Source organism: Aegilops tauschii, chromosome 7, assembly GCF_002575655.3.
Source record: "Aegilops tauschii subsp. strangulata cultivar AL8/78 chromosome 7, Aet v6.0, whole genome shotgun sequence".
Taxonomy (NCBI): domain Eukaryota; kingdom Viridiplantae; phylum Streptophyta; class Magnoliopsida; order Poales; family Poaceae; genus Aegilops; species Aegilops tauschii.
This window is the reverse complement of record NC_053041.3, coordinates 636,747,554-636,819,642: the sequence shown is the minus strand read 5'-3', so window position 1 is coordinate 636,819,642 and position 72,089 is coordinate 636,747,554. Positions and strand designations below refer to the sequence as shown.

Genomic DNA, 72,089 nt, shown 5'->3' with positions numbered 1-72,089 from the left:
TGCTATGTGGGTGAAATGATGATACCATGCCAACTTTCAACCTTTTCAGAGTTCATTTGGAATGCTTTTCAATTTCAGGGTCATTAAGCTCAAAAAAGTCAGTAAATGCATGAAAATAGCAAATGAAGTCAGAAAGGGTTGAAAATTGATGATGTGGCTTTGAATGGTTCATTTTGAACACACAAGAATTCTGGAGTTCAAATAAGTTCAAAAAATTGAAATCCCTATGTAACAGATGAGTTTTCGTCCGGAACCCTGATACTTCAAAAGAGATTGTCCGTTTTGTACACGAAGTGCATCCAGTTTTTGCTGTAACCCTCTCAACTTTTTAGACAATGCTATGTGGGTGAAATGATGATACCATTTGCAGTGCTTTTCAATTTCAGGGTCGTTTAGCACAAAAAAATCAGTAAATGCATGAAAAATGGCAAATGAAGTCAGAAAGGGTTGAAAATTGATGGTGTATCTTTGAATGATGCATTTTGAACACACAAAAAGTCTGGAGTTCAAATGAGTTCAAAAAAATGAAATCGCTTTGTAACAAATAAATTTTCATCCGAAACGCTCATACTATGAAAGGGATTGTCCGTTTTGTACACGAAGTGCATCCAGTTTTTAACGTAACCCTCTCAACTCTTTAGAACATGCTATGTGGGTGAAATCATAATACCATGCCAACTTTCAACCTTTTCAGAGTTCATTTGAAGTGCTTTTCAATTCCAGGGTCATTAAGCTCAAAAATTAGTAAATGCATGAAAAATACCAAATGAAGTCAGAAAGGGTTGAAATTGATGATGTGACTTTGAATGGTGCATTTGAACACACAAAAAGTCTGGAGTTCAAATAAGTTCAAAAAAATGAAATCCATTTGTAATAGGTGAGTTTTCATCTGAAACCCTGATACTTCGAAAGGGATTGTCCGTTTTGTACACGAAGTGCATCCAGTTTTTGTCGTAACCCTCTCAAATTTTTGGAACATGCTATGTGGGTGAAATGATGATACCATGCCAACTTTCAGCCTTTTCAGAGTTCATTTGTAGTGCTTTTCAATTTTAGGGTCATTTAGCTCAAAAAAATCAGTAAATGCATGAAAAATAGCAAATGAAGTCAGAAATGGTTGAAAATTGATTATGTGGCTTTGAATGGTGCATTTTGAACACACAAACAGTCTGAAGTTCAAATAAGTTCAAAAAATGAAATACCTTTGTAAGAGATGAGTTTTTGTCTGAAACCCTGATACTTCGAAAGAGATTGTCCGTTTTGTACTCGAAGTGCATCCAGTTTTTGCCGTAACCCCCTCAACTTTTTAGAACATGCTATGTGGGTGAAATGATGATACCATGCCAACTTTCAACCTTTTGAGAGTTCATTTGCAGTGTTTTTCAATTTCAGCATCATTTAGCTCAAAAAAGGAATCAACTAAAAAGATTTTTATAAACCTCTAGTATTTTCGAAACTAAAATTATATAAAATTTATGCAACTAAAATTATCAAAGTATTTTTGTTCAAAATATTAATAGCAAAAAGAATTTTCTTAAAAAATTTCTTGGTTAGAATCTTTAATAGAAAATTAAAATAACAAAATCTGTTTTTAATTAAAACAGACATTTAAAATAACCTAAAAATTACCAAATTGAATATAATGATAAACAAAATAATATTAAATAGAAGGAAAAAGAATTACTCAAAAATCTATTTTTCTAGTGAAGTTAGTTACAATTAGTGATTCACACAAATTTCTTAGAATTCAAATTTAAACCAAGGCTACTAACAAAAAGTTTATAATTTTTGTGACCTAAAAGCAAAAAGAATCACTGAAAAACTTTAAGTAGAAACAAAAGAAATTAAATAAAACAAAAAACTGGATTTTTTTTAAAATGCCAACTACTGGGCCACCACGGCCTGGATACGACTAGAAACCCAACCATGGACCAGGATTCAGGCCCGTAGAAGGCCTAGTAGGCTCATAGGCAATATAGTGTGTTTAGGCCCGTAAGCCTACTTTAGAGAGTTGGGAGCATCTCATATGCTCCATGACGTTCAAAACGTCTTTAAAGTCCCGATTCTAAGCCGTAAAGCATGGCACACTGAACTATCGAGTAGTCATCAGCTTTGCTCTACCAGACGTTCTTAACGTCATCAGTAGCATCTGCAGCAGGCCTGGCACCCAGCGGTGCTTCCAGGACGTAATTCTTCTGTGCAGCAATGAGGATAATCCTCAAGTTACGGACCCAGACCGTGTAGTTGCTGCCATCATCTTTAAACTTAGCTTTCTCTAGGAACGCATTAAAATTCAAAGGAATGATAGCACGGGCCATTGATCTAGAACAACATAGACATGCATAATACTATTAGGTACTAAGTTCATGATAAATTAAAGTTCAATTAATCATATTACTTAAGAACTCCCACTTAGATAGACATCCCTTTAATCATCTAGGTGATCACGTGATCCAAATCAACTAAACCATGTACGATCATCACGTGAGATGGAGTAGTTTTCAATGGTGTACATTACTATGTTGATCATATCTACTATATGATTCACGCTCAACCTTTCGGTCTCAGTGTTTCGAGGCCATATCTGCATATGCTAGGCTCGTCAAGTTTAACCCGAGTATTCTGCGTGTGCAAAACTGGCTTGCACACGTTGTATGTGAACGTAGAGTTTATCACACCCGATCTTCACGTGGTGTCTCGCCACGACGAACTGTAGCAACGGTGCATACTCAGGGAGAACACTTGTACCTTGAAATTTAGTAAGGGATCATCTTATAATGCTACTGATGTTCTAAGCAAAATAAGATGCATAAAGGTTAAACATCACATGCAATCAAAATATGTGACATGATATGGCCATCATCATCTTGTGCTCATGATCTCCATCACCGAAGCATCATCATGATCTCCATCGTCACCGGCACGACACCTTGATCTCCATCGTAGCATCGTTGTCGTCTCGCTAACTATTGTTACTATGACTATCGCTACCGCTTAGTGATAAAGTAAAACAATTAAAGGGCGATTGCATTGCATACAATAAAGCGACAACCATATGGCTCCTGCCAGTTGCCGATAACTTTGTTACAAAACATGATCATCTCATACACCAATTTATATCACATCATGCCTTGACCATATCACATCACAGCAAGCCCTGCAAAAACAAGTTAGACGTCATCTACTTTGTTGTTGCAAGTTTATGTGGCTGCTATGGGCTTCTAGCAAGAACCGTTCTTACCTACACATCAAAACCACAACGATTTTTCGTCAAGTGTGCTGTTTTAACCTTCAACAAGGACCGGGTGTAGCCACATTCGATTCAACTAAAGTTGGATAAACAGACACTCATCAGCCGCCTATGTGCGAAGCACGTCGGTAGAACCAGTCTCGCGTAAGCGTACGCATAATGTCGGTCTGAGCCGCTTCATCCAACAATGCCGCCGAATCAAAGTATGACATGCTGGCAAGCAGTATGACTATTATCACTCACAACTCTTTGTGTTCTACTCGTGCATATGACATATACGCATAGACTTGGCTCGGATGCCATTGTTGGGGAACGTAGTAATTTCAAAAAAATTCCTACGATCACGCAAGACCTATCTCTAGGTGATGGATAGCAACGAGAGGGGAGAGTGTTGTCTACGTACCCTCGTAGACCGAAAGCGTAAGCGTTATGACAACGCGGTTGATGTAGTCGTACGTCTTCACGATCCGACCGATCCTAGCACCGAAGGTACGACACCTCTGCGGTCTGCACACGTTCAGCTCGGTGATGTCCCACAAACTCTAGATCCAGCTGAGGTCGAGGGAGAGTTTCGTCAGAACGACGGCGTGGTGACGGTGATGATGAAGTTACCGGCGCAGGGCTTCGCCTAAGCACTACGACGATATGACCGAGGTGGAAATCTGTGGAGGGGGGCACCGCACGCGGCTAAACAATCAACTTGTGTGTTCTAGGGTGCCCCTGCCCCCGTATATAAAGGATCAAGGGGGGAGGCCCCTGTAGGTGGGCCCCCAAGAGGGGAGTCCTACTAGGACTACTAGTCCTAGTAGGATCCCACCAAGAGGGAAAGAGGGAGAAGGAAGGAGAGGGAGAGGGGGAAGGAAAGCCCCCCCCCCTTCCTTGTCCTATTCGGACTCAAGGGGAAGGGGGCGCGGCCTGCCCTGGCCGCCCCCTCCCCCCCCCCCCCCCTCCACTAAGGCCCATCGAGGCCCAGTAGTTCCCCCGGGGGTTCCGATAACCCTCCAGCACTCCGGTTTTATCCGAAACTTCTCTGGAACACTTCCGGTGTCCGAACATAGTCGTCCAATATATTAATATTTATGTCTCTACCATTTCGAGACTCCTCGTCATGTCAGTGATCACATCCGGGGCACCGAACAATCTTCGGTACATCATATCACATAAACTCATAATACTAATCATCATCGAACGTTAAGCGTGCGGACCCTACGGGTTCGAGAACTATGTAGACATGACCGAGACACGTCTCCGGTCAATAACCAATAGCGGAACCTGGATGCTCATATTGGTTCCTACATATTCTACGAAGATCTTTATCGGTCAAACCGCATAACAACATACGTTGTTCCCTTTGTCATCGGTATGTTACTTGCCCGAGATTCGATCGTCGGTATCATCATACCTAGTTCAATCTCGTTACCGGCAAGTCTCTTTACTCGTTCCGTAATACTTCATCCCGCAACTAATTCATTAGTCACAATGCTTGCAAGGCTTATAGTGATGAGTATTACCGAGAGGGCCCAGAGATACCTCTCCGAAACACGGAGCGACAAATCCTAATCTCGATCTATGCCAACCCAACAAACACTTTTGGAGACACCTTTAGAGCACCTTTATAATCATCCATTTACGTTGTGACGTTTGGTAGCACATAAAGTGTTTCTCCGGTATTCGGGAGTTGCATAATCTCATAGTCCAAGGAACTTGTATAAGTCATGAAGAAAGCAGTAGCAATGAAACTGACACGATCATAATGCTAAGCTAACGGATGGGTCATGTCCATCACATCATTCTCCTAATGATGTGATCCCGTTCATCAAATGACAACACATGTCTATGGTTAGGTAACATAACCATCTTTGATTAACGAGCTAGTCAAGTAGAGGCATACTATGGACTATATGTTTTGTCTATCTATTCACACATGTAATAAGTTTCCGGTTAATACAATTATAGCATGAATAATAAACATTTATCATGAATTAAGGAAATAAATAGTAACTTTATTATTGTCTCTAGGGCATATTTCCTTCAGCAAATGGCATATTCTTAAGAAGGCACAGGAATCTCTTGGTCCATATTACACAAAACAGAGCAAGTTTACATCAGACTTCCACAAAATCATTCATGAGATGCTTACTGTCGATGAGTTTGAAACTGCCTGGGGGGTGCTGACTGAGAGACACGGACTGCAAAAACACCCTTACCTCACACAGATCTACAAAGTGAGGACGAAGTGGGCGAAACCATACTTCAAGGGTAAACTTTGTGCAAAAATGACAAGCACAGAACACAGCGAGAGTGGCAACCATATGCTCAAGGGATATGTCCCGGCAAGCTGCCCCATGCATTTTTTTGTACGGCAATACATGAGGCTTGTTTTCGACCGGGAAGCAAGCGAGAACTATGAAGAACGGCGTACACAGATAGTAAGTTTATTTATGTATGCATAATTGACATCCCATCTGACCCCTGCACACAGTATTGAATAACCTGTGCATTCCATGAACACAGACATCTCCCGTGATTAAGATGAACACCCCGTTGGAGTTCCACGCTAGCAACATATACACCCGGGCCATGTTCGAGAAATTCGGCGAGGTCCTGTATGAAGCAGGACAATACAAAGTAGAAGAGGTCGAAAAAGCTGCAAAATACTATGTACACCGGTACCACCCAGAGAAGCATGATAAATGGTGCAGGGCGGTGTACGTGGTGGAAGTTGTGGACCAAGGCGAAGAGCTTACATGCGAATGTGGTAACTTCGAGCACACAGGGTTGCTATGCTGCCATGCAGTTAAGGTACCAATAGATTGCGATAAGCAGGGTATTAGCTTCCGCGCCATTTGAAAGCTATAGCTGACGAACAATATCTTTTTGTTCGCAGGTCCTTGATTTCATGGGTGTAGACCATATACCAGCAAAGCACATACTCAAGCGATGGACAAAAGATGCGAGGGATGTACTACCACAACACTTGGCATACCTTCAGAAGGATCAGATATCGGTTAACCCCATAACATTCAGACTTTCAAATCTGTACACCCATGCCCTAGAGGTTGTCAGACTCGGTGAGGCAAACGCAAGTGCGTATGAGTGTGCGATGGAACTCCTGAAGGAAGCAATCCATAAACTGACACCTATGGCTGCTGTGCGCGACGGGATGGGTTTAGAGGGCGTGATTCAGGCAAACAAGGAGAAAGCTAGAGAGGTGAGTGTGGGGCAAGCACCACAGATTGGGTATGGGAGTGACGCAGATGGTAGTGCAGTCGGTAATCTACTCAGTTTGATGGCTCCAGAGCATACACAGAAGGCAGGCCGGCCAACGAGCAGCAGGGACAAACCTCCATATGATGACGGTGGTGCAAAGAGCAAGAAACGTAAGATAGTGACACGTCCAGCTGCTGCGGGAGTAAGATAGTCGATACGAGCAAGCCAACACGCTTCTGCAGAATATGCCGTCAGCCAGGGCACAGGAGTACCACATGTCCACAGAGGGGTGACCTCTCTCAAAAGGCAAAGAAGGAGGCGAAATGCTCAATCTGCGGGGTGGGAGGGCATCGGAAGAACACCTGCAACAACCCTAAGGTTGTGCTACATGTTGAGAACTTGACCTGTGGCACATCTTGGCCCATGCTCGACGCGCCGTGATCAGCCAACGGCCGTCCGCTGGTACGTACCGTATAGACATCGCCTCTTTCGTATCGGATACTGGGAGGTCTGCATACGTGTACGCCTTATGGTGCCGGGTACGGCCCGCATTCCAATGCTAGTCAATGGCTAGCGATACCGACACCATGCGTGCTTGTTCGTTCCTATGAATTTTCTCGGGCTTTTATGCTTCATCACTGAAACTTGCCCCCTTTCCACCTTTTTATGGATCAGCAACGGCAGTGGCGCTGATGTTGTTTCTCCCGGTGTTGTTGCCTTGGTGACCATGACCCTAAACGGTCAATGGTTGACAGTAATTATACCATGGGAAGCATGATCAGGTCAATGCTGGCGACGATGACACACAGGTCTTTGTTACTGGGTTATGTGTGTTAAGCTCTACCCGTCTTGTTGGCTTCACTGTGGTTGTTTCACTGTACTCCAAGCCTAATTTAACTATGTAGTGTGCTGACCTTGGTCAGGGTTTTAGACATTGGACATTTTGGTCCTGGCTTTCCATAAGAAAAAATGAAGTGCCTTCTTAAGTTCTTATAGTGCAATTGCAGCTGCACCGCTTGTTGGTTTCTGCAAATTTTCTTGAAGTATTCTTGGCATTTATTCAATTAAATTACTAACACAAACATTAATTAGCAGCGAAGATCATATCGATGGGTAACATGCTCCCACTTAAGCATGGCACTGGCATTGAAGAAAAGGTATACGAGAGAAAAAAGAAGAAAAAATGAAATCATTATGGATGGATGAAATGGAAAAAACTATGGATCAAAAGGATTAGCACGATTGGGAAATAAGAGAAAAATAGAAAAATAATATCATCTGGGACGGATGGACTAAAAAAAATGAAGCCATCTAAGATGGATGAAAACAATTTGCGCAGTTGTGAAGGGAGAGAAAAAAGAAGAAGAAAAACAGGGATAATCTGGGATGGATGAAATAAATGAAAAATAATCAAAATCACCTGAGATGGCTGTAGAAACACCTGAAATCATCTAGGATGGATGAAATGATAAAATTTAAATTATCTGGGGCGAATGATAAAATTTAAAAAATCAAAACCATGATCTGACGATCGTATAGCATCAAGCGATGCCCGATGGCTATACATCGGCCTTTTACCTCCGCAGACCCGTTAGGTCAGCGCTAACTGACTCTCGTGACCGCATCGTTGGTGACAACAGGCTCAGTACCAGCGCATTTAAACAGCGAAGCTGACTCGCAAGCTCGCGATGTGGTAGTAAATAACCGAGCGGTGTGCTCGTTCGCGGCCCATCAGCAGCTAAACGCTCGCTGGGCCACCCTCGTTCTCGGCCCACCAGCTAAGCTGGACCAAATCCTGCCGATCTTCCAGTGGAACGAGGGTGCTTATTTATACGGAAAAAGACTTTCGCCCCGCTTTATATATAAAGCACCAACCACACATTACAGCCATCACCACAACAAAGTGTTAGAAGGGAGAGAAAGGATTGATGGAATTGTTGCGGAATATGATGGATGTATTATTGAGCCTCGAGGGCGAGTATATATTGAGTACAAGACTTGGAGGGCAAGACGCCTCTCCTGGAGATAAGGTAGGAGACGGATTACAAATCCTAGACTACCAAATACAAGTATCCCAAATATATCTCTAACATCCCCCCGCAGTCATAGCGGTAGCGTTGCGAACAACAGCAGCGTCGCGGACGGTCAGACTGGAGAGAATAGCAGCCGACGGACTGACATCCCCCCGCAGTCCTAGCGGGAGCGTCGTGGACGGTGTCGCGTCGCGGACGCGTTGACTGTAGAGGAAGCCGACGAGTTGCTCAAGCGGATGATAGCCCTTTGTGCCGATGTCGATGTAGCCGAGAGCGTAGGGTGGTGTAGCCGTGGTCAAGGTAGCCGTGCGAAGAACGCCATGGTCGATGTCGAGTCGGGGTAGCCGGTGTCGAGGGAGTCGCCATGGAGCCGCAGGCGCAAGGAGGCGCCGAGTTGGTCATGGGCGCAGTGGTGTCGAAGAAGTGATGCGCCAGGAAGGAGAATGGTGTTGACGACGCGTCGCGCCGGGTTTGCCAACCCCGGGGACACATCGTAGACGAAGGCACGCGTCGGTGTTGCCAGCACCGGGCATGCGTAGACGGTCGAAGACGAAGTTGACGAAGCGCCGCACCAGGCTTGCCAGGCCCGGGGACACGTCGTGGACGAAGGCACGCGGCGGTGTTCCCAGCACCGGGCATGCGTAGACTGGGACCTGCACGAGCTGTACGCCATGTCGAAGAGGTCGGAGAGGCCAGCAGAGAAGGTCTCGACGACGGTTGCGGCGCCAATCGGCGGGGGGCCAATGTCGCCCGCGGTTGTCGGAGTAGATGAAGCGGTCGGGGTAGATGACGGCGACTCTGGCGACGAGCTGGTGCTGGACGAAGATGAAGTGGGGTGGACGGGCGGCGGCGGCAGCTACGGAGGTAGCCGCGGCGGCGGCCAAAGAAGAGCGGCGGCAGCGGCCTGACGGCGGCGGCGGCGGCTAGGTTAGGAGTGCGGCGGCGGTGATCGAAATAGGCGAAGAACCCTGACAGCGTGACGAAGACCGGCGCGGACGGTGGCGTTCCCGCGCCAAGGGAGACGGTGCGGTGCATACCACGGGAGGTCGACGCGCGGTGACGGCGGTGTGGACCGCGGGCCGCGGCGCTACGGCCCAAAGGGGCAACGCAGCGGCGGCAGGCGGGTCGGGGCAACGGCGGGAAGACCTCTTGGCGGCGGCGGGGACCGCGGGCCGTGACGCTGCGGCCCGAAGGGGCGACACAACGGCGGTTCGCGAGTCAGTGCAACCGCGGGGACGGCCTCGGGGCGGCGACGGGGACCGCGTATCGCGACACTACGGCCCGAAGGGGCGACGCAGCGGCGACGCATGAGTCAATGCAGCCGCGAGGAGAACCACGGGGCAGCGGCGCTGCAGCCCGACGGGCCGACGCAGCGGCAGCCCGATGCTCGATCGGTGGAGAGGCGCGCTGAACTCGGGGATGATCTTCACGGGACCTGCGGAGGCGCGCGTAACCGACGGGTCAGGTCGGTCGCGTGGCGTAGATGAGGCGGATCGCGGCGGCAAGCGGATGATCAAGCCGATCGCGCGCGACGTCAGGGACGCCGCTCGGTGGAGGAGTGGTGGCGGCGGAGTCCGGGATGAGGCCGGCGACGACGGACGGCGGGGGACGTCTGCACCGGCACCCGGGCTACCAAAGCAGCGCCGACGCCCGGGCAGCGAGGCCCGAGCGACCAACGGAGCAGCGGCGCCCGAGTTGAGGCGGCCGACGAGCCTGATGCAGCCGAGGACGAGGCCGGCGAGGTAGACCGCCGAGCCGCCGTGCAGACGCGGCAGAGGCGGGTGACGTGGATCGATGGGCGGGCCGGCGCGCGAGCGTCGGCTATGATTGGCCGACGCATGGCGCGAGGCCGCCGGGTCGTGGCGATGAAGGTGTCCTGGTCGGAATAGGGCGGTGACGACCGGCGCAGGGCGACGGGCGGACCGACGCGCGGACGGCGGCTGGCCCGAACGGGCCGCCTCGGCGCGCGTGGACGCCGGGTCGGAGGAGAGGCCGACTGGTCGCGCCGGGGTTGGAGTAGAGGCGCACGGGGATCGACGGCGGCGGCGGGCGACGCAAACCGATCAAGAATAGATCGGAAAACCACAAACAAAAACGCCGATCAAAAAACGACCGGCGAGCAAGCGAAAAAATCCAGAGCAAGGGCTCGGGAAAAAGACTCTCTAGGGCAGCGGGCCAACACGGCCGGCTAACGAACCCTAGGTACGGGCGGCGCGGCCCCCGGCGGTGATCATGGAGACCGACCGCCCCGGGGGCGGCGCGCAACGGAAGCGACGGCGCGGCTAGGGTTTGGATCGGTTAGGCTGATACCAAATTAGAAGGGAGAGAAAGGATTGATGGAATTGTTGCGGAATATGATGGATGTATTATTGAGCCTCGAGGGCGAGTATATATTGAGTATAAGACTTGGAGGGCAAGACACCTCTCCTGAAGATAAGGTAGCAGACGGATTACAAATCCTAGACTACCAAATACAAGTATCCCAAATATATCTCTAACACAAAGAAGGAAAAGAAGAGAAAACAAAATCGACAAGGATACAAACACTACGGAACAACATGCGACGGCCTTCGATCATGCCATCGACGCAACCGCGACAAGGGAGCAATTCGCCACCGGAGGGAGGCCACGCTCCATCAACTCCCAAGGGCCAAGCCTGTTGTCCTACCTTCCGCCGCTGCCTCCGAAGAGGGCACCCCTGCCCTCTCGTCCTGGATCGAAGGACGCCGACCCGTCAGGAGGCAGAACAGCTCACCCCTGAGCACGGATGGACTGGCCAACATGTTGCCGGGGAGAGGACGAGCCCTGGCCACCTCACCTCTCACAGGAACCCATACATCACGCACGTCATCGGCCAAGACCAAGAAGCCCATCGCCATTGCCGAGCAGGGACACGACAGAAACTGGCAAACCACCACCGCGCCGATCCCCTGACCATCCTGACAGAAACTGGCAAACCACCACCGCGCCGATCCCCTGACCATCCTGGACTCCCAAGGCAGCGTCTTCAAGAAGAAAACGACGCCGATGCGCCGTCGCCGCCCAATCAAGAGATTTTAGGCTTTCGCCCGGGACCATGGGGTGGAGGCGAGGAGAGGGTCTCGATGTCGCCCGCCAGAGGGAGAACGGCGCCGCGAGCGTCGCCAACATCGTGACCGGCACCGCCGGTCAAGGGTTTCCCCCGACCCAGAGCTCGCATCGCCATTGCTCCGCCAACCAGCCGAGCAGGACGTCCGGAGGAAGCCCGCAGACCGGCCAGCAGAGGAGGAAAGCGTGGTGAAGCCGCCAACTTCAGATCGAATCCAAGCCCGCCGTCGACTCGCCGCCCAGCACGGCCAAGACGGCGCACCGAGTGCTGGCGCCAAACCCCGTCGACAAGGGGAAGACGCCCTCTCCAGCAGTGGCCGCAGCCACCCGCAACGCCCGCAGCCCCCAGGGGGCCAGATCGGCCATGCCAGACCAAACCCCCTCCGCCGCCGCCGCGGGGCCGCACCGCCGCTTCCCAGCACCAAAGCTGCCAGATCCGCACGTCTCCGCCGCCGGAGGCCCCGCCGGACCCAGCTCCCCCACGAGCGGCGGCCTGCGCCACCGAGATCCCGACCAGGAGAGGAAGGAGAGAGCCCCGCCGCTGCCAGCGAAGCCCGTGCGGACGCCCTCCGGCAGCGGCGACGAGGAGGAGTGAGCGAGGGCGGAGCCTTGCGCCGGCGACGGAGGGGAATCTCCCGTGACGCGCTCGCGGGGCGCATCGCGGGAGGGGGGGGGGGGGGGGGGGGGGACTCTGCTATTCCACAAGGCACCGAGGGTGCTTATTTCACAGCAGTGCTTATTTCAAACTCTTTTAAACTACCTACCTGAACAATACCCACAGACATAGAGCACTTACATGTTCTATAGAAACTGTGACAAAATAATGAAAATTATGATCCAAGCTCGGCGCGTATGATGATGTTCTGCTAAAAACATTTCCTATGTAAGACACATAAGTAACTAGCATCCAAAGAAGTGGCATGTATTCATCCAAGTGTTACAGTAACAGATAGCAGCAAGTATTTTATTTTTCAAACCAATGGCAGTAAAGAGAAAATAATGATTTGCCGCATTACATCGTCAGCACAATTTCACCCATCATATCCTTTTTTTTTGCAGGGTCACACATCATATCCTTAGCAGACAAGTGGACCTTTACTAAATCACTGCGAATAAGATGCTTATAGTCCCAATGTATGCAAACAGAGGATAAAAGTTTAAGCCGCAGGATGGTGTTTGAGAAAAGTTCAGGCTGCATGATTATCATCGTCCATATCTTTTACACAATTATCATAGAACCTTAACGCAAACACTACATGGTTAAGCAATGCATGAAGGTAGTACCTATCAGCTATCACATCCTAGTTACTCATTGATTTTTGTTTTTGGTATAGACATTTGTTTCTAGGTTCCAATTAACCCTTTCAACATGGCGTTTTGTGCTTAAATTTTCCCCAATGTGTGTTTGCCGATTTTTGTAAAGGGCAAAAAGGACCGTGAGATCATTTTTTGGTCTTCAGAGTATGTATGCCCTATAACCATGGGATGGGTATAATCTTTGTAAAATGCGTGTATGTACATGTCAACAGGATGACATCTTGGATGGGTCGGTGGTGGTGTGCGGTAGCTCTAGGAGAAATCCTTGCTATGAGTATTGTGCGGTGCCTTTACAGCCATGTATGCTTCATCAAGGAACTTGCACTTTCTATAATAATCTTTGTATCCTTGCTATGGGTGTTGTTGCCTTGGTTCACGATGAACGGGATGCCGACTAGGGGGGCGACGGGCGGGGCGACCGCACGCGCGCCGCCTCTCCTCTCCGGCGAGGGATGGCGGGTAGGTGGCAGGTTTTGGGCGCTCGCGGACGCTGATGAGGAGGACGCGGAAGGGGATGCGGACGATGCTCCGCCATCACCGCCGATGCCGACTCCCTCCGACCACGTCAACGACTGGTTCAATGCCGGATACACGGAAGAGGAGGTCGCGTCTTCCATCGGCGAGGTGTTGCCTCTCCATGAACCAGCAAGGATCGGGCTACACGCGGGCGACAAAAGGGAGATGGTACGCCGTCTAGTTTATCGGAGATTGTCGGCGGCGGCGGTCAAACCTTGGAAGGGCCCTCTACCGAAGGTTAGTCTTCCTAATCTCACTGTCTTTGATCTAGTTCGGCCGGAGTCGTGGATCGTTGTTAAGCGGAAGAAGAAGGATCGCCGGACGGCGGCCAGATCGCTGCCGCCGGCGCATGCGGTTGTCTCGCCCGGATTTTCGGGCTTCGGGATCGCTGCCGATCGCCAGCGACGTTTGAATCTGCTAATTGGCCGAGAGAGGCCGAATGAAAGTGCTCTTGGGCGGAGTCAGGTTGGGCCGGGGTTAACTGGGTATGAGGCCCAGGCTAACCCGGTGCCAAACCAGCTTTTCCTGGGAGCGGATCGGTGCGTTGCGGGTGGGCTGGTCGGGCCGGAATCGCCTGGGTATGCGGCCCAGGTGGATCCGGTCATGATTGCTTCTGTGGGCGACGTAGGTTCGCCAGTTCGATCGTCGTTCCGTTCCACGCCTTTGCCTGTTAGGGTTTTACGACGCCGGAGTCCGAACCTTCGATCGGCAGGGAGTGGACGGGCGCGGCGTATTCCCCCGCTTGGGGCGATGGCGGGCCGCGGAGGTGCCTTGCCGCCGGGGAAGAAGTCTGGGACCGGCCGCGTCCAGGCCGAGCCGCCGCAGGGCGCTGGCGCTGGCCGTGGCGCCATGCCGCCGCCAGCTTCCGGGAATGGGGCTGCGCTGCCGTTGCCCGCGGGTAGTGGCCGCGGGGCAGTGCCGTCGTTCAACCCTGGGACTGGCCGTGGGGGGCTACCTCCACCGGTTCTACCTGCTGGTCGAGGTGTGGCGGCGGTTGGTTCGGCTACGGGCCGTGGTGGAGTGTTGCCTGGTCCTCGACCGCCGGGCCCTGCTCCTCTGGGTTTCCGTCCTCCGGCGCCGGCAGCGGCCGGGATGAACGCGGCGGGCCGTGGTGGCGCGGTGTCAAGGCCGACTGCGCCGGGGCTCTCGACCGGGCAGCAGCCGAGGCCGGCCCCGCCACCTCACCACGTCGCTAAGCCCCAGCAGAACAGGGTCGGGACGGTGTAGACGCAGCTACCGCCGCCGCCTCAATTTCCTGCCGCGCCCCGGGGGCAGTGGGGTGATGATGGTTTCGATGCGTATGGAATTGGTAAGCACCATGGGTCCTCGTCGACGGGCGGTGGTCGGGGCTACGCTTGGCAGAGCGATGGCACGGCGGAGCGACCGTTCATGGGGCCCCCAGGAGGCTTTGTTGAGGGGGCGTCTGGCCCGGGCTACCGACAGCGGGGTGGGTTCCGCGGTCATCGTGGTGGCCGTGGGGGTCGAGGTGGCCGGTACTGCACACGACAGCCACCGCCGACTGTTGTTGACCAGATGGTGGTTGACGGGACCGTTGAGGAGCAGGTTCTGTCAGGACAAGCTATGGAGGTGGTCTCGGCGCTTGCCTTTGCTGAGATTCCTGGAAAAGAGTCCGGGTTGACAGCGATAGCAGAGGCGACTGACAGGGCTGAGTCTGAAAGGGCGTCCAAGTGGGCGCGTAAGAAAGAAAAAATGCTGTGCTATAGGTGTGGTGGCAAGGGACATTTCATTGCTGAGTGTGTGGCTGAGCTGTGTGGCACTTGTGGCAAACCGGCACACGATTCGGGGGACTGTCCGTTTTTGAGAGATCAGGCACCATCAGTCATGATGTATGGAGTGTACTGTGCTGAACTTACGTTCTTTGAATCTCCAACGGAGATGGAGGTTCCTGACGAGACCTTGAGTTTGACGACTGGGTTAGTCAAAATTACCAGAGGAGAGGTCTCGGAGGCACAGATTGTTCAGAGGCTCAAGGAGTTAGCTCCTGGTGATTTCTAGTGGGAGCTTGTTAGTATCGAGGACAAACTGTTTCGGGTTGAGTTCCCGTCAGTTGAGGATCTTCGGAGACTTCTGAGTTTCGGGATGTGCAAGGTGCCGGGTACTGATGGTGTGCTTGAGTTTCACGAGTGGAAGAGGATTGAGCCTACGGGCAAGCCTCTGACTCAGGTTTGGCTGCGGTTCTCTGGGGCTCCCTCCAAGCCGATGCAGGATGCCCGGGTCGTGGCCAGTTTGGGTATCATGGTGGGCAGACCAGAGCGAGTGGATATGGACTTTACCAGAGCCCACGGGATTGCCCGTCTACTGGTCAGTGTGCTGAATATCGAGTACGTGCCTGAGGTGGTTAAGTGGGCATATCGAGGCCACATCTATAACCTAGTCATTGAGTTCGAGGATGAGAGTCTGTTCGCCGAGGCGGCCAATGGGACTGATACTGATATGCACGACGGTGATGATAGTTTGGCACTTAAGGAGGCACCAGCTGCTGACAGTGGACGAGAGTTGTCCACTGCGCCGGGTGCTGACTCTCAGGCGTCTGCGGATGGGACGGTACCACCTTCTACGGTGCCTACGGCTACTCTCAGATTCGGGTCTTTCGAGCCGGCATCTGCACCCCTGAGACTTTGGAGTGAACGGGTGGAGTCTGATGAGGTGTTCGAGCACTCGCTGCCGGTCTTGGAGTTTGAGGAGTCTATGGTTCCTCTTCTTGGGGCGTCGCCGATCTCGGTCAGGGATGAGGCGGAGGAGGTCGTTCTCGCAGGAGGGGGTCCGGAGATGGTGATTTCGGGTCCCTCCCCTACGGTCGCGATACCACAGTTGCAGCCGGCGGGGTCATCTGCTGATGGGGGCTTGGGGCAGGTGGCCTCGGCGCCCTCATCGGGGCTTGTGGAGGTCGAGTTCCCGACGGTGGAGATTGACTCTTCGGGAGGGGGGCCGAGGCTGCTAGCCCCGGCACCTACCTCCCCTATCGCCGGGCCGGCGTTGCAGGCGCCGGCGTTGCTTTCCGGAGATGGCTCGGGGCATGTGGCCTCGGGGTCCTCTTCTCTCGGGGCGCCCAGGGGGGCCTGCCCTCCTACGGCGCCGGTGCATCCGGCTGGCTGTTCGGCCGGGGTGGATGGGGAGCTTGGGCAGGAGCTCCAGGTTCCACCCTCCCCCGGCTTGGTTCACTCGATTAGAGCTACTCGGGAGGAGGTGATTGCGTTCGGTGGTATTCCGGATCCGGTCTCTGAGGAGCGACGGTTGAGTAGCCGTCTCCAGGAACATCCGGAAGTGGACGACATTCAGCAGCGGTGCGCCATGAGGGCGGTCAAGCTTCGTGACGTGGAGGTCACTACTGGTATGTCGGTCAATACCTCTAATTCTATTTTGCATTTTTCCAATGATGATATATCAATAATGCAAATCAGCTAGGAATTTCACTAGGTAGTAATGATAGTGAAATTTCAACCTCGGTTAATGATATGCTGGATTTAGAGGCCGAACGGGCGCTTGAGATGATTCGTAACTTAGCTGCGGTTAAACCCATGAATAACTCCGAAATCGATGCTTTGGGGGTCAGGGTGCTCGATAATTTGTGCGCGGATCTTGCTCATCCGTCTCCTGAGCCTGAGGATGAGGATGAGCGAGTGGACAATGTGGAAGTGCGCACCTCTGAGACTGGTTGTGCGGACCAGCTGGAGAGTTTACATATTCCTAAACGCAAATGGAAGCGGAAGATTTACCCAGATTCCCCAGTGCGTAGGAGCGCTCGGATACGAACGGCTAAAAAATTCCATGACGAGATATGAAAGGAATCTTTTGGAATAGCAGAGGTCTGAAAGACTTGGCTAAAAAAAGGTTTCTTGCTGAGGCTTCTATTGAGCATAAGTTGGACTTTATCGCTTTGTCGGAAACTGGTAGAGCCAACTTTTTGACACAATTTCTCAATACTTTATCGGGAGGTATTGATTTTGACTGGCATTGTCTACCACCGAGAGGAAGATCGGGTGGGATCTTACTCGGAGTTAGATGTGATTCGTTAGAAGTCTGAAGCGTGGTCATGGGAGATTTTGCTGTTAAGTTTAGGGTGCGGTCGAAGACCGATGGGTTTAACTGGGCTTTGGTGGCGGTATATGGTGCCGCACAGCCCGAGCTTAAACCGGATTTCTTGGCTGATATGGTTAGGATTTGCAGTTCTGAACAACTTCCTATCCTGGTGGGGGGTGATTTCAATATCATCAGAAGGCGTGATGAGAAGAATAATGATAATTTTGACGGCAGATGGTCGTTCATGTTTAACACTATCATTGAAAGCCTGGATCTGCGTGAGATAGAGCTTTCGGGCAGAAAGTTTACCTGGGCTAACGCCATGCCAAATCCGATGTTTGAAAAGCTGGATCGAGTCCTGGCTAGCGTCGAATGGGAGCAGAAATTCCCATATGTAACAGTCCAGGCACTTACACGTGGTATTTCTGATCACACGCCTTTATTCCTTGACTCTGGGGAGGCCACACATTTGGGAAATAAAAATGTTTTCTCTTTCGAGCTTGCTTGGTTTGAGAGAGAAGGTTTCTTGGATCTCGTAGCCAGAGAATGGGCTAAGGATGCAGGAGGTAGGACTGCGCTTGAGCGCTGGCAAAATAAAATTAGGCATTTGAGAAGTTTCCTACGTGGGTGGGCTAAGCATCTCAGCAGGATTTATAAGATTGAGAAGGAACAACTCCTTACGCTTATTCAGTCCCTTGATGTAAAAGCCGAAACCATGATCCTGCCGTCCTCGGAGCTTCATGCCAAGCTAGACGCGGAGATGAGGCTGAAAGAGCTCCTTCGTGAGGAAGAATTAAAGTGGGCGCTTCAGGCCAAGGTCACAAGAGTTGTCAGGGGGACGCGAACACACAATTTTTTCACATGATCGCCAATGGTAAGCATAGAAAGAAGAGGATCTTTCAGCTTGAACAGGATGAGGGAACGATTCTTGGTCAGGAAAACTTAAAGCTATATATTACTGAGTATTACAAGCAGCTGTTTGGGCCTCCAGAGGATAACTGTGTGTCGCTGGATGAGTCTAGGATTGAGGATGTGCCTGAACTTACGGCGGTTGAGAATGATATTTTAGCTGCTCCTTTTTCTGAGAAAGAGGTGTATGAGGCCATTTCTCAGATGAAGAATAATAAGGCTCCTGGCCCGGATGGTTTCCCGGCAGAGTTCTACAGGAAGTGTTGGCATATTATTAAAGGAGATCTATTGCCGTTGTTCAATGATTTATTCTCTGACCAGCTTCACCTTTTTCAGCTGAATTTTGGAACGATAACCCTTCTTCCCAAGAAGACGGAGGCAGTGAGGATTGAGCAATTCCGGCCTATCTGTCTTCTTAATGTTAGTTTCAAAAAATTTACCAAGGTCGGGACGAATAGGCTCACGCAGATTGCGCATACTGTGATGCAGCCTACTCAAACTGCTTTCATGCTGGACAGGAACATCCTCGAAGGGGTTGTGGTCCTACATGAAACACTCCATGAGATTCACTCGAATAACTTGATGGAGTTATTTTTAAGGTGGATTTCGAGAAAGCATACAATAAAGCAAATGGCCTTTCCTTCAACAGGCACTTCGCATGAAGGGTTTTGATGAAGCTTGGCGACGCCAAGTTGAATCTTTCACGCAAAAAGGGAGTGTTGGAATTAAAGTGAATGACGATATAGGTCATTATTTCCAGACACACAAGGGCCTGAGACAAGGTGATCCAATGTCTCCTATTCTGTTCAACATTGTCGTTGACATGTTGGCAATCTCGATAGGTAGGGCAAAGGAGGCCGGGCAAGTGGGTGGCTTGGTGCCTCATCTAGTTGATGGTGGTGTGTCAACCCTGCAGTACGCTGATGATACAATCATCTTTATGGAGCACGACTTGGCAAAAGCGAGAAATATGAAGCTGGTGTTGTGCCTTTTCGAGCAATTGACGGGTCTGAAGATTAACTTCCATAAAAGCGAGTTGTTCTGTTTTGGTAGAGCCAAAGAGGAACAAGATGCATATAAGCAATTGTTTGGTTGCGATTTGGGAGCACTTCCGTTTACTTACCTAGGTATCCCCATTCACCATCGTAAGTTGACAAACAGCGAATGGAAGTGTATCGAGGATCGGTTCGAGAAGAAACTGAGCTGCTGGAAGGGCAAACTCATGTCGTATGGAGGCCGATTGATTCTCATTAATTCGGTGCTCACGAGTATGCCTATGTTTCTTTTGTCCTTCTTTGAAGTACCAGTTGGAGTTAGGAAAAGGCTGGACTTCTATCGGTCCCGTTTCTTCTGGCAGAGTGATGAACTTAAGAGAAAGTACCGTTTAGCCAAATGGGATGTCATATGCCGACCAAAAGACCAAGCGGGTCTTGGAAGGGGCTAATGAGAGTCAAAACTACTTTCTTTAATAGAACAAAGTTTATTGTCGGTGATGGCAATAACACTCGCTTTTGGGAGGATACTTGGCTAGGAGGAACGCCGTTGGCGCTTCAGTATCCGTCGCTGTATCGTATTGTGCAGCGACGTGATGCTCTGGTTGCAACGAGTTTGCAGTCCACTCCCCTTAATATTCAGTTTAGGAGGGTGCTTGTTGGTGACCGATGGGAAGCTTGGATTCATCTGGTGAGTAGACTGATGGAGGTTCAGCTCACTCATCAGCCCGATCAGTTGTGTTGGAAGCTTACTAGATCTGGTGAATTCACAGTCAAGTCGATGTACATTGATGTCATCAATTCTAGTATTATTCCTAGTTCCAAACATGTTTGGAAAGTTAAGGTTCCTCTGAAAATCAAAGTGTTTATGTGGTTTGTACATAAACAAGTCATCTTAACGAAAGATAATTTGGTTAAGCGCAACTGGACAGGCTCTACTAGGTGTAGTTTCAGTGATCGGGATGAAACTATCAAGCACCTTTTCTTTGATTGCCCGTTGGCGAGGGTGTTGTGGCGCTCGGTGCAAATTGCCTTTAACATTACTCCTCCGAATTCGGCCAGGTCGTTATTTGGAACGTGGCTTGTTGGGATAGAGTCCGAAACAGCTAGACAAATTCGCGTAGGAGCATGTGCGTTGTTATGGGCAATTTGGAATTGCAGAAATGATTTGGCTTTTAACAGAACAACAACTATTCATTTTTTGCAGTATTTATTCCGGGCTACTGCGCTAATCCGTATGTGGTCCTTACTCATTCTGACGGAGGCCAGGGAGCGTTTGGTTACTGGATCTGTCCGGTGGGAGATGGTAGCGCGGGATATCTTCAACCGGTTTGGATGGCGGTCATGTAATAGGATAGGCGATTAGTTTACCTATCTATCTTATGCCAGCCGGTTGTGGCTTTTGGGCCTTCTTTGTTTTTGTAGCTCTTTGTGAGCCAGCCTTTCTTTTTTTGCAGACTGCAAGACCTTGTTGAACTACTTTATTTATTTATAAATGTGGCCGTATGCATCGTTCTGATGCAGAGGCCGGGGAGTCCCCCTTTTTGAAAAAAAAAATATGAGGCCGGTGATTGGTCGATATGGTGACAGGAATTATACCCCAGTGATCATGACTAGAGCAATGGTGGCGATGATGACACAAATGCCTTTGTCACTCGGTTATTGTGTGTTAAGCTCTACCCGTCGTGTTGGCTTCATTTGCTTGGAGGATGAAGAAATTGGCCCACTGAAAAGTATGTGAATTGTGGCTGTGAGTTTAGATTGTTTGAGCCTAGAGCCACTGTGTAGCTTGAAACACTTGTAGTGCAATCGTTCTTTTTAATGTTGCACTTTGCACAGGCAATTATCATTCAGGCATATATACGTTTAAGGTTGGAGATGCCCTCGTCCATGTAGTAATGCTGGCCATCAGGTTGTGTACCATTTCTTATGAGTTTCTTGGTTCAGTCTGCCATGTTTGATGGCTCCGAGAACCTTAAGCTGAAGTTACTTGTACTCAGCAGCTTGTTTGCTAATTTTTTAAAATTCATTTAAGCTATTCCACAGCCATCTTAGACATGGCACCTCTCATGCAAAACTGTCTACCTAGTTGGTTCTCTGAAGTTAGTTACACAAAGCAGTATTCAGCTATAATTCAAGCATATACCCTTCATGTCTGATCAAATTAGTGATATGCTGTGCCACTCTACAGTAATTTATACCTTGTAAATTGTCAGTTCTCTTCCTAATCCATGGCAGGTAGATTCGAGATTGGTGAGTCTAGGGCAGCGCAGGCAGGATTGGAATCAGAATTTATCGATGATTTGCTGCTTCATTTTGTCAGCGTGCCGCAGAGCAGACCATGACCAGTATGAAATGGCCATCATCAGATACAAGGGAGATCTGAATCGTCATCGCATTTTTGGCATGATCGATCTGCCACACCCGAGTTGAACATGTTTAAGTTCAGTTATATGAGAAGTGTCAGTCAGGCTTAACTTTTCAAGCTTAATCACTACGGTTTTTTACTCTTCGGAGGAACAGGCTTTTACTACTATACCCCTGTATAGTAGTAAAACAAATCGCCAAAAACAAATCGACTTAGCTCCTAAACACCAGTGCCGTCCCCGATAAAAGGAGGCGAGCTTATTTGTCCCTGATAACGACGGGAGCGCACGACACAGGGATAGTTTCAGTTTGTTCTGGAGATTTGAAGCTGAAACCAGAGACCACACAGAGCCTGAACCTTTTGTATCAGTTCTATAGGACACAATAAGTCAAAATTCAGAAACAGCTCAGCAAAGTTGCTGTAGGTGCAACATTACAGGGATCGTGCGTAGTATAACAAACAGCACGAGTACAATGAAAGGCGCATGCCAGTGATTATTTCAAACTCTTTTAAGCTACAGTGCCCAACTGAACAATAGCCACAAACAAAGACCACTTTTGTGTTCAAAAAAGAAAACCTCTAACAAAATAATGAAAATTATGATCCAAGCACAGAGCGTTTGATGATGTTCTAAAAGGAACGAGCATCCAAAAAAGTGACATGTATTCATCCGAGTGTTACGCCAACAGATTGCAGCAAGGATTTTTTTTTTCAAACCATTGGCAGGAAAGAAAGGAAAATGATCTGCATCATCAGCATAATTTCACACACCATATCGTTAGCAGACAAGTGGTCGTTTACGAAATCACTGCAAATAAGATGCTTATAATTCCCATGGCTGCAAATACTGTAGAAGATAAAAGTTTAACCCTCAGCATGATGTTCGAGAAAAGTTTTCCTGCATGATAACCATTGTCCATGTCTTACATAATGATCATAGTACCTTAACACAAACGCTACACGAGGTTAAGCAATGCATGAAGGTAGAAGTTGACTAAACCAGAGACCAATACATATGGCAGAAAGTTTAGTGCAAATTTGGATAGCAGATCACAGAGAAATCAGTCAAATTCCCTCCATACTGAACCACCATTGCTCCAAACCAGAAAAACATGCATTCATCAGTCAGAGCAAATGAGAGCCAAATTCAAGCAGACATGGCAAGCACGCTGCCCCATAGAATGAAGAATTGACTCCGATCAGAGATCCACTTAGCAGTGCAGTGATAGTGACTCTGTGTACAACGGCACATAGGGCAGAAATAGCGGCTTGGCACCTCCAAGATAGGAGATCACTTTGACCTGCCGATTATCCATATTATAGCACATTAATGTGACACCCCCCGCAATGAAGAACAACGAGTTGCATTCTGGATGAATCGCAATGAAATCAAAATCCGCATCAAGCCATAAATCTGTCCATCCACATATGTCTGAAGTTTTAATGCTATGCTTCACTATCCATTCTTCGCTTTCATAGTTTTTCAGAACATAAACCACCAATCGAATGCCAACACCATGTTCATCCCTCTGAAAATTGGCAAAATGCAAGCAGCCCTGCGACTGCTGAATAAAACCATGAGCCAGACCAAAATCATCAGCCGGACCACCAGGAACCCTGAATAACATCTGCTGAACAAAACCATCAGCCAGACCAAAATCATCAACCTGACCACCAGGGACCCTGAATTTCATCCATGTTTCTCCCTTTGTGTCCACCGCAGCCACACAGTCGTGATATTCAAGGTCAAGGACACGAAAAAACAGAAGGCCGTCGAGAAAGACTGTTGCGGAGTGCCGACTAGCTCTGTTCCATCTCTTCTCCTTATAAATCCATTCTCCGGTTTCAGACGAATACACCGCCACTCCGCAAAGCTCAGTGTCCTGAGTATAATTCTGCTCAACTACCAGCTCAAACACATGGAAATGCGACGATAGAGCCGGGTCGAAGCCCAGAGATGTGGTGGCCACCTCGCTGCTGTCCTTGCAGGAGCTGGGCAACACGACCCACTTCTGGGTGGCGGGATTGCACACGACGTAATGGAACGCGCCAACCCCGTCGGAGACGTGGTAACATCGGCAGAGGAGGAGGCCGTTGCAGGAGTCCAGCAGATCGACGGGCAGGTGGTGGTTGGGCAGGAAGGTGAGGGAGGCGCCGAACGGAGGGCAGCGGTCCCCCGAGACGCTGGTGAAGCGGAAGGGCAGCTCCAGGAGCCGCTGCGCGGTGGTGCCGGCGCTGCTGCCGTAGAAGAAGCCGGCCAGGGTTTGGGGGAGCCGCTTGCGGTGGTCGGGGTGGTGGATGAGGCCGAACCAGTGCTTCGAGACGCTCTTGCAGCGGCAGAGTTCCTTGGCCGGGACGCGCGAGAGGATCTCCACGAGGATGTCGTCGATGAGCCTCCCGGCCGGCGGCCCGCTGGGGAGAGCCCTGCAGAAACACGGACGGAGGAGGAGGTCAGGGGATCAGATACGGAGGAGGAGGGGTTGATGGTGGTTGTTGCCGAGCGTACCGGGCGCGAATCGAAGCGCGGCCTTCCTCTCGCGGGGGAGAGCGGTCTCCCGCGGCGGACATGGCGACGGGCGGAAGCAATCCGGCGGCGGCGGCGGCAAGATGGAGGGGATTAGGGGAGTGTTTTTTTTTCTTTTAGGGGAAGGGATAGGGGAGAGAGAACTTTATTTAGGGGTAGGGGCGAATGGGCCGTGGGTGCGCCATTAAACGGGCTAACTGTATCAGACATCTCCTATGGGATTAGCGAATGGGCCGTTGGTAGTTTTGCCCGTGGGTATGCGTACTTGTGGATATCCTACCTGAAAACAACGGATTTAAAATAAAGTCTCGCGAGGTTACCTAAGAATACCCGGAAAACAACGGACAAGAATTGAAGAGATTTTATTATACCCATAGGTAATGAATATTCATACCCACAAAATACGGGGGGAAACAAACAAACAATTACCGGAGGAAGGATGTTTTCATGCAATGCATGCGACACGCGGTGGTCGGTGTGGTTCATTCCGGATCTTCGGGCGGCAAGCCGGCTAATCTATTGATGAGGAGAGGCGATCCGACGATCAGAGACGCCGTGGGTGGTCCTCGTCGAGGAGGCCGTTGTCTGTGTGGTGGACTCTCGTGCGGGCAACTTTTTTGTACCATGTGTTGCGGTACACTTTCATGTCATGTGGCACAGCTTGGGGAGCCCATTGGGTGCACTATGAGACCTCCTCGGTCGATGCACATGGCGGCGATGCTGGAGTGGGGTTGATTAGCTCTACCAGGAGGATTGTTGAGCAAATCCCTTCACATTGGCACTTCGGCCTCCTCTCTCGCAACGCCCCGCGAGATACATTTCTTCCCAATTCGAGCGACGAGGTCGTCTGCAACGGCGACGGTGATACGAGAGGAGAAGCTGCGGAAGTTTTCAGGAGGATATGCTCGCAAGCTTGCTTGCCTTGGCAAGATCTTCTCCTAGTGCAATGACAAGGAGGCGATGAAGGATGTGTTGATGGAGGAAGAGGGAGAGATGTTATTCGGAAGGGAGGAGTGGAAGCACTAGCTGGATCCTGCTTTGGACTAGAAGATCCCCCGCATGGGGCACTGAAGTGCGTGGCGTTCACGTCGCTAACCACCGCACTACTGGCTCCGGTGAAGGGTCCGAGGGAGGTGGTGCTTGCGCTGCCATCCCCATGTTCGATCCATGCTCCGATTGTGATTTAGGAAGAGGCGGTGCCTCCATTGACGATGAAACGAAGGAAGGGGATACATGGCGGCCGATCTGCGAGGAGAGGTGGTTCTGCGCCGCTGCGTTTCACGCCAAAGGAGCGCTGCTCAGCATGCCTTGCAAAGAGCAAAAATTAGGAGTCACTCCGGCTACCAACCACTTCTGGTTGTTGGCAGGAGAGGATTGCTCCGGCGAGGAATTGGCTGGAGACTCGGATTGCTGTAATTCTATTGACATTTCTCGCCATTTTCATCTTACTGCACCTATGGATATAGGAATCCATGAATGTATCAATCGAAAACTTCGTCGGATCAGAAAAATTAATCATCAATCAAAAAATGATATAGAAAATTATGTCAAGAGTTTTTTTTCTTAAAAACAAGCAAACTGGCCCGCTCGATGTGCGGGCTAGAATTTTGTAAACTTTAATCATGAGAATGCATTTTTTTCTAAGTAGAATTGCAAACAAATATGATCATATTTCACAAGTATGAGCCTTTTGCAAACATAATTTTGTACTAGATATGTTTGGTTCTCCCATTGAGATAGCGGTCAAAGCACTTTGACCGGATGGTAATGGCACGGAATGGCATTTCTGTAAGTGCAACTAACGGCATGGGGGCAAAGGATTTGGGGTTGATTTGAGAACTTGTGTTCCCAATACACCTTATTTCCCCTCCAATGATTCCCCTACATCGGGCAAATATCATAATGCTATTATCGATAAGGCCCTAGTTAAAACGAGACCTTACATTCCAAGTGCAATTGACTTCTGTAGAATCCCATCTGTCTTTGTTAGTACTGAGGGACATGATGATTTTGCATTACATAGAGACAATAGAGGTGATGTAGAACAAATTAATACGTGTAGTGCTAAATGCTACTTGGGTAGTAATAGGATCCTCAGTAATGTGCTTTTAGAGAAACTTTGACTACTTTGAAGAAAATGATTAAATGATAAGTCCAAATGAGGAAGCATGTGAAATTGTAGCAGATGGGCCTTTTCTGATATGCTCTCAAATTTCTCGTGGGCTAGTGGGGCATGTTAAGGGGTCTAATATAGCCCAACGAGACCCACACACTATCGCCGGGGTGGGTGGGAAGGGGTTGGTATATACCAACCCCCAAGGCCAGCCCTGGGGAGGGGCAGGGGGCTGTCGCCCCGGGCCCCCCACCAAGTATGTATGTGCAGGCTATGGCCTATGGGCTGATCCGTCTCCAACGTATTTATAATTTTTGATTGTTTTATGATGTTATATTATCATTTTTGGATGTTTTATATTCATTTTATAGCAACTTTATATCATTTTTTGAGACTAACATATTCACATAGTGACCCGGCAAAAAGAACCTATTCATATAGTGCCCAATGCCAGTTGTTGTTTTTTGCTTGTTTTCTTAGTTCGTAGAATATCAGTACCAAACAAAGTCCAAATGCCACGAAACTTCTTGGAGATTTTTTTTGTCCAGAAGACAACTTAGGAGCCAAGGAAGTGCACCAGGGGAGGCCCGTTGGGCCCACAAGACACCAGGGCGTGCCCTGATGGGATGTGGGGCCCACAGAGGTCCTCATCACCGCTTCTCAGCTATGTAAGTATCCAAATATTCCAGAAACCCTAGGGGAGTCGACAAAACACAATTCCAGCCGCCGCAAGTTCCAGAACCACGAGATCCAATCTAGAGCCTGATACGTGTCCAACGTATCTATAATTTTTGATTGTTCCATGCTATTATATTATCCATCTTGGATGTTTTATATGCATTTATATGCTATTTTATATGATTTTTGGGACTAATCTATTAACCTAGAGCCCAGTGCCAGTTTCTGTTTTTCCTTATTTTTGAGTTTTACAGAAAAGGAATACCAAACGAAGTCCAATTGACGTGCCAATTTGTAACGCCGGGATAATTATGCTACAGTGAACCTATGCTAATGATGCCACGTCACCTCCGTTACTGTTGCTAATCACGTGTTAGTTCAAAAAAATTCAAATTCAAAAATGAATTAGTGACAAACACCCAAAGTTTTCGAAAGTGGAAAGAAAAATGTTCGGACAGTGCCAAATATGGCATAGGTAATTATGGTGTAGAAGACACAATTTTATAAAATACTTAAATGCCCTAAATTAAATAAAACAGAAAAGGAAAAGAAATAAAAGAAAAGAAAATACTAAAGCAGAAGACAAAAGAAAAAAAGAGAAGAGGACCCCCCCCCCAACTGGACCAGACGGCCCAGCTCACAGCTAGGCCGGCCCACCCGGCCCATCCGGCCGACCCAGCCCGTTCCCCCAGTGGCTCTCTTCCTTTCCTTGTTCCCCCGACCAGGGTCGAAACAGGGGCGCGTCCCCGCCCGACCGCCTCGCCGGCACCGACGCCGGGGGGATAAGGCCGGCACGCCCCTGCCTCCTCGATCCCATCTCCCACTCACCCCCGCTCTCCCTCTCGGTCCCTGCGCCTCCCTTCCACTCAGATCCCCTCGCCGTTTCTCCTTCCCCACCGCATCCGAGCGCCACCACTGCCATGGCTCCGGCCTAGCCACGACCACCGTGCCCACCTCGCCACCCCACTGTGTCTCCAAGGGCCGCCGTCGTCTGCTGCTTCGACTGGTGCACCCCGTTGGAGTTCGGAGCCACCGCAACGCCCACGCCGCCGCCGTCTTCCTCCTCTGCTCCGACGAGCTTCGCCGCCGCTCTTCACCAACTCCGGCGACGCCCCCTCTGCTGCTACTAAACCATTCACCGGCCTCCGTGTGTGCTGCTCAGTGAGCATCCGCATCTCCCCCCCCCCCCCCCCGTAGCTCGCTCCCCGCGCTGTTTCCGCCATAGCCGAAGCTCCTCGTCGCCGCCACACTAGCTGTAATCGCTGCCGTCGGTTTCGTGCCCGGCGAAGCACGGGAACGTGCTCAGGCCGTCACGCCGAAGCCGCCCGTGCCCTCCGCACATCCTCCCGACCCACCTTTCATCGGATCTGATCACGCCCGTACTCCGACGACCGCCACGGAGCTCGCCGTCGCCGATTTAGGCCATTTCCGGCCACGCCTATGCTACCATCGGGCGCGGCTTTGCGCCCCTGTTCGAATGAACCAAATTCCGGGCCCGGAGACCCCCCTGTCAAAGTTTTTCCGACGGATGCTGAGCTCCGGCCACCGCTCAGCTCGACGCTGGCGACATCTCCGACGACCTCGGGACGAACCGCCCACGCCACTAGATGCGCCTCTTCGCGCTCGTTCGAACGTGCCCATGCGCCCACGGATCTGTGCCTTGTGCGCTTTTTCCGGCGAACTCCGGCGGGTCAGTGCTACGTCTTGAGCTTGCGTTGGTTTTCCTTGAAGAGGAAAGGGTGATGCAGCAATAGTAGCGTAAGTATTTCCCTCAGTTTTTGAGAACCAAGGTATCAATCCAGTAGGAGGCTCCTCAGAAATCCCACGCACCTACACAAACAAACAAGAACTCGCAACCAACGCAATAAAGGGGTTATCAATCCCTTCACGGCCACTTGCAAAAGTGAGATCTGATAGAGATAATATGATAAGATAAATATATTTTTGGTATTTTTGTGATATAGATTGGAAAAGTAAAGATGCAAATAAAGTAGATGGCAAACTTATATGATAAAAGATAGACCCGGGGGCCATAGGTTTCACTAGTGGCTTCTCTCAAGATAGCATAAGTATTACGGTGGATGAACAAATTACTGTCGAGCAATTGATAGAAAAGCGAATAATTATGAGATTATCGAGGCATGATCATGTATATAGGCATCACGTCCGTGACAAGTAGACCGAAACAATTCTGCATCTACTACTATTACTCCACACATCGACCGCTATCCAGCATGCATCTAGAGTATTAAGTTCATAAAGAATAGAGTAACGCATTAAGAAAGATGACATGATGTAGAGGGATAAACTCATGCAATATGATATAAACCCCATCTTTTTATCCTCGATGGCAACAATACAATACGTGCCTTGTTGCCCCTGCTGTCACTGGGAAGGGACACCGCAAGGTTGAACCCAAAGCTAAGCACTTCTCCCATTGCAAGAAAGATCAATCTAGTAGGCCAAACCAAACTGATAATTCGAAGAGACTTGCAAAGATAAATTAATCACACATAAAAGAATTCAGAGGAGATTCAAATATTTCTCATAGATAAACTTGATCATAAACCCACAATTCATCGGATCTCAACAAACACACCGCAAAAAGAGTTACATCGAATAGATCTCCAAGAAGATCGAGGAGAACTTTGTATTGAGATTCAAAGAGAGAGAAGAAGCCATCTAGCTAATAACTATGGACCCGAAGGTCTGTGGTAAACTACTCACAACTCATCGGAGGGGCTATGGTGTTGATGTAGAAGCCCTCCGTGATCGATCCCCCCTCCGGCGGAGCGCCGGCGAAGGCTCCAAGATGGGATCTCGCGGATACAGAAGGTTACGGCGGTGGAAATAGTTTTTCGTGGTCGCTTCTGATGCTTTCGGGGTACATGGGTATATATAGGAGGAAGAAGTAGGTCGGTGGACGCCCGAGGGGCCCACGAGATAGGGGGGCGCGCCCAGTAGGGGAGGGCGCGCCCTCCACCCTCGTGGACGCCTCGATTGTTTCTTGACTTGCACTCCAAGTCCTCTAGATCATGTTTGTTCCAAAAAGATCGCTCCCGAAGGTTTCATTCCGTTTGGACTTCGTTTGATATTCCTTTTCTTCGAAATACTGAAATAGGCAAAAAAACAGCAATACGGGCTGGGCCTTCGGTTAGTAGGTCAGTCCCAAAAATGATATAAAAGTGTAAAGTAAAGCCCATAAACATCCAAAACAAGTAATATAATAGCATGGAACAATCAAAAATTAGAGATACGTTGGAGACGTATCAAGCATCCCCAAGCTTAATTCCTGCTCGTCCTCGAGTAGGTAAATGATAAAAACAGAATTTTTGATGTGGAATGCTACCTAGCATAATTCTCAATGTAATTTTCTTTATTGTGGCATGATTGTTCAGATCCAAATGATTCAAGATAAAAGCTTATAAAACATAAAAATAATAATACTTCGAAGCATACTAGCAAATAATCATGTCTTATCAAAATAGCATAGCCAAAGAAAGCTTGTCCCTACAAAATCATATAGTTAGGCCATGCTTCATTTTCATTACACAAAATACTCCCATCATGCACAACCCCGATGACGAGCCGAGCAATTGGTTCATACTTTTTAACGCGCTTCGGCTTTTTCCAACTCTTACGCAATACATGAGCGCAAGCCATGGACATAGCACTATGGTGGTATATGGTGGTGGTTGTGAAGACAAAAAGGGAGAAGATAGTCTCACATCAACTAGGCATATCAACGGGCTATGGAGATGCCCATCAATAGATATCAATGTGAGTGAGTAGGGATTGCCATGCAACGGATGCACTAGAGCTATAAATGTATGAAAGCTCAACAAGAGAAACTAAGTGGGTGTGCATCCAACTCGCTTGCTCACGAAGACCTAGGGCATTTTGAGGAAGCCCATCATTGGAATATACAAGCCAAGTTCTATAATGAAAATTTCCACTAGGATATGAAAGTGATAACATAGGAGACTCTCTATCATGAAGATCATGGTGCTATTCCGAAGCACAAGTGTGGAAAAGAGATAGTAGCATTCTCCCTTCTCTCTTTTCCTCTCATTTTTTGGTGGGCTTCTTTGGCCTCTTTTTTTATTTGGGCTTCTTTGGCCTCTTTTATTTATTTTTAAAGTCCGGAGTCTCATCCCGACTTGTGGGGGAATCATAGTCTCCATCATCCTTTCCTCACTTGGGACAATGCTCTAAAAATGGAGATCATCACACTTTTATTGATTTACAACTCAAGAATTACAACTCAACACCTAGAACAAAATATGACTCTATATGAATGCCTCCGGCGGTGTACCGGGATGTGCAATGAATCAAGAGTGACATGTATGAAAAATTATGAGAGTGGCTTTGCCACAAATACGATGTCAACTACATGATCATGCAAAGAGCAATATGACAATGATGGAGTGTGTCATAATAAACGGAACGGTGGAAAGTTGCATGGCAATATATCTCGGAATGGCTATGGAAATGCCATAATAGGTAGGTATGGTGGCTGTTTTGAGGAAGGTAAATAATGGGTGAAAGATACCGGCGAAAGTTGCGCGGCATAATAGAGGCTAGCAAAGTGGAAGGGTACGTGTGCATATATCCATGGACTCACATTAGTCATAAAGAACTCATATACTTATTGCAAAAGTTTACTTAGCCCTCGAAGCAAAGTACTACTACGCATGCCCCTAGAGGGATAGATTGGTAGGAAAAGACCATCGCTCGTCCCCGACTGCCACTCATAAGGAAGACAATCAAAAGAGCACCTCATGCAACAAATTTGTCACACAACTTTTACCATACGTGCATGCTACGGGACTTGCCAACTTCAACACAAGTATTTCTCAATTTCATAATTACCCAACTAGCATGACTTTAGCATTACTACCTTTATATCTCAAAACAATTATCAAGCATCAAATTGATCTAGTGTTAAATGCACTTTCTATGATAGTTTTTATTATACTCAACTTGGATGCTCATCATTCTAGGACCAATTTTATAACCATAGAAAATACCATGCTGTTCTAAAAGACTCTCAAAATAATATAAGTGAAGCATGAGAGATCAACAATTTCTTCAAAATTAAGCCACCACCGTGCTCTACAAAATATAAGTGAAGCACTAGAGCAAAAACTATCTACCTCAAAAGATATAAGTGAAGCATATAGAGTGTTCTAATAAATTCTAATCAAGTGGGTTTCTCCCAAAAGGTGTGTGCAGCAAGGATGATTGTGGTGATATAAAAAGCAAAGACTAATATCATACAAGACGCTCCAAGCAAAACACATATCATATGGTGAATAAAAATATGGATCCAAGTAAAGTTACCGATAAACGAAGACGAAAGAGGGGATGCCTTCCCGGGGCATCCCCAAGCTTAGGATTTTGGCTATTCTTGAATATCTTGTGGTGCCATGGGCATCCCCAAGCTTAGTCTCTTGCCACTCCTTATTCCATAGTACATCAAATCTTTACCCAAAACTTGAAAACTTCACAACACAAAACTCAACAGAAATCTCGTAAGCTCCGTTAGCGAAAGAAAACAAAACACCACTTCAAGGTACTGTAATGAACTCATTCTTTATTTATATTGGTGTTAAACCTACTGTATTCCAACTTCTCTATGGTTTATAAACTATTTTACTAGCCATAGATTCATCAAAATAAGCAAACAACACACGAAAAACAGAATCTGTCAAAAACAGAACAGTCTGTAGTAATCTGTAACTAACGCAAACTTCTGGAACTCAAAAACTTCTACCAAAATAGCACGACCTAGATAATTTGTTTATTGATATACTGCAATTGGAATCAGTATTTTATCACGTTCTGGTGATTTTAAACAATTGTTTTCGTGAACAGAAAGTTTCTGGAATTTTCAGCAAGATCAAATAGTTGTCATCCAAGAAGATCCTATAGGTTTAACTTGGCACAAACACTAATTAAAACATAAAAACACATTTAAACAGAAGGTAGATGATAAATTTATTACTAAACAGAGCAAAAAAAACAAAAAAAATTGGGTTGCCTCCCAACTGCGCTATCGTTTAACGCCCCTAGCTAGGCATAAAAGGGAGGATAGATCTAAGTAGTGCCATCTTTGGCACTCAATTCATAAGTGGCTCGCATTATAGATTCATAAGGTAATTTAACTTTCTTTCTTGGAAAGTGCTCCATGCCCTTCCTTAATGGGAATTGAAATCTAATATTCCCTTCCTTCATATCAATAATTGCACCAATTGTTCTAAGGAAAGGTCTACCAAGAATAATAGGACAAGAAAGATTGCAATCTATATCAAGAACGATAAAATCTACGGGCACCAAATTCCTATTTACAATTATAAGAACATCATTGATTCTTCCCATAGGCTTTTTAATGGTGGAATCCGCAAGGTGCAAATTTAAAGAACAATCATCAAGATCATGGAAACCTAGAATATCGCATAAAGTTTTCGGAATCATGGAAACACTAGCACCCAAATCACACAAAGCATAGCACTCATGATCTTTAATTTTAATCTTTATAGTAGGTTCCCACTCATCATAAAGTTTTCTAGGTATGGAAACTTCCAAATTAAGTTTTTCATCATAAGATTGCATCAAGGCATCAACAATATGTTTGGTAAAAGCTTTATTTTGACTATAAGCATGAGGAGAATTCACAACGGATTGCAACAAGGAAATACAATCTTTTAAAGAACAATTATCATAATTAAATTCCTTAAAATCCAAGATAGTGGGTTCAATGCTATTTAAAGTCTTGACCTCTTCGATCCCACTTTTACCAAATTTAGCATCAAGATCTAAAAACTCCGAATCATTGGGACGCCTTTTAACTAAAGTTGACTCATCTCCAGTCCCATCATTATCAAGATTCATATTGCAAAACAAAGATCTAATAGGGGACACATCAATAGCTTTAAGATCTTCATCATTATTTTCATCCAACTTTTCTGGTTTGGCAGCCATCTCATTGACTAAGGTAGCTTGCTTATCAGAAATTTGGGCCATAGATTTTTCAAGATGAGTAATTCGAGAGCTTAAACCGTAAAATTCTTTAGACATATCATCAACCTCTTTGTTCATAAACCCCATAAAACCTTTTTGTTCTTTTAGATCCTTTCTGAAGAAATTATTGTGCTCAAATTGTAAAGTCATAAAACTTCTAACGTTTGATTCAATCTCTTCTAATCTTCTAAGATGAAGGTCGGAGTTTTTAGGCAAAGCCATAAGGGCAAACAGGCACAAGCAAGCAAAAAGGCAAGAGAAAAAGAAGAGGAGATTGGGAAAGAGAGGGCGAATAAAACGGCAAGGGTGAAGTGGGGGAGAGGAAAACGAGAGGCAAATGGAAAATAATGTAAATGCGAGGGAGATGAGTTTGTGATGGGTACTTGGTATGTCTTGACTTGAGCGAAGACCTCCCCGGCAACGGCGCCAGAAATCCTTCTTGCTACGTCTTGAGCTTGTGTTGGTTTTCCTTGAAGAGGAAAGGGTGATGCAACAATAGTAGCGTAAGTATTTCCCTCAGTTTTTGAGAACCAAGGTATCAATCCAGTAGGAGGCTCCTCAAAAGTCCCACGCACCTACACAAACAAACAAGAACTCGCAACCAACGCAATAAAGGGGTTGTCAATCCCTTCACGGCCACTTGCGAAAGTGTGATCTGATAGAGATAATATGATAAGATAAATATATTTTTGGTATTTTTGTGATATAGATTGGAAAAGTAAAGATGCAAATAAAAGTAGATGGCAAACTTATATGATAAAAGATAGACCCGGGGGCCATAGTTTCACTAGTGGCTTCTCTCAAGATAGCATAAGTATTACGGTGGGTGAACAAATTACTGTCGAGCAATTGATAGAAAAGCGAATAATTATGAGATTATCTAGGCATGATCATGTATATAGGCATCACGTCCGTGACAAGTAGACCGAAACGATTCTGCATCTAATACTATTACTCCACACATCGACCGCTATCCAGCATGCATCTAGAGTATTAAGTTCATAAAGAACAGAGTAACGCATTAAGAAAGATGACATGATGTAGAGGGATAAACTCATGCAATATGATATAAACCCCATCTTTTTATCCTCGATGGCAACAATACAATACGTGCCTTGCTGCCCCTGCTGTCACTGGGAAAGGACACCGCAAGATTGAACCCAAAGCTAAGCACTTCTCCCATTGCAAGAAACATCAATCTAGTAGGCCAAACCAAACTGATAATTCAAAGAGACTTGCAAAGATAACTTAATCACACATAAAAGAATTCAGAGGAGATTCAAATATTTCTCATAGATAAACTTGATCATAAACCCACAATTCATCGGATCTCGACAAACACACCGCAAAAAGAGTTACATCGAATAGATCTCCAAGAAGATCGAGGAGAACTTTGTATTGAGACTCAAAGAGAGAGAAGAAGCCATCTAGCTAATAACTATGGACCCGAAGGTCTGTGGTAAACTACTCACAACTCATCGGAGGGGCTATGGTGTTGATGTAGAAGCCCTCCGTGATCGATTCCCCCTCCTGCGGAGCACCGGCGAAGGCTCCAAGATGGGATCTCGCGGATATAGAAGGTTACGGCTGTGGAAATAGTTTTTCGTGGTCGTTTCTGATGTTTTCGGGGTACATGGGTATATAGGAGGCAGAAGTAGGTCGGTGGACGCCCGAGGAGCCCACAAGATAGGGGGGCACGCCTAGTAGGGGAGGGCGCGCCCTCCACCGTTGTGGCCGCCACGATTGTTTCTTGACTTGCACTCCAAGTCCTCTGGATCACGTTTGTTCCAAAAAGATCGCTTCCGAAGGTTTCATTCCGTTTGGACTCCGTTTGATATTCCTTTTCTTTGAAATACTGAAATAGGAAAAAAAACAGCAATACGGGCTAGGCCTCCGGTTAGTAGGTTAGTCCCAAAAATGATATAAAAGTGTAAAGTAAAGCCCATAAACATCCAAAACAAGTAATATATAATAGCATGGAACAATCAAAAATTATAGATACGTTGGAGACGTATCAGTCAGCGCCGTGTATTTGGTCGCCGACGGCCAGAGCCGGCCGGGCTGACCTGGCCATGGAGGGGCCCACCCCCTGTGTCACTGCCTGTGGGCCTAGGGGCCCCAACTGGCCACGTTGACCGAAGTCAACAACGCTGACGTGGCTCACCTGTGTCTATGACATGCGGCCCCACGCCATAAACAAATAAAAATAAATAGATAAATTTCTAATTAATTAAACTAGTTAATTAAAACCTTAATCTCTCGCGGACTACTGGGCCCCACCCACTAATTAGGTTAATTAGATTAAACCAACCCTGTTTAGTTAGTTCAGTCAATGACACGTGGTTCCCACTGGACCCACAGGTCAGATTTGACCCAGTCAACCACACTGTTGACCTCAACATTGCATCGTGATGACATCATCAGACACTATTCTGGATAATGTTAGAATTAAATAGATAAATAAATTTAGAAAATTATTAAAACTTTAGAAAACCATAGAAAATAAACCGTAGCTCAGATGAAAATGTTTTCTACATGAAAGTTGCTCAGAACGACGAGACGAATCCGAATAAGTAGCCCGTTCGTCCGCCACACATCCCTAGCATATCGAACACGCAACTTTCCCCCTCCAGTTCATCTGTCCGAAAATGCGAAACACCGAGAATACTTTCCCGGGTGTTTTCCCCCTTCGCCGGTATCACCTCCTACCGCGTTAGGGAACATCTAGCACCTCATTGTCATGTCATGCATCGTCATGCTTATGTTTGCATTGTATTTACTGTTTCTTCCCCCTCTTCTCTCCGGTAGACTACGACACCGACGCTGCTGCTGCCCCGTTCGACTATGGTGTTGACGACCCCTCCTTCTCGGCTGAGCTTCCAGGCAAGCCCCCCCCCCTTGATCACCAGATATCGCCTATTCTACTCTCTACTGCTTGCATTAGAGTAGTGTAGCATGTTACTGCTTTCCGTTAATCCTATCCTGATGCATAGCTTGTCCTTGCTACTACTGTTGTCACCTTTACCTGCAATCCTACATGCTTAGTATAGGATGCTAGTATTCCATCTGTGGCCCTACATTCTTGTCCGTCTGCCATGCTATACTATCGGGCCGTGATCACTCGGGAGGTGATCACGGGTATATACTTATATACATAAGATATATGATACCTGTGGTGACTAAAGTCGGGTCGGCTCGTAGGAGTACCCGTGAGTGGATCTTTGTGGCGGAGCGACATGGCAGGTTGAGACCACCTAGGAGAGAGGTGGGCCTGGCCCTGGTCGGCGTCCGTGGTTACTTCATAATAACATGCTTAACGAGATCTTCGTATTTGATCTGAGTCTGGCCACTGGCCTATACGCACTAACCAACTACACGGGAACAGTTATGGGCACTCGACGTCGTGGTATCAGCCGAAGCCTTCGTGACGTCAGCGACTGAGCGGCGCACGCCGGATTGGACCGTAAGCCTGCGCTTGTATTAAGGGGGCTAGGTCTACTTCCGGCCGCGTTCGCAACGTGCAGGTGTGCAAAGGGCAATGGGCCCAGACCCCTGCGCCATAGGATTTAGACCGGGGTGCTGACCTCTCTGTTGTGCCTAGGTAGGGCTGTGATGTGTTGATCTTCCGAGGCCGGGCATGACCCAGGAAAGTGTGTCCGGCCAAATGGGATCAAGCGTGTTGGGTAATGTGGTGCACCCCTGCAGGGAAGTTTATCTATTCGAATAGTCGTGATCTTCGGTAACAGGACGACCCAGAGTTGTACCTTGACCTTATGACAACTAGAACTGGATACTTAATAAAACACACCCTTCCAAGTGCCAGATACAACCCGGTGATCGCTCTCTAAGGGTGTGTTTGGTTCGGGAACGAAGTGGAATGGAATGGCATGGTTCCATTCCACTAGATGGGTCGGTTCCGTTCGTGTGTTTGGTAGGGGCAATTTAAAGGAATGGAATGGTTACATTTTGGTGTTTGGTTTCATAGATGGAATGAAATGGACTTATTCATCTCTCCACTTGTGTTCTTGTGATTATGTACAATATATTGAACTTTGGCATCAAACACGAACAAGACACATATATAGTGGCACAAAAATAATCAATAGAACAATTCTTTGAATTATATAAATGATGGTTATATGCCCAAAACAAGTGTCCAGATCCAAGCAGCTAGTATCAGTGTAGAGCGGATGATCTTGTAGTACTAATCAGCCATCAGCAACACTTTGCCTCAAAACTTCATCACGTTTTCTGTCATCTGCATTCTGCACACAAAATATCAAATTCAGAGGGAGCACAGCAAGCAACAGCAGTATAGCAGCACGACACACAACAACAGTAGAAGCAGCAAGTGTAGGCCACGAGCAGCAAGGGCCGGCCACGAGCACGACGCACGCAAGAGAAAACAGCAGCTCCATGGCGCGGGGTCCGACGGCGGCAGGAGAGAGAGGACCTACAGGCTACCATAGATGGCCGACGCCGTCGCTGGACCTAGACGGGTCCGACGAGAAGGGGAGGGGACGCCGGCGCTTGTTGCTGCCTGCCGGCGGTGAGGCCAGGAGCACGACTTGGAATCGATCCACCGCTGCCTTTTCCTGCTTGCCGCTGCTCGCCTCCTTCCGGCGCTGCCTCCCAGTGCCTGCTAGATGTGAGGGAGAGACGAGAGACGGAGACACGCGAGCAAGCCGTTCCGCGTGGTCCGCCCGATTTCGAGGAATCACTCGGTTCGGCATAAAGGGGGAATATGCCGTTCCCTGGAATCGGTGGGTTCCTCTTCCTTGGACGAACCAAACACTGGAACGGGCCTCCGGAACGGAATCGACCCATTACATTCTACTTGGTGACCTCAACCAAACACACCCTAACAGGGCAACGAGGGGAGGATCACCGGGTAGGATTATGCTATGCGATGATACTTGGTGAACTTACCATCTACTCTCTTCTACATGCTGCAAGATGGAGGCTGCCAGAAGCGTAGTCTTCGACAGGACTGGCTATCCCCCTCTTATTCTGGCATTCTGCAGTTCAGTCCACCGATATGGCCCCTTTATACATATACCCATGCAATGTAGTGTAGGTCCTTGCTTGCGAGTACTTTGGATGAGTACTCATGGTTGCTTTTCTCCCCCTTTCCCCCCTTTCCTTTCTTCCTGGTTGTCGCAACCAGATGCTGGAGCCTAGGAGCCAGACACCACCTTCGACGACGACTCCTACTACACAGGAGGTGCCTACTACTACGTGCAGGCCGCTGACGATGACCAGGAGTAGTTTAGGAGGATCCCAGGCAGGAGGCCCGCGCCTCTTTCGATCTGTATCCCAGTTTGTGCTAGCCTTCTTAAGGCAAACTTGTTTACCTTATGTCTGTACTCAGATATTGTTGCTTTCGCTGACTCGTCTATGATCGAGCACTTGTATTCGAGTCCTCGAGGCCCCTGGCTTGTATTATGATGCTTGTATGACTTATTTTATTTTAGAGTTGTGTTGTGATATCTTCCCGTGAGTCCCTGATCTTGATTGTACACGTTTGCGTGTATGATTAGTGCACGATTGAATCGGGGGCGTCACACAATTTTTGATAATTTGTTATGGACCAAAAGAAGCCCCCGAAGTAAAAGAGTTGGGCCAGAAGAGTCCCGAGCCATCCACGAGGGTCAAGGGCGCCCTACCCCCCTGGGCGCTCCCCCTATCTCGTGGATGACTCGGAGACCCCCCCTGACGTGAGATCGACGCCAAAAATTCCTATAAATACAAAAACCACCGAAAAGAAACCTAGATCGGGAGTTCCGCCGTCGCAAGCCTCTGTAGCCACCAAAAACCAATCGGGACCCTTTTCCCGCACCCTGCCGGAGGGGGGATCCGTCACCGGTGGCCATCTTCATCATCTCGGCGCTCTCCATGACGAGGAGGGAGTAGTTCACCCTCGGCGCTGAGGGTATGTACCAGTAGCTATGTGTTTGATCTCTCTCTCTCTCGTGTTCTTGATTTGGCATGATCTTGATGTACAGCGAGCTTTGCTGCTATAGTTGGATCTTATGATGTTTCTCTCCCTCTATCTTCTTGTAATGGATTGAGTTTTCCCTTTGAAGTTATCTTATCGGATTGAGTCTATAAGGATTTGAGAACACTTGATGTATGTCTTGCGTGGGATACCCGTGGTGACAATGGGGTATTCTATTGATCCACTTGATGTATGTTTTGGTGATCAACTTGCGGGTTCTGTGACCTTGGGAATCTATGCATAGGGGTTGGCACACGTTTTCGTCTTAACTCTCCGGTAGAAACTTTGGGGCACTCTTTTAAGTACTTTGTGTTGGTTTGAATAGATGATTATGAGATTGTGTGATGCATATTGTATAATCATACCCCCGGATACTTGAGGGGACATTGGAGTATCTAGGTGACATTAGGGTTTTGGTTGATTTGTGTCTTAAGGTGTTATTTTACTATGAACTCTAGGGCTGTTTGTGACACTTATAGGAATAGCCCAATGGATTGATCGGAAAGAATAACTTTGAGGTGGTTTCGTACCCTACAATAATCTCTTCGTTTGTTCTCCGCTATTAGTGACTTTGGAGTGACTCTTTGTTGCATGTTGAGGGATTGTTATATGATCCAATTATGTTTTTGTTGTTGAGAGAAGTTGCACTAGTGAAAGTATGAACGCTATGCCTTGTTTCGAAGCATTGCAATACCGTTTGTGCTCACTTTTATCATTAGTTACCTTGCTCTTTTTATAATTTCAGATTACAAAAACCTATATCTACCATCCATATTGCACTTGTATCACCATCTCTTCGCCGAACTAGTGCACCTATACAATTTACCATTGTATTGGGTGTGTTGGGGACACAAGAGACTCTTCGTTATTTGGTTGCAGGGTTGTTTGAGAGAGACCATCTTCATCCTACACCTCCCACGGATTGATAAACCTTAGGTCATCCACTTGAGAGAAATTTGCTATTGTCCTACAAACCTCTGCACTTGGAGGCCCGACAACGTCTACAAGAAGAAGGTTGCGTAATAGACATCAAGCTCTTTTCTGGCGCCGTTGTCAGGGAGGTTAGTGCTTGAAGGTATATCTTTAGATCTTGCAATCGAATCTTTTAGTTTCTTGTGTTATCACTAGTTTAGTATATAAAACAAAACTACAAAAAAATGGAATCGAGGGTGCCTCGTATGCTTCATCTTTTTTATATCTTTCGTGAAAATGATGGAAAGGAAAATTGTGCCAAAGTGTTAGAAGAAGAATGCATTAAAATGTTTGGCATAAAATCTTTGAATGATGAGCATGATTGCAATGTTGTTACTATGAATTCTTTGAATATCCATGATGCTAATGATATGCAAAGCCACAAGCTTGGGGAAGCTATGTTTGATGAAGATGATATTTTTAGTCCCCAAAGTTTTGATGAGAAAGTATATTATGATGAGAGCATGCCTCATATCTATGATGATTATTGTGATGACATTTATGCTATAAAGAGTAATATAACCTTGAAACTTGTCGTCATGATTTTAGTGCTCAAATTGATTATGTGAATAAAGTATCACATGATAGTTATTTCGTTGAGTTTGCTCCCACTACTATTCATGAGAATAAATTTGCTTATGTGGAGAGTAGTAAAATTTCTATGCTTGTAGATCATGAAAAGAATGATTCATGTGATACTTATATTGTTTAATTCATTCATGATGCTACTAAAAATTATTATGAGGGAGGAATATATGCTTGTAGGAGTTGCAATAATATCAAGTTTCATCTCTATGTGATTAAATTCTTGAAGTTATGCTTGTTTTGCTTTCCTATGCTAGTTGATTATTGTTCCCATAAGTTGTTTGCTCACAAAATCCCTATGCATAAGAAGTGGGTTAGACTTAAATGTGCTAGTCATATGTTTCATGATGCTCTCTTTATATTTCAATTATTATGTTTTATGTGAGGATCATTAAAATCATCATGCCTAGCTTAAAAGGCATCTATAATACCTAAATAGTTCATCCCCACTAACTTATTTCTCTTGGCATGCAAGCTATCCACATCATCAATCAACGTGCAATCATCCACCTAAGCAAATTTGCCACCTTGGAAAAAAATTATTTGCATTTGCTTTATGCCACGTCATCTCTATTTCTTTAATCACGTTGTGAGGCAATCGGCTGTGCAGATGTAGCAGCGGCGCGACGACGCGTCGGCGATCTACTGTACACTGAACCAGCGAAAGGTATGCCAAAAAATTCAATCATGTTCCTTGCCTAATTTCTTTAGAATTCAGGCCAGCAAATCATAATTTAGACTAACTGTGGACTCATTGGTTTATCTGATCAGACCATAGATACATTCATTCCGTCTAACCTCTCCAGTGGTCGTCTTCTTTTGATCCTAAGTTGATTCCACTGCATAGACAGACGTAACTCATCACTTCTTTTTAACAAATCCACTGCTAATCAACCTTTTGTAGGATGGAACTCAGCTTCATCTAATATGGAAGCATGCATGGTTCCGCACCAACTAAGACAAATAAAAAGAATATCAGGCAGTGGAAGCAATACGTTGCACATGATCGATCTGATGAGACACATGACTTAGTCAACTGTGAGCCTCATGATTTATAAGCGACCTTTTTTATGTAGAGAAAATCAGATTATGAGTGAACTTGTATTTTATTTTTCTATGCAAGCTATGATTTCCAATGCACATCTACAATTGTTATCCTGTTTTCGCTTTAGTCAAGCGTTGAGATGTCTCTACTTAACGCAATTTTTGTCTTACCACCTCAAAGTTATATTGTCAAGGAAAAAATATTTTAAAAAATCATACACACACATTTTTGGCTTTTCATCATGTTCTCTCTAGATAATTACTCTAAACAATATTTCTTCCCCCCAAAAAATTATTTGTCATCATTTCATACTATGTTTTCATACAAACTCTTATGTTTTTTAAACAACAGATTATTTTTAGCGATTTGCGTGCAACGCGCGTGGTATCATATATTTGCCATCATTTCATACTATGTTTTCATACAAACACTTATGTTTTTTAACATCAGATTATTTTTTGGCGATTTCCGCCGCAACGCGCGGGGTATCATCTAGTTAAAGAAAAGCGCTTGTTGGGAGACAACCCAATATTTATCCTTACTGTTTTTGTGTGTTCACATGATTAAGCTACTGTAGTAATCATGCTTTATAGATTTTGTTTCAATAAAGTGCCAAGTAGAACCTTTGGGAAGACTTGGGTGAAAGTTAAAGTGATCTTGCTGTAAAAAACAGAAACTTTGCGCTCACGAGATTAGCTGTCATTTTTTTTACAGAAGAGTGCTTTTAAGTTGATTCTTTTTGCAGAAGATGAATAGAAAAATTCCTGAGGTCCACCAATTTATTTCAGAATTTTTGGAGTTACATAAGTATTCGAGAGTTACAGATTACTACAGACTGTTCTGTTTTTTGACAGATTCTGTTTTCTATGTGTTGTTTGCTTATTTTGATGATTCTATGAGTAGTATCGGAGGGTATGAACCATAGAGAAGTTGGAATACAATAGATATTACACCAATATAAATAAAGGGCGGGAAGCAGAGGCCTTTGGTCCCGGTTGGTGCCACCAACCGGTACTAATGCCCCGCTTTAGTACTTGTGGGTTGCACCAACCGGGACCAAAGGCCTCGTGTTGCCCGTGGCCAAAACTTTAGTCCCACCTCGCTAGTTGAGAGGGGCGCGCAGTGGTTTATAAGCCCCACTGCCGCACCCCTCTCGAGCTCCTCTCGATTGCAGGCTTACGGGCCTAATTGTCACCGCTATGCCTGTTGGGCCTACTGGGCCTTCTGCGGGCCTGAATCCTGGCCCATGGTAGGGTTTCTAGTCGTATTCAGGCCGTAGTGGACCAGTAGGTGGCATTTGTTTTATTTTCCCTTTTTTTTCTTCTGTTTTTTGCATTATTTATTTACTTTTGTTTTTTGCTTTATTTTTTAGTTCCTTTTGCTTTTAGGTAATAAAAATTATAAACTTTCTGTTAGTGCCATTTGTTTTCCAATTTGAATAGTTTAAATTTGAATTTTTGAAATTTGTGTGAATCACTAGTTTTTGAATAACTGTACTATAAACATAGATTTTTGAGTGATTATTTTTCTTGCTATTTAATATTACTGTGTTTTATCATTATATTCAAAAACATATTTTGTTATTTTAGTTTCTAACAAAAAATTTGTTATGATAATTCTTTTTGCTATTAAAGTTTCTAACAAAAAATTTCGTTATGAAAATTCTTTGTTCTTTTAATGTTTTGAACAGAAAATACTTTGATAATTTTAGTTGCATAAATTTTATATAATTTTAGTTTAATAATACTAGAGGTTTTATAAAAGTTTATTTTGTTTTTACTTATTTATTAAAGTTTATTTTGTTTCTAATTATTTATTTTATTTTCTTTTTTATTTAGTTTATGAAAATTCTTTCTTTTTTGCTTTATTTATTTTATTTTGTTTCTACTTACTGTTGCTATTTTCATTTATTTTATTATAGTTTATTTATTTTACATTATTAAAGTTTATTTTGTTTCTACTTATTTATTAAAGTTTTTCTGTTTCTAATTATTTATTTTATTTTTTTTCTACTTATTTATTTTCTTTTCTTTTTTGCGTTATTTATTTATTTTATGAAAATTCTTTTTGCTTTTAATGTTTTACACACAAAAGCCCTCTCCCCTGGCTGGTTCATTGGTCCCGGTTTGTGGCTTGACCCTGGCCTAAAGACCACGCTTTGGTACCGGTTCGGGCCACCAACCGGTACCAATGGTGGTGGGCCAGGAGCGGGGCCCATTGGTCCCGGTTCGTGCCGCCAACCGGGACCAAAGGGGTCAGACGAACCGGGACCAATGGCCCCACGAGGCCCGGCAGGCCCCTGGCCTCACGAACCGGGACCAATGGGCTCATGGGTACTGGTTCGTGACCGAACCGGGACTATGGGCTTATCTGGCTCGGACGTATGCCATGTTTTCTACTAGTGTAACTAACTAAAGTGGATTGTTCCAAGTTTAGTCGTGTCTAATTTTGGTCGATTGATGGAGCATGCACAACTTGTCCTTTGGAGGCATCACTTTCACATGTGTCTATATTACTCCATGCGTCACTTCAAAATGTGTAGAGTATTCCACGCATGTATATTGTATTTGTATATGGCAGGAGGCCCCGGACTTGGTAGCTTTGTTGACTAGCTAGCCCGTTGATCTTATCATCAAACACGCACACTTGGTGGACTTATAAGTATAGCTGCCCCTTGCCGGCCTTCACCTTAACCGACATAGTAGACGCCTTATGTGTTCGCGCACAAGCCTGCTGTGTGTTGTATAAGTGTTCTACACAAGGTTAGCTAGCCATGAAGGGTGGTGTCGTCGTGCTTCTGGGCCTTGTGGTCATCGGCGCTGTCGTTACCCGCGCAAGGGCGGCAGGGCTGCCGGTAGTGCCGGCGATGTTCGTGCTGGGAGCCTCGACGCTGGATGTGGGCAACAACAACCACCTGCCGGGGAAGGACGTGCCCAGGGCTGACCACCCCTTCTACGGCATCGACTTCCCCGGCGGCGCCCGGGCCACGGGGAGGTTCAGCAACGGCTACAACATCGCCGACTTCGTCGGTACGTATCTATCACAACGTCGCCTAAGAGATCGTGTGTTAGCTTGATTGATGTACGTATATCTGCAGCGAGGCAGCTAGGGTTCGAGAGGAGCCCTCTTGCCTATCTTGAGCTGAAATCACGCAACTACCTCATCCCCAGCGCTCTAAAGAGGGGTGTGAGCTACGCTTCCGCCGGTGCTGGGATCCTCGACTCCACTGTAAGCCGCTTTTTATTGGGGAATTTGAGGATTTGCCCCATGTTTGCTTGCACTTTGAGGATTTGCCATCCTTTTGTGGGCAACTGATCATTTGCCACAAGTTTGCTAGAAACTTGATAATTGGCCCCTGACAAGACGGCCCCACCTTCATATGTCCCAACTACCCCCGTGTTGACAAAACTGAGAGACAGCCAGCCCCCACTCGTTCCCGAATTTCTCATCACGCCTGACGTGCACGACGGCGCACGGCGGCACTTGTTTTTTGTGAAGTTGTGTCGCTTGCCCATCCGCTGCTGCTCCACGGAACCGACAGCGAACTTGTAAGCTACTCCCTCTGTATCTTTTTAGTCTGCATATAAAGTTTAGTCAAAGTCAAGATTTATAAAGTTTGACTAACTTTATATTAAAAAATATCAACATTCACAGTATAAAATCAACCCTGTCAGATGCACCATGAAATGTATTTCCATACTATATAGTTTCAATATTGTTGATGTTCATAATTTTTGATATAAATTTGGTCAAACTTTGTGTAGTTTGACTTTGACCATATCTTATACGCGGGGTAAAAAAAAAGGAGGGAGTACGTCGCAGCCCAATCGTTGTTGTTCCGCTACCAGCTCCCTGTTGAGCCACCCTGCTCCACCAACCCCTGCTGCTCCGGCCACCAGCTCCCCCTAGCCACTGCTGCTACGCCAGCTCACCTCTCCCTTCCTCTTTGGGCGTCTACCCTGTACGGACACGGGCGACGAGTGGGACTGATGGTCAAGAAGGTGCGTTGTGTTCCAAGACCTCTTACATAATGTGAGGGCAGAACACAATGTAAACCCATGCCAACATAGTGAGGGGTGGCGGGGGGGGGGGGGGGGGGGGGGGGGCTTGGGTGGCCGGTGTGTGGCATTGCAGTGATAGCCCCAGGTATGTAGCGGATGTTTGGTGAACCTAATTAACAAATCTCGGTGTCGTGCCTCGTGTGTTTGCTTGTTCTTCAATGGATTGTCTACACGTCTCGGATTAATTCTACTCCCGCCTTTCCGGTTTATAGGGCTTGAACCTAAAATCTCGTCAACCAAGGTAGATGGTGAGTGAAGGAATGTATCCCATAGTTTACAAAATTACTCCAATTTTAATCTGTATTAATTACAGTGTATACATGGATGACCACTAAATGAGTAGGAATGGTTAAATGCATTGGTTGGCTTCTTTTAATCCTTTCATGCATCAATTTAATTGTGCATATCTGTATAGAAGGTCAAAGATTTTCAAAAACTAGTCTCTGGGTTCATAAATGAGTGACTTGCGTGAATGCCAAATGTTTTTTTTCTTGAATATAGGCTGGGAAAATATTGCACTCCTCATGCCATTGCCGTGGCTGCCTGGGGCCCAGCTCTGCCTTTGGCAATAATGGTTTTTGTGGCTCTAGTAAAATTTACAAAATCTTACAATGGTTGATGGAAAATAATTTCCAAGACAAATCTATGCATGTTATTTTGGAAGTTGGCAATCTAAATCTCTAGTGACACGGAGTAGTGCATATTCTCGGCTAAATTCACTTAGGGCCTCTTCGATTCAAAGAATTATCAGAAAATCAGTACGGATTTTTCCTATGTTGCCCGTTTGATTCGTAGGATCAAATCCAGATGGGATTATTTCTGGAGTTCTCTTGTACTAGCATTGAAATTTTAACATCCACTCAATCTCTTGGAAAGTTTTTTTTTTGTTTTTGCTATGAAATAATCAAACAAACCAAAATCCTGAAGGACTCATCTAACCATAACATTGGAACCCTACGTTTTTTTTTCTGTTCCTACGTTTTTAATCATGTGAATCAAAGAGGCCCTTAGGATAGTGATCTCCCAAACTGCACGCTATCATTGGATATGTCCAGCTATATTGGCACCAATACCCGAGGTATATATAGGATGTCCGTGGGAGAGGGAGCTAGAAGCTGGGATCATCGCATGCGCACAACGATTACTAATTACCAATGCACCTTTTGCAACTCAAATAATCTGCTAACCATGCATATGTTTTGCATGCAGAACGTTGGAAAGAACATCCCATTGTCGACGCAGGTGCGCTACTTCGCGTCCACCAAGGCCGAGATGGAGACTGCATGGGGCAGACACGAGGTCTCCAAGCTCCTTGCTAGCTCCTTCTTCCTCCTCAGCATCGGCAACAATGACCTCCTACAGTCGACACCAAAGTCTCATGCTGATGTCGTCGCACTCTACACCATCCTCGTCTCGAACTACTCGGCCGCCATTACGGACCTCTACGGGATGGGTGCGAGAAAGTTCGGGATCATCAGCGCTGGTCCGGTGGGTTGTTTTCCGCGGGTGCGCTTGCTGAGTACGACAGTGGCATGCCACGATGGCCTGAACCGCCTCGCTTTAGGGCTTGCCGCCGCATTCAAGTCAGGTCTCACCGCCGCCCTCGCCCCGAACAGGCTGCCGGCCTCAAGTACTCCCTCGCCGACTCCTTCGCTAGCTCACGGGCCATCTTCGACAACCCCCACGCGAGCGGGTTTCAGAATGGTGATAGTGCCTGCTGCGGCAGTGGTAGGCTGGGCGCAGAGGGTGACTGCAACAGAAATGCGACGTTGTGCAGCGACCGCGATGCCTACGCTTTCTGGGACTACGTGCACCCCAGCCAGCGGGCCGCCGAGTTGGGTGCCCAGGCACTCTTCGATGATGGCCCGACGCAAATCACCGCACCCATCAGCTTCAAACAGCTGGCCTACCAGAAATGATAGATTAATTCCCGATAACGATTTGGAATCTACTGTCGTGAGTTTGATTGATTCTAATTTGGTTGGAAATCGTAGTCATTCATCTATCCTCTCATTATAGTATATCGTTCTCTTGAGGCAGGTCATTATCAGATATCTTTACACGGGTCTGGGACACTTCAAGTAATGCACATTCTGGGCGTGTTCCTTCTTCGTTTATGCACACCCCAGTTGTCTCTCAGAAAAAGAGATGTAGAAGAATAAAGCTTTTTATTTTGACATGCGGAAAGATATAACTGAGATACTCTGTTAGGATTGTGGGTCTAGCATGTTGGAAAAACTTAGCTATGAACTTCTTATATTTATGGTTGTGAACTTACATAAATAGATATGTATTCGGCCATGTTTCAATGTTTCTATTGTAGTACAGATTCGGGATTTGGTATTGCCATGCCTTCATTCGATTGTTTGGTTGGACACAAAAATAGCAGAAGGAAATGGAATTGAATATATACATCCGCAGAAAATGGGATTGAATACAGAAGCATTTTCTATCGCATGAACCCTTCCCTCCTACAATACTGAGCACTCCCACTCTAATTTCACCATATTTCCTCCCATCCCACAAAAGTTACTGCTTCCTCTCGCCTTTCCCCCACGGCCATGAGAAGGAAGCCAAGGAGACAAGGGGGAGGTGGTGCGAAGCAAAGCTCAACCATGGCGCAAGTATCCTCCTTCATATAGATAAGAATAGGCATGCAAATATCAAGCTGTGAAAACAAATGTACAAATTTGTAGAAGTTCGAAACATATTTAAAATACATCTCTAACATACTTTCGTTATATATTTAAAACTGTTCTGTTTATCCAAAGGTGACTGACATATTCTTACATATTCATGGAATTAGTTTTGCTTAGTTACACCATTTATGAACTCATTTGTTACCATTCTCTCTTTTTTTTTAACTTTCTTTTTAACATCGATTTACCCTTTAGAATGATGCTATGTTACATGGCGACATGCATTTTCTAAGAACGGTCATCTATGAAAAGAAACAACTGACAGGTTTTTGCATGTGAAATGAAGGATCGATTTGTAGTTTGTTTGCACCAGAAACACATAACCATAGATGTTTTATGTTAAAGCACTTCCCCACTATCCAAATATCATCATCCATAATAAGCTCGAAAACCTCCGCTATCCAAATATATCTATGCATAATAAGCTCGATGAAATGTGGAGAGATATTAAGTAAAGAAATCAACTGGATTGAAATTATGATATGCAGATGCCATGTATGCATAATAAGGTTGTGTCGGGCATTATGGTTGATTATCATAATCCTGCTTCTCCCACCGGCTATTGTATTTCTTGTAGTTCATTTGAATCCACTTTCGCTACTATGGCTACCTTTTTTAGTTACTTATAAATAAGCAGAACGTGACATAGTTCGTCAACTGCGAACTAAGGCTAACATATATGTTGCACGTGATAATAACTCTTTACCTACAATGAACAATGACACGAAATAAGGCCTCGATGATGGCAATAAACATCTGAATAGTTCTTAGTAAGCAGGTATCATCATTCTCTTACACAATAGAATGCACCTTTGTACAATATACAAAAGAAATCGGCCATAAAATTGCTCAGCAATTGAGAACAACAAAACACGAGGGACGGACCCAGGAAGGTCTAGCAAGTGTTATGGGATAGTGGCTCCAAAATGAACTTACTTGGCTAGAGACCATTCACTTAGTTTCTGTGCAACTAGTTTTTTGGCGTGACAGCAGGGCCTTGATCGCTAATAGTATTTTGTGGTAGAGTCCAAATTGCCTTGTCACGGGGTTATGTGTGTTCAGCTCTACCGTCTTGTTGTCTACAGTAGTGTTGTTTGACTCTACTCCAAGTCTAATTTAGGTGCGTATTGTTCCTACGCTGCCATGGTTTTAGACCAGCTTCCTATTAATGAAACGTTTTGGTCCTGATTTTCCATCAAATGAAGTGTCTTCTTCTTATGGTGCAATTGCAGCTGCACCACTTGTTGGTTTCCGCAAAATTTCTTGGGAGATTATTGGCATTTGTTTGGCTAAATTAATCATCACAAAGATTAGTTAGCACAAAAGATCATATCGATAGATAACATGCTTCCTCTTAACCATTGCGCTGCCATTGAGGAAAAGGTGCACTCCAGCAATTAACTCAGAAGTTAACTGACCACAGGCCACGCAAGAATGCACCAGGCTCCTGCTACCTCGAAAAACACTCCCAAATTTTTTGAAAATGTTCGTACGATTGATCCCCCTCGAAATCACTAAAAACAAACCGATCTAGTTCCATGAACACCAGTGCCATCCCGTATACCAAGAGGCAAGCTAACGACTGGAGTACAGTACACATAGAGCCATGAATCTTGTTGTTTCAGCGTTGTAGGACATAAAAAGGTCACAACTGAGCCAAGTTGTTGTAAGCAAGTGTAACATTGAAAGCATCGTAGTATAACTAGAAACACGACTACAACAGTAAGGTGCACGGCAGGTGCTTATTTCAAACTCTGTTAAGCTACCTAACTGATCAAGACCCGCAAACAAAGAGCACTGTCGTGTTCTAAAAAAGTTATAACAAAATAATGAAGAGTGATAGTTTCAGTTTGTTTTGGAAACTTGAAGGTGAAACCAGAGCCCACACAAAGATATGAAGGTTGCTATTTCAGCGTTATAGCACATAAAAGGGTCAAAATTCAGAAACAACTCTGCAAGGTTGCAGTATGTGCAACATTATGGGGATCGCACATCGTAGTATACCTAGAAGCACGACTGCAATGAAAGGTGCACGACAGTGCTTATTTCAAACACTTGTAAGCTACCTACCTGAACAATACCCACAAACAAAGACCACGTTTGTGTTATAAAAAGAAAGCCTGTAACAAAATATTGAAAATTATGATCCAAGCACAGTGCGCTTCATGATGTCATGCTAACAACATTTCGATGTAAGATATTCAAAAGTAACTAGCATCCAAGGAAGTGTCATGTATTGATCCAAGTGTTACACTAACAGATAGCTCAGGGGTAGGTGAGAAGAGAGCTCAGGATGAGAAGGGATCTGAATTATCTCAATGACAACCTCCTACACTGCCATCGCGGCTACACCTTTAACGCCACAGCCTGGCTCAGGCCCACACGTCATACTCACACCTCCTAGTGATGACTATTTCACTGGCTCCTCCTGTGGGTCCAGTTCTTCTTCTCCTCCTCCAAGTTCCTGTTGTTGCACTTGTGCCTCTTTGTCCGCCTCTGCTTGGGCGTGACTGGAGTGGAGGGTGTGACATTCGCCCCTCCTTGAAACGGAGCCCCTGCTCCGAGGTCCATCGTCGAAAATCGTTGCTGGAGGACATTATAATTTTCCCAAGTGGCACTTGCCGGAGACAACGTATGCCAATGCACAAGTACCTGAGGCACCGTTGTGTTACCTTGCTTGACCAAGCGACGCTCCAGAATCGCCTCGGGTACCAGATCGCCAATGGTGAGGTCCGGTGGGGCTGGCAACTGGTTGAACACCAGAGTGTAGTCGGCGGTGAATGGCTTCAATTGAGAAACGTGAAATACCGGATGAATCTTACTTTCCTGAGGCAAGTCAAGCTTGTATGCGAGGGATCCGACGCGGCTGATGACCTTGTATGGCCCAAAGAATTTGTACGCGAGCTTTGGACATGGTCTGCTCACCATGGAAGACTGAACATAGGGCTGCAGCTTGAGTAAGACCTGATCTCCTACTTGAAATTCCCTGTTGGTGCGCTTGCGGTCCGCTTGATGTTTCATTCGATGTTGTGCACGCAGCAGATGGGTTTTCAGCATCTCGGTGAACTGTTGGTGCTCTGCCGCCAGCTGATGCAGCGATTCTGGTGTCTTGGTGTTGAATAGGTTGGGAAGAGCACCAAAATTTGGTTCCACTCCATACAGAGCCTTGAATGGCGAACATTTGATGGCACTGTGATGGCTTGAATTATACCAGAACTCTGCCATTGGTAGCCAGCGCTTCCAGCGGTGACGAGTGTCGTGGACGGCGCAGCGCAAATAGTGCTCAAGGCACTGATTCACCCTTTCACTCTGCTCGTCTGTCTGAGGATGGTACGCCGTGGTGTAGAGCAGTTTTGTGCCCACCGGTGCAAAAAGCTCGCGCCAGAATGCGCTTGTGAAGATCTTGTCACGATTAGAGACGATCGATAGAGGGACCCCATGGAGCTTGACAATATTGTCTAGGAAAGCGCGGGCCACCTGAGTTGCAGTGAAGGGGTGATGGAGAGGAATGAAATGTGCGTACTTGGAGAGACAGTCGACTACCACCAGAATGACATCGGCGCCGTCGGAGCGTGGCAACCCCTCGATAAAATCCATTGTCACCTCGCTTCAGGCGCGCTCTGGAATTGGCAATGGCTGCAGGGTACCGGCCGGGTGCGCATGCTCATGCTTGGTCTATTGACATGTCTGGCATTGCTTGACAAATTCTTCTACTTGCAGCTTCATACCAGGCCAGTAGAACAAATGTTTTAGTCTTAGATATGTAGGACGTATGCCGGAGTGGCCCCCGACTGCTGTTGCATGTAGTTCTATGATTAACTTGGTCTGTAAGGATCATTCCTCTGTCCAGTTCATGTCCTTGATCATCCGGACTGTGTACTGCTAGAGCCTGGAGCAACTCTGTGGTCTTGGCGTCCGTGGCGTACGAGTTGCGCACTTCCTGAATCCATGATGGCTGGCAAGTGGAGGTAGCTGTAATGGTCAATAAATGACCTACTCGAGAGAGCGAGTCCGCGGCTGTGTTCTCGGCGCCACGCCTGCACTTGAATTTAAACTGAAGGCCACCGAGCTTGGCCATTGCCTTGCGTTGCAACTCTGAAACCAGATGTTGTTCCCCCAGTGTGCATAAACTTTTATGGTCCGTCAGCATTGTAAATTCTCCTCGCTACAAATATGGACGCCAATGATCGATCGCCATCATTACTGCCAAGAACTCCTTCTCATACACAGATAACTTGCTGTTGTTGAGTCCCAATGCGCGACTGAGAAACGCGATTGGGTGTCCCTGTTGCATCAAGACAGCGCCAATGCCGGTGTCACATGCGTCAGTTTCCACAGTGAAAGGCAGTGTAAAATTCGGCAATGCCAACACAGGTGTGGTCATCATGGCCTGCTTGAGTTTCTCAAATGCTTCTGTGGCTGCCGCTGACCGGAGAAATCCCTTTTTTGTGAGCAACAGAGTCAATGGTTTTGCTATGATGCTATAACTTCTGACGAATTTGCGGTAGTATCCCGTCAGTCCTAAGAAAGGCCTTAGTTCTGTTGGTGAGGATGGTTGTGGCTACTTCTTAATTGCATCAGTCTTCTCTGTTTCTGTTGCCACCCCTTCCGCAGAAATGACATGCCCAAGATAATTGAGCGACGGCTATGCAAACGAACACTTTGATAGCTTGGCGTATAATTGATTCCGACGCAGAGTGGTGAAAACCTGACGAAGATGCTGTAAATGTTCATCGGAGGAAGTACGGTAAGTCAAAATGTCATCCAGGAACGCAATGACATACTTGCGGGTCGCCGGGGCAAAAACTGAATTTATCACGCACTGGAAGGTGGGAGGACCATTCGTCACTCCAAATGGCATCACGCGAAACTGAAAATGGCCGTGGTGGGTCTTGAAGGCTGTTTTATCCTCGTCCTCAGGGCGCATCCTTATTTGGTGGTAACCGGAGCGCAGATCGAGTTTGGAAAAGAAGCGAGCACCGGCCAACTCGTCAAGCAATTCATCGATAATGGGAAAGGGAAACTTATTCTTGATGGTGATGTCATTTAGACGACGGTAATCAACACAGAGATGCCATGTATCGTCTTTCTTTTTGACCAGCAAAACTGGAGCTGCGAAGGGGCTTATACTGGTGGTGATCAAACCGGCCTGAAGCATTTCTGCAACCTGGCGCTCTATCTTATCCTTCTGCAGTGGCGAATAGCGGTACGGTCGGACATTAGGTGGAGTAGCTCCGTGTTCCAAATGAATTGCATGATCAAAAGTGCGGCGAGGAGGCAGAGTCGTTGGCTCGTGAAACACATCAACAAACTCATCAAGCAGCGCTTGCACTTGTGGTGGCACGGCCTCCTTGGTTTCTGACGCTGATTCAGTTGTGTGAATCACTGCTAGAGCCCAAACCTCATTGCCCTGTATCCATTCGGACAGTTGCTCTACTCTGATTTCTGTCGGTGCCGGCTCTGTCGGCGCGCGAACTCCTTGGAGCTTGATGTTAGTACTGCCATGACAAAGCTGCAATGTTTTCAAGCCCCAATGACAATTCATAGGACTGAATTGCGCCAACCAATCGACCCCTAGCACTGCATCATAAGCACCAAGATCCAGCAAACGCATGTCTGTAGCAAATGTGTTTCCCTGGTACCACCATTGCAGTTGAGCTACTTGTTGAGTGGACTGTAGTGTATCGCCATTAGCTACTCGAACTGTCATTGGTTCTGCATCTTCCACCTGACAGCCAATCCTGCGTGCAAATTCCGAGTTCACAAAAGTGTGAGTGCTACCCGAGTCCACCAACAGAAGCATCACCTGATTGCCCACTAAAGCTCGTAGTCGTATGGTTTCTGCTGACTCCGTGCCGGCTACCGCATGAACCGAGATATGATAGCATGCAGCACCATCATCTGGACGATCGTCAAGCAGCTCGAGAGCATGGATTGCTTCGTCCGACAGGAGCTCACCATGAGTACCCACCTCGATTGCGAGCAACTGCCCAACTCTGTTACACTTGTGTTCTCACGTGTACTTGTCCCCACATTTGAAGCACAGGCCATTGGCTCGCCTGAATTCCCGGAGCTGCCATTCCTGACCGAAGTCATCGGGGCCGCGCTTGGCGCCATCAATGCGTGGTTGGCCTGGTGGTGGAGTGAGCGCAGGCACAGGTGCTGGTGGGATTGCACGCGCATATACCAGCGGACGACCCCTTGGTCTGTTGTTGTCTGTTTCCTCTTCCTGAATCCTGGCCAGCGCTGCCGCTCTGGACATACTTGTGGGCGCATGTTGGCGCACCCCAGTACACACCTCGTCTCGCAGTCCAATGATGAATTGCGACACAAAGAACTTCTGGTTGAGGGAGGGATCCATTGCGATCAGATGGTACATGATTGCCTCAAAGGAGAGACGGTATTCTGCAACTGTGCTTGTCTGTTTGAGATGATGAAGACGATGCAGAAGAGTGTCAAATTCATCCTGATCAAACTCCGCTTGCACTGCCGCAGTGAATGTGTACCAATCGCCGAGGCCGTGGAGGCGCTTGTGTGCTTGACACCACAGAGCCGCGTGCCCTTCCATGTATAGCACCGCCGTGGCGACCCACTGCTCTGGAGGCGTCTGGTAGAGCTCGAAATAAGTGTGGCAGAGGTCAAACCAAAGCCGCGGCGCCTCGCCACCAAATCGCGGAAAATCATGTTTGGGCGGCTTATGGTGGTAGTGCTCGCGGGGCGGTGGGGAAACTTGGCAGTCGTGGTGACCGGCCTGGCGATCCACCACAGGTGGTTGCTGGATCAGGCCATGGAGAAGCGGGGCCCCCCGGTTGACAAGTACGGCTGCCGCGGGCGCGGTCGATGAAGGCGGTGCTGCACGCGCGGCTGCGTCGTGGTTAGCCTGTTGACGCTTGACGGCGTCCAGACCCTCGCCGAAATTGGCCACCTGGGTGCCGAGCTGCTTGACCTCCGTGGATAGAGAAGAATTTTTTTCAGTAATTCTTTCAAAGTTTTCTGCACACCCTGCATGGCTTGCAAGACAAATTCCGTCTGAACCGACGAAGTCGCCGACAGCGCCGTTGCAACCGCCCTAAATCGAGCCTACGCTGCTAGGGATTTCGCGTCTGGTCACCAAAGCAACTGGACACCCTTTGCGGTGGATGTTACGGCTCAATTGCGGGATTGTGGTGCAGCGGTGGACCGGCAAAACTCTGAATACCACGTTGTTACGACCCCGAGAGAGATCGAACAGGAAGGGGGAGGAGATCAGGAGAAGGGGATGAGATCCAGAGGTAGGAGAAGGGGTAGGTGAGAAGAGAGCTCAGGATGAGAAGGGATCTAAATTATCTCAATGACAACCTCTTACACTGCCATCGCGGCTACACCTTTAACGCCACAACCTGGCTCAGGCCCACACGTCATACTCACACCTCCTAGCGACGACTATTCCACTGGCTCCTCCTGTGGGTCCAGTTCTTCTTCTCCTCCAAGTTTTTGTTGTTGCACTTGTGCCTGTTTGTCCGCCTCTGCTTCAGTCTGGGGCGTGATAGTGAAGTGGAAGGGCGATTTCAGAAGCCGCTCACCGGTGGTGCTGCGGCCGTATAAGAAGCCGGCCAGGGTTTGGGGGAGCCTTTTGCAGTGGTCCGGGTGGTGGATGAGGCCGAGCCAGTGTTTCGAGACGCACTTGCAGCGGCAGAGCGACTTGACGGGGACGCGCGAGAGGGTCTCCATGAGGATGTCGTCGGTGAGCCTGTTGGCCGGCGTCCTGGTGGGGAAAGCAGGGCAAGATCTGCGGTAACACGAAGGGCGGAGAGGTTAGGGGAGTAGCGAAGGAGAGAGGTGACGGTGGCTGCTGATCTATGTACCGGGCACAAATCGAAGCGCGGTATTCCTCCCGCCGGCGCCGTCGAGCGAGGAGGCAGGGGAGTAGGGAAGTGACCGAGTGAGAACTATTGACTACGGCCATAGCGAATGGGCCGCCGTTGCGCCAAAAAATAGACCAAATCTACGGTCTTAGCAAATGGGCTGTCGGTGCGCCGGAAAATGGGCCTATCTCAAAAGAAAAATCTTCTGGCAAAATTTACAACGTTAAAAATCTTCATTATTTGTCTCAATAACAAACCTTCATTATTCTTTTCAGTGGAAAATTTTCTTCATTCTAATCCAAGAAAAATAAAAGATCCAAGAAATTAGCCCTAGAAATCGGAGAGAATAAAATCAAAACAATTTCTTCATGAGAACCGTACTTATTACTCAGATTTTATCTACCGGTCCCCCGGTGGCCACATTTAAGGACTGATTTCATGGTTTCATTTCATTAGTGAAATGTGCAATCCTGGAGGTTATATTTACCATATGTTATTGACATTTGTGTTTTGACCGACCTTATTTGTTCTGTGAGGTACTCATATATTCTCTAAAAATAGGCTTTCGCCCCGCTATATTAATATAGCAACCACACGATACAACATGAGAACCATTGCTGGGCAAACAACACAACCACATCCAAAAGAAAAGAAAGAGAAAACAATGCCGACACCGGCGGATCAACGAAAACAAAAATGTCTCGCAGCCGCTGCGTCCTCTCCGAAGTATTCCCACCACGATCCTAGCACGCTTATTCGCCGCGTACCAAGCAGCACCTTCAAGAAGGACAGTGACGATGACACTCCTGCCCGGACAGGTCCTAGGGTTTCCGAGGAGTGGGAAGAGGTACACCCGACGCCCTTCAGGAAGGAGGGATGACACTCTCAAGCGTCACCGTGTCGGTGTCAAAATGACAAGGATTTCTCCCGACCCCCAAAACCCCACCTCCTGAACAATCAGAGCCGCTCCACCAATCATGCCATCCACCAACATACACCACCACGGTCTTGCAGTCACCATCGTCGTCTCACCATGGCCAACGTAGCAAGGCCAGCCAGCCCGAGACGAAGCAGTCGTCGACAAGGTCCGACAGGATCACCACCACGCGGGAGGGAACAACCTCCACCGTCATAGACGGTAGCCGTCCGGACACGACGACAAGAGCACACCGAGCCATTGGAACCGGAGGGCAGCAGCAGCGTCGCCACCTGGAGGACGTCCTCCACCGCCAACTGCGGGTGTCCAACGGACACGGCAGCAGGGACACCAGGACAAACAGGCCCGACCGAGCCCCGGGGGCTCGTAAAGTCCCCGCCGCCCTGCTCCTGCACGTAGGCCGCCGCCGCTGCTACCCTCTTGATCATCCCATAAGCTCGGCCGGACACAGACAGGCCCGTGAAGCTCCCATCGTCACGTTGCAGCAGTGTGGCGTCATCGCTACCATCTCCGTCGCGAGCCGCTCACAGGGCCAACCGGAGGCAACGAGGCAGACCCGCCCTGACCCAGATCGGGCCCGAAGGGCCTAGATCTGGGCCTGCAGGGCCGGATCTCCACCATCGCCGCCCAGCCCACCAACGGCAGCGCCACCACCACCTTGCTCACCCGCGCTGCACCACGGAAGATCCCCCCCCCCCCCACCGCGCCGGACCGTCGCCGCCGAGGAGCACCACCTAGGTCAGGGCTGCCCTGCGGCCAGCGGTCCGCCGCCACCGGGGCCGCCCCGCCAAGGGCCGGCGCAGCACACCGGCGACGGCGGGAGGAAGGAGGGAAGGTGGGACTAGGGGGTGGGAGACGGGGGGGGGGGGGGGGGGGTCGCGGGAGGGGGAAGGGAGCGAGGTAGAATGTTCTTGCAGCAGCTAGGCCTTGAGGTACTCGTATATTTATCGGCAAACTCGAGCTGGGAGCAAATTCTTCTCTAGCCTTTGCTTCTAAGTTCTGAAACTTTAAGCACAAAGCATAGGAATCGCAAGCCTGGAATGTGGAACCAGTACCGGTCATCCCATGGGTCCTGAAAAAAAAAGGATTGCAGGAAGCTGCCCGTACTCGGCGTCTGCGGTTCAAAAAAAAAAAACTAATATACTAACCATTATCAAAATCATGTATATGTAAGCTTGAGCCACCTACCACATTGTTAATTTGCATGCACATAAAGCATGCTGGTAGTAGGAGATGATGGCAATCGATCACGACGATCATTGCAGTTTTGACGAGATCATGCATGTGCACAAAAACAAGATAAAATATACAGATCGATGGAGATATATGTCCACAGGAAACAAACAGATAAAACTTGTACATTAATATATCTCCTCCAGGTTCATCGGTTTTTTTTTTTGGTACTGGACTCACCCTTTTTTTGTTTTGGCCTCATCTTTTTTTTTTGGTATTGGCCTCACCTTTTTTTTCGATAAACTTCCCATCTATTCATATTCAATCATGTCAGTACAACGAACATCCGAAATAATAAAAAATTAAATCCAGATTCTTAGATATCGGCTGCTGCATATTTGTTGAACTCGTACAAAGAATGAACTCCAATTGTAACATTAAGAACAGATGGGATTTGTCCGAAACAAGAAATTATTACTCCATAAAAAGGGCGAACACGGCGTCGCCACTTTCCTTTTCTTTGTACCTGACAGTGCAAAATTAAGTTTGCACATCAATGGTCGTTACCCTACAGGATAAATAAATCATTCTTTTCTGAGAGAAATCAAATCGATAACAGAGACAAGATTAGAATGGAGGGAATTAGGAAAGAACTCACACAGATTTGGAGCAAAGAGGAGACTGCCTTGTGGCAACGCTCTAGAGACCGTAGAATTATGGATGGGGATAAAAATAATGCTTATTTTCATGCGATGGCCAATCATAGACACAGAAAAAACCACTTATCTGAGCTTATTGGAGAAAATGGTCCAGTATACACCACTCAGGAAATGCTGGAGGTAGCTACTACCTACTATAAAAACTTGTTTTGTTTTAAAAACAAGCATAGTATCTGTCTTGGTCCTTCCTTTTGGGAGGAAAATGAGTTAGTTACCCAGGAAGAGAACGACCTCTTGCAGAATTATTTTTCTGAAGAGGAGATTAAAGAGGCAATCACTAGTAGAAAAAGGGTCATCTGTCCCGGTTGGTAAGGGTCTTTTGTCCCGGTTGTTGAACCGGGACTAAAGGGTCGTTACTAATGCCCTAGCCCAGGCAGGAGGGCCTTTGGTCCCGGTTGGTGGCACTAACCGGGACCAATAGGCATCCACGCGTCAGCATTTCAGGGGCTGCGGTTTTTGTTTTTGTTTTGAAAGGGGGGGGGGGGGGTTGGGGGTTTTGGGGGTTAATTTAGGTGTTTCATATATTGTGTTAGCTAGCTAATTAATAGAGAGAAGTGTCATCTCTTATCTCCGTGCTTGGTCGACGCTACGTACTATATACGTATAGAGAGGACTAGACACGCTAGCTAGTAAGAAAATGAAGGAAACAGAAGATCGTCATGAACATATATATGAATACAGAGAGAAGTGATATCGACCACCTCTCCTTCTCCGAGAGATTGGTTGAACAACAAGTTCTCGTATATCTATCCGACACTACCGGCTACATATATACAATAATTATCTCTTACAATATAATCTCCTAATTATATATGAACACAGGGTCCACATAGTATTCTCCATTTTCAGCGATCACGTGGTCAAGGAAGAATGCCGCCAATTCCTCTTAAATTGCTCGCATACGATCTGGTGGTAGGAGTTCATCCCGCATCGGAAAGATCTAATTTGAAGAAGGGGTCAATACATATATATATATATGAATAAATGAAACTCAACACAAATGATGGTAATAAAATAAAATTGTGAATATTATTGCTTACACACTTCATATTGTTCGTCAGAGTAGCCCCGCTCACAGGTCATGTAGCGGATGGACTCGCAAACCTAGTATCCACAGAAATCATTCCCTTGTTCCTGCCACAACCACTTTACAAGAAATAGAGGTCAATCAAACTGATAAGCAAGCATGCTAAATGGTATTGATGAAACTAGCGCTTGAATCACTAGGAGATGCGCGGAACATGCTACTATAGTACTTACTTTCGGGTGTCTAAATTGCAGCTTCTTCGGCAGTCCCGGAGTTTTTTTGGTGAATTTTCTCCAAACCCTGCCAGACAAAGAAAACAATTACATGATATCAGGAAATGAACAAAGTTGCTGATATGGTGGATAATGATCGATTTAACTTACTTCTCGAGCATTTGAGTCATGTCCTCATAGTCCTGGGGATCTTTTCGTCTCGAGTCTAAGATGGTTACTAGTCCCTGCTCAAGCTTAATCTCTAGGAGAATATAGTGGAAGCTGCGCACGCATGCATAAGTCATCAATTACATTACTATAACCTGGACTAATAAGGGAAACCGAGTATGCACAAGACAGTAACACTCACTTGAAGTTGTAAGGAAAGAGTATTATATCTTTGTTTTCATTTATTACCAACGATCGTAACAAGTTGGCCTCGGTATTTTCGGCATGATATTTAACCTCAGTTGCATCTATGAGATTTGTGTTAATGAATCCAATATCACCGATTTGTCTTTTCTTCAATTCGGCGATCTTCAATCTGCATAATATAGTAAGGACAATTATAAATACATGCAATGAAAGAGCTGACCTATATAGAGAGACTTAATAACAGAAGTAGTACTACTTATAGACAGTAGCAAGTGATCATTGATTTATCGAGGGTCTTTTGATTGAAAAACTGGAAGAACTCCTCAAATGGAACATTCAACATTTCAATTCCAACGAGGTCATGCTCCTCTTTAACTCTCAGCGTCAAAGTATTCCTCTCCCCAGACTCTCTGCAGGTTTTCATGTACCAATCATGTAATCTTCGCATCATCGTTGTTAGAGATCTTTCATCTTTGACGAGAGGCTTCCCGTAATGGTATTTGTGTTCGTCCACCTCCAAGAAATCATAATTTACATCGTCGGGCAGGTAATCTCCAAGATTGCTATAACCAGGCACCATCCTTGGATCATTAGCGACGATGTCGGTAGACACCTTGAGCGAGGGCACGATTGGTTCGCTTGTTCGCCGAGCTGGGCAATTTTTTCCCAGCTCGTAGTTCTTTTAACCTTTGATCACTGACAGTACTTCCCGACCGCTCCACTTCGACAAATGTCTTTGCAATAATGCGCTCATAGTTGCCTTTCGGCGGAGACTTTGGTGGTTTTGTCAGGGCAGCCAGAGTGCGCTTCGCTTTCACCGGATCTACCTTCTCCTCCGGAGGTGGATGTTTCTTTGCTTTCACCCCTTCAAAGAAGTTCGTCACTTCGGCTCACACGATGTTCGTGGTTTCCTCCTCGGTCCTCTCGTATGGTAACTTCTCTGGAGTCTTCAGAGAAGGACCGAATCTGTATTGCCTCCCGCCTCTGGCTGTACTGCTAGACGCCGGCAGAGCAGACGGAGCGGCTGCGGCTGTCTTCTTTCCTTGCTTACGAGGCGGAGGAGAAGGACTACGACGCGCCGGAGCAGCCGGAGCGGCGGCGGGTCTCTTCCGCCCTTGCTGACGAGGCGGAGAAGGAGGAGACTGGCTGCTCGGGCGCGCCGGCGCAGGCGGAGAAGGAGGCGGAGTGCCGCCACATGCCGGAGAAGGAGGCTGAGTGCCCTGATCACTCACCGGAGGAGGAGGTGGAGTGCCGCCACGCACCGGAGAAGGAGGCTGAGTGCCCTGATCACTCGCCGGAGGAGGAGGCGGAGGAGGAGGCGGAGTGCCCTTACTCGCCGGAGGAGGAGGAGGAGGCGGAGGCGTCCAGTTCGGAAGGTTGATGAGCTCCTTCCGCCATAGGCATGGAGTCTTCAGAGCAGAACCCAGCCGAGTCTCCCCTTCACCGGTAGGGTGGTCAAGCTGGAGGTCCTCAAATCCCTCCGTTATTTCGTCCACCGTCACCCTAGCATATCCTTCTGGAATCGGACGACAGTGAAAAGTTGCGCCGGGTTCAGGAGGTCGAACAGAGCCGACAGCCGCCTTGACTTTGAAGTTCTGCCATTGCGTCATAAGGTGGCAATGTTGAGACTCCGTGATAGCATCCACGGGGTAGCTAGCAGGAGCCGTCAAGACATGCTCCGGCTCAAGCAGCTCGGTGGAAGCCACGCTGCTTCTCCGCTGAGATGGCGGGGTAGCTTCGGGGGTAGTTTCGGCAGGTCGCTTGCTGCGAGCTACGTCTCGTTCCTCTAGCGCTTGAACCCTTTCGTGCAGCTTCTGAATTTGGGTCTGCTCCACTTTTTTCCTCCTCTCCTGGCATTTGTAACCGTCTGCGTCCGGAAAACCAGCCTTCCACGGAACGGAGCCTGGCGTGCCTCGTGTCCGTCCAGGGTGCTCAGGATTCCCGAGGGCCATTGTGAGCTCGTCGTTCTCTTTGTCTGGAACGAACGTCCCTTGCCGCGCTGCATCGATATAGTGCTGAAGCCTCTTGACTGGTATTCTCATTTGCTCGTCCGTCCAAACGCACTTCCCTGATACAGGGTCCAAGGTTCCACCAGCCCCGAAGAACCAAGTCCGGCAACGGTCTGGCCAGTTCATTGTCTCTGGTTCGATCCCTTTATCAAGCAGATCATTCTCAGCCTTGGCCCACTTAGGCCGGGCTTTGAGGTAGCCACCTGACCCCGTGCGATGGTGAAGCTTCTTCTTCGCAGCATTTTTCTTGTTTGTCGCTGACAACTTTTACTCTTGTCCGATGTCTTGTGGGCCACAAATGCGGGCCAATGATCTCTGATATTCTCATATTTGCCGATGAATTCTGGTGTCTCTTCTTTGTCGACAAACGTTTTCAACTCATTCTTCCACCTCCTGAATAGGTCTGCCATCTTCTTAAGAGCATGAGACTTGATTAATTGCTCTTTAACTGGCTTCTCCGGATCCTCCTCTGGCGGTAGGGTGAAATTTGCCTTCAGCTCAGTCCAAAGATCATCTTTCTGCATATCATTGACATCAGACACCTCAGGGTCTTCCTTCTTAGGCTTATACCATTGGTGGATGCTGATCGGGATCTTGTCCCTAACAAGAACCCCGCACAGAGCAGCAAATGCTTCCTTTGTCCGGATGGGTTCAATCGGTTGGCCGTCGCGCGCGATTGCTGTGATCTCAAACCTTTCATCGGAGCGCAACTTTCTCTTCGGGCCTCGTCTCTTTACCGAAGTTGTGCTCGATCCGGAGGGCTAGAAAAAAGAAGAAAGACGAGAGTTAATTAATATGTGTACATACCAAAACAATGAATGCATCAATTAGCTAGTCAGCACATGCTTAACTAATATATTTACCTGGCCGGACTCTGTTCGGTCACCGGAGCCGTCACCACGGGCTCCTTCTTGCACCAGCATTGGGTCACCGGAGCCATCATAATCATGGCTTTCCTCCTCCACTCTTCGATCATCGTAGCCTGCTTCTTCACCCTGTTCTTCCAGACCATCATTGTCGTTAAGATACGACAAGACATCACCTCCGGCTAAGATTATGTCCCCCAACACCTCTTCTGCTTCCTTGTCTCGTCCGTGCTCCATTGTTTCTCCAAATATTACAACATGGCAATTATTACACAAACATGACAGCAGGTGGATATATTAGTGCAAACATAGACCTAGCTTATTCCGGGTTTGGGGTGGCCTCGGCAACGTTTCAAGGGTAGGGGCGCGGCGGGAGGGGGTAGGAGACCGACATCGTTTTTTTCTAGGGTTTGGGTGTCCTCGAGAGTTTTGGTCGAGCGAGAGGGCCGGGGGGGGGGGTGCTCCCGTGGTATAAGTTATCACGGTCGAAGTTATCCGGGAGGGGGTTATATCGACAACGACAACATATATACATGGGAAAATAATGTTATCGGGGAGGGTGTAGGTCGAACCCCCCCCCCCTCGTGTTGAAGTTATCGGGACACGGGGTATATCGACAATGACATATCCGATAAAAAATAAGAAGACGAAGAAGAAATAAAAAGAGGAGAAGAAGATATTAATAGAGGAGAAGATTGAAGAAAAAAAAAAGTGGAGAAGAAGAAAGGAATAGAGGAGAAGAAGAAAGGAATAGAGGAGAAGAAGAGAAAATAGAATATTCTATTTTCTCTTCTTCTCCTCTTCTTTTTCTTCTTTTTTCTTCTTCTTATTTTCCTTTTTCCCCTCCTTCTTTTTCTTCTTCTTCATTATCTTCCTAGCTAGATATATAATACTTTTCTAAAAATGTAACTTTTGCATATATAAAACTTTTTCTTCTTCTTCCTTCTTCCTTCTCTTCCTTCTTTTCCTAAATATATAAAACTTTTCTAAAAATGAAACTAACCTAAAATGTACTAAATAAGAGAACATATATAGATAAAACTAACCTAAAATGTACCCAAATATACTAAAAATCTAACTTTTATATGCACAGAGAACATACATACATATATACATTTTTATAAAAATGCAAAAAACAAATCATCATATATATGAACAAAAAATCTAAAAAAAGGACATATAATCAGAGGAGAGGACAGGGGGGCGGCGCCGGCCTGACCAAGGAGAGGTGCGGCGTGGTCGGGGCAGGATCAGAGGCACGGCGCCGACGTCGGTGTAGAGGGCGGCGACGGCGGCGTGGTCGGGGCGGGAGCGACGACGGCGTGGTCGGGGCAGGGCGATGGCGTCGACGGGGCAGAGGGCGGCGACGGTGTCGACGGGGCGGGTCGGGGGCGCGGCAGAGGCACGACGAGGGCGCGGCGCGTGGTCGGGGGGCATCGGCGACGGCGGCGTGGTCGGGGCAGGGGCGATGGCGTCGACGGGCCGGGTTGGGGGCGCGGCAGAGGCACGGCGAGGGAGCGCGGCGGTGTCGGGGGGCAGGGCGACGGCGGCGTGGTCGGGGGCGCGGCAGAGGCACGGCGAGCTCGGGCAGCCTGGCGGCGTCGTCGGAGGGATCGAAGAACTGACGAAATTTTCACTAGTGCTGGCTTATATAGCAAACCCATTGGTACCGGTTGGTGGCACAAACCGGTACCAATGCCACCCTTTAGTCCCGGTTGGTGTCACCAACCGGGACCAAAGGCCTCTTTTCAGCAGCCCAAAGGGCGGGAAGCGGCGGCCTTTGGTCCCGGTTGGTGGCACCAACCGGGACTAAACGGGGGGCATTGTTACCGATTAGTGCCACGAACCGGTACCAATGCACCCCTTTAGTATCGGTTGGTGCCACCAACCGGGACCAAAGGCCTTGTGCTGCTGCGCCCGCGTCGAAAGTTTAGTCCCACCTCGCTAGTTGAGAGGGGCACGCAGTGGTTTATAAGCCCCACTGCCGCTTCCCTCTCGAGCTCCTCTCCATTGCAGGCCTACGGGCCTAATTGTCACTGCTATGCTTGATGGGCCTACTGGGCCTTCTGCGGGCCTGAATCCTGGCCCATCGATGGGTTTCTAGTCGTATTCAGGCCGTGGTGGCCCAGTAGGTGGCATATTTTTTATTTTTTGCCTGTTTTTTGTTTTCTTTTTTGCTTTATTTATTTTGTTTTGTTTCTACTTACAACAAAAAACTTATTTTATTTTATTTTATTTTGTTTCTAATTACTTATTTATTTTACTTTATGATAATTCTTTTTGCTATTAAAGTTTCTAACAAAAAAGTTCTTTATGAAAATTCTTTTTGCTTTCAATGATTTTGAACAGAAAATACTTCGATAATTTTAGTTGCATCAATTTTATATAATTTTAGTTTCAATAATACTAGAGGTTGCTTATAATGTTTTGAACAGAAAATACTTTGATAATTTTAGTTTCATAAATTTTATTTATGTTATTAAAGTTTATTTTATTTTGTTTCTACTTATATATTTTATTAAAGTTTATATTATTTTGTTTCTAATTACTTATTTATTTTATTTGTTATTTTTCATGCACCATTTTTCATGCATTTATTGATTATTTTGAGCTATAAGACCCTAAAATTGAAAAGCATTTCAAATGAACTCTGAAAAGGTTGAAAGTTGGCATGGTATCATCATTTCATCCACATAGCATGTGCAAGAAAGTTGAGAGGGTTATGGCAAAAACTGTATGCACTTCGTGTACAAAACGGACAATCTTTTTCGAAGTATCAGGATTTCATACGGAAACTCGTATGTTACAAAGGGATTTCATTTTTTAAAACTTATTTGAACTCCTGACTTTTTGTGTGTTCAAAATGCACCTTTCAAAGCCACATCATCAATTTTCAACCCTTTCTGACTTCATGTGTTATTTTTTATGCATTTATTGATTATTTTGAGCTATAAGACCCTGAAATTGAAAAGCATTTCAAATGAACTCTGAAAAGGTTGAAAGTTGGCATGGTATCATCATTTCATCCACATAGCACGTGCAAGAAAGTTGAGAGGGTTACTGCAAAAAATGGATGCACTTCGTGTACAAAACGGACAATGGTATCATACTCGTGTGTTACAAAGTTGGCATGGTATCATCATAATAGTTGCGGGAGATAGTCTTCACTTTTTCTTCGCTTGTGTCATTTGCTTATTGCGCCGTAACCATGGATAATCTTCATAGTTTATCAGGATGCTTGGGTCAGCCTTGACTTTGAAGGGAGGAATTTCATGAAACTTTTCATAATCTTCAGACATGTCTGTCTTGCCCTCCACTCCCACGATGTCCAAACAGTGTCCAGACATGTCCTACAGCTCATCACAAACAATGTTGTCACCTCTGAGACGTGTTTCCAACCAACTGCTGAAAGTCCTGATGTGTTCACATGTAATCCAGTCGTCTCACTGCTCCGGGTGTTTGGAGCGCACACTGTTCTTGTGTTCATTGACATACGGGGTCACCAAGGTAGAGTTCTGTAGAACTGTGGAGTGTGCCTGAGACCAAGAATGCCCGTCCCTACATATTATTGAGTCCGCTCCTAGCGTGCCTTTTCCAGTCAGTCTCCCCTCATACCGCGATTTAGGGAGACCTATCTTCTTAAGGCCAGGAATGAAGTCAACACAAAACCCACTGACATCCTCTGTTTGATGGCCCATGGAGATGCTTCCTTCTGGCCTAGCGCGGTTATGGACATATTTCTTTAGGACTCCCATGAACCTCTCAAAGGGGAACATATTGTGTAGAAATACGGGCCCCAGAATGACAATCTCGTCGACTAGATGAACTAGGACGTGCGTCATGTTATTGAAGAAGGATGGTGGGAACACCAACTCAAAACTAACAAGACATTGCGCCACATCACTCCTTAGCCTTGGTATGATTTCTGGATCGATCACCTTCTGAGAGATTGCATTGAGGAATGCACATAGCTTCACAATGGCTAATCGGACGTTTTCCAGTAGAAGCCCCCTCAATGCAACCGGAAGCAGTTGCGTCATAATCACGTGGCAGTCATGAGACTTTAGGTTCTGGAACTTTTTCTCTGTCATATTTATTATTCCCTTTATATTCGATGAGAAGCCAGTCGGGACCTTCATACTGAGCAGGCATTCAAAGAAGATTTCTTTCTCTTCTTTCGTAAGAGCGTAGCTGGCAGGACCTTCATACTGCTTTGGAGGCATGCCGTCTTTTTCGTGCAAACGTTGCAAGTCCTCCCGTGCCTCAGGTGTATCTTTTGTCTTCCCATACACGCCCAAGAAGCCTAGCAGGTTCACGCAAATGTTCTTCGTCACGTGCATCACGTCGATTGAAGAGCGGACCTCTAGGTATTTCCAGTAGGGTAGGTCCCAAAATATAGATTTCTTCTTCCACATGGGTGCGTGTCCCTCAGCGTCATTCGGAACAGCTAGTCCGCCGGGAACCTTTCCAAAGATTACGTGTAAATCATTGACCATAGCAAGTACGTGATCACCGGTACGCATGGCGGGCTTCTTCCGGTGATCTGCCTCGCCTTTGAAATGCTTGCCTTTCTTTCGACATTGATGGTTGGTCGGAAGAAATCGACGATGGCCCAGGTACACATTCTTCCTGCATTTGTCCAGGTATATACTTTCAGTGTCATCTAAACAGTGCGTGCATGCGTGGTATCCCTTATTTGTCTGTCCTGAAAGGTTACTGAGAGCGGGCCAATCGTTGATGGTTACAAACAGCAACGCGTGCAGGTTAAATTCCTCCTGTTTGTGCTCATCCTACATACGTACAACGTTTCCATTCCACAGCTGTAAAATTTCTTCAACTAATGGCCTTAGGTACACATCAATGTCGTTGCCGGGTTGCTTAGGGCCTTGGATGAGAACTGGCATCATAATGAACTTCCGCTTCATGCACATCCAAGGAGGAAGGTTATACATACATAGAGTCACGGGCCAGGTGCTGTGATTGCTGCTCTGCTCCCCGAAAGGATTAATGCCATCCGCGCTTAAAACAAACCATACGTTCCTTGGGTCACCTGCAAACTCAACCCAGTACTTTCTCTCGATTTTTCTCCACTGCGACCTGTCAGCGGGTGCTCTCAACTTCCCGTCTTTCTTACGGTCCTCACTGTGCCATCGCATCAACTTGGCATGCTCTTCGTTTCTGAACAGACGTTTCAACCGTGGTATTATAGGAGCATAACACATCACCTTCGCAGGAACCCTCTTCCTGGGGGGCTCGCCGTCAACATCACCAAGGTCATCTCGTCTGATCTTATACCGCAATGCACCGCATACCGGGCATGCGTTCAGATCCGTGTACGCACCGCGGTAGAGGATGCAGTCATTAGGGCATGCATGTATCTTCTGCACCTACAATCCTAGAGGGCATACGACCTTCTTTGCTGCGTATGTACTGTCGGGCAATTCGTTATCCTTTGGAAGCTTCTTCTTCAATATTTTCAATAGCTTCTCAAATCCTTTGTCAGGCACAGCATTCTCTGCCTTCCACTGCAGGAATTCCAGTACGGTACCGAGCTTTGTGTTGCCATCTTCGCAATTGGGGATAACCCTTTTTTGTGATCCTCTAACATGCGATCGAACTTCAGCTTCTCCTTTTGACTTTCACATTGCATCCTTGCATCGACAATGACCCGGCGGAGATCATCATCATCAGGCACTAGTTCCTCTTGATCTTCAGCAGCTTCCCCCGCAGCATCATTGGGCACATCATCTGGTTTCCTCTTGATCTTCAGCAGCTTCCCCCGTTGCAGCATCACCGTATTCAGGGGGCACATAGTTGTCATCGTCCTCTTCTTCTTCGCCGTCTTCCATCATAACCCCTATTTCTCCGTGCCTCGTCCAAACATTATAGTGTGGCATGAAACCCTTGTAAAGCAGGTGGGTGTGAAGGATTTTCCGGTTAGAGTAAGACTTCGTATTCCCACATTTAGGGCATGGACAACACATAAAACCATTCTGCTTGTTTGCCTCAGCCACTTCGAGAAAATCATGCACGCCCTTAATGTACTCGGAGGTGTGTCTGTCACCGTACATCCATTGCCGGCTCATCTGCGTGCATTATATATAATTAAGTGTGTCAAAAACCATTACAGAACATCATGAATAGATAATTAAGTGAACAAATTAATAGAAGTTCATCATCACATTAAAACCAAAGTACATACATAGTTCTCATCTAACAACATATAGCTCTCCAGAGCATCTAATTAATGAAACCATACATCTAAAGTAAGAATTTTTTCTTTTAGAAAGAAGATAAGAACAAGAGGCTCACCACGGTGGTGCCGGCGACGAGATCTGCACGGGCGATCGACGGCGGTGAAGACGGGATTGGGACGTGACGGGCCGCTAAACCTAGACAAACCTCGAGGAAAATGGAGCTTTGAAGTCGAGCTTCGAGAGGAGAAAGCTTAACTAGTGTGGCTCGGGCATTTCATCGAACACCTCATGTGCATAGGAGGTGAGCTAGAGCACCAGAAAGCCCTCCCCTCGCCGGCCAGAGAAAAACAGAGCACTGGAGTGCTCTGCTCGCGGGCGAGGGGTATATATAGGCACCTCATTGGTCCCGGGTCGTGGCATGAACCGGGACTAAAGGGCAGCCTGTGGTCCCGGTTCAAGCCACCAACCGAGACCAATGGTGGTGGGCCAGGAGCGAGACCCATTGGTCCCGGTTCGTCCCACCAACCAGGACCAAAGGGGCAGACGAACCGGGACCAATGCCCCCACGAGGCCCGGCAGGCCCCTGGCCTCACGAACCGGGACCAGTGCCCCCATGGGTCCCGGTTCTAGACTGAACTGGGACTAATGGGCTGACCCGGCCTGAACCAAAGCCCTCTTTTCTACTAGTGAATATTTGGGTCTTATGCCCATGGTGCCCCTGGCCCGGATGGACTATCTTTCTTGTTTTATCAAACCTTTTGGGATGTTATTAAAAGTGACTTTATGGCCCTGGTGAGAGACTTTGAAGCAAGAAAACTGGATTTACAACGATTAAACTTTGCTCTAATTGTGCTCATTCCTAAAGAAGTTGATGCCAGGGAGATGAAGAAGTTTCGCCCTATTAGTGTGAGTAACTGTGGGATTAAAATTTTCTCTAAGGCCATGACCAATAGGGTCTCCCCTGTTGGGCGCAGGCTGATTTCTTCAAATCAAACTGCATTCATTAAGGGGAGATACATACTAGAGAGTGTGGTGATGGCACATGAAGTGATCCATGAGATTAATAAATCAGGATCGCAAGGTTTAGTTCTCAAATTAGATTATGAGAAGGCCTATGACAGAGTTAGTTGGGAGTTTCTGTTTGATATGCTTCACTCGAGGGGTTTTGGTCCAAAATGGATTTCTTGGATTAAAAGCACTCTTGTTAATAGCACTTTCAGTGCGAGGATTAATGACACAACAGGTCCCTACTTTGTAGGAGGAAAAGGCCTCAAACAAGGGGATCCACACTCCCCCCTGTTGTTTAATC

The 72,089-nt window shown here is 47.2% G+C and overlaps 1 protein-coding gene and 1 pseudogene across 1 annotated transcript; one reads left to right on the top strand and one right to left on the bottom strand.

Annotated features, from left to right (window-relative positions):
* Nucleotides 1–22,605: 22,605 nt before the first annotated feature.
* On the bottom strand, nt 22,606–24,359 carry LOC109763760 (F-box protein At5g49610). Its single transcript, XM_020322620.4, has 2 exons — nt 24,230–24,359; nt 22,606–24,147 (listed from the first exon to the last, which is right to left on the bottom strand). The coding sequence occupies exons 1-2, from the start codon at nt 24,289–24,291 to the stop codon at nt 22,935–22,937; spliced, it is 1,275 nt and encodes a 424-aa protein (XP_020178209.1). The 5' UTR covers nt 24,292–24,359; the 3' UTR covers nt 22,606–22,934.
* A 20,236-nt stretch (nt 24,360–44,595) lies between these two features.
* LOC109763756 (GDSL esterase/lipase At4g28780-like) lies at nt 44,596–49,079 on the top strand (annotated as a pseudogene).
* Nucleotides 49,080–72,089: the final 23,010 nt, after the last annotated feature.

Coding starts and splice junctions, on each gene's coding strand:
- LOC109763760 (XM_020322620.4), bottom strand. CDS start 24,291: ATGTCCGCCGCGGGAGACCGCTCTCCCCCGCGAGAGGAAGGCCGCGCT. Junction 24,148..24,229: donor CGCGCTTCGATTCGCGCCCG/GTACGCTCGGCA, acceptor GTGTTTCTGCAG/GGCTCTCCCCAGCGGGCCGC.